We start from the raw sequence: 72,089 nt of genomic DNA on the forward strand, positions 1-72,089 counted from the left end.
TGAAAAAAAGGCATGAATAGACTTTGACGATTATGAAGAAGATGAGAGATTCATTCAAGATTCTTGACCCAAGATGGCCTAAGATTTGAATTTATTTATGATGGCTTCAGGATTATCCCTTATCCTGAAGGAGAATAGAATAGAATTTGACAAAATCAACAAAATTGATAAAGCATAAACAGAATTGATAAAATCAATAAAGAATTTAATAAAGAATCAATAAAATTGAAAGAGATTGGTGAAAAATTGGTAGAAATTTGAGGAAAAAATGATGGTGAAAGATTTCAGGATTATCCCTTATCCTGAAAGAAGAAGGATGTCGTGGGATGAGGTTTAGGTTTATCCCTTAACCAGAAAGGGAATACCTTGGGGGGCGTGGTTCAGGTTTGTCCCTTAACCTGAAAGGGGAAAGAATATCTTGAAGGTCGAGGTTCAGGTTTATCCCTTATCCTGAAAGGGTAAAAGAATACCTCAAATGATGAGGTTCAGGTTTATCCCTTAATCTGAGTGGGAAAAAGAATACCTCGAAGGACGAGATTCAGGTTTATCCCTTAACCTAAAAGGGGAAAAGAATACCTCAAATGACAAGGTTCATGTTTATCCCTTATCCTAAAAGGGTAAAAGAATACCTCAAATGACGAGGTTTAGGTTTATCCCTTAACCTGAAAGGAAAAAAGAATACCTCGAAGGACGAGGTTCAGGTTTATCCCTTAACCTGAAAGAGGAAAAGAATACCTCGAATGACGAGGTTCAGGTTTATCCCTTAACCTGAAAGGGAAAAAAATAGAATTTGAGGAAAATTAATGAAAATAAACTGATAAAAATTTACAAAATCAAGAAAGATTGATGAAAATTGTTTTGCAAAAGAATTCTCATAGGTAGCAATATCACTCCTATGAAGGGTCTCAGGATTATCCCTTGTCCTAAATGGGAACACCTCGAGGAAACGAGGGTCAGGTTTATCCCTTAACCTGAGCGGAAAAAAGAGGAAAAAAATACCTCATTGGAAAGAGGCATCAGGTTTATCCCTTAACCTGAAAGGGTATGAGAATAAAGATTGATAAAATTAAAAATTGATGAAAAATTGATAAAATTTGACAAAATTAGTAAAATTGATAGTAAATTAATAAAAATTTAATCAAATTAAAAAATGAATAAAAATGGATGGAACTAATAAAGATAACAAGATTAACTGAAAATTGATAAGATTTGAGGCAAAAGAGTTTGTCTGATCCTGCCTGCATATGTTGAAGGGAAGATAAATGTATATAAAATAAAATGCCCCAGTATTATGAAGAAGAATGTGAGAATTGATAGAAGATCATTGTTTTATTGAAAAGACTCTTTGAAGAATACAAAGGCTAGAATGAGCACTTTAAGTATAAAATTTCTTCAAGTGCAGAGCATTGATTGGATCTGGCAGTTCCACCCCATCTGCGTTGATCAGACGATACGAATTGCGAGGCAACACTTCCTTAACCACATAAAGGCCTTCCCAATTGGGTGACCACTTGCTCCGTGGTTGATACTTGAGATTAGCTGTCGATCTAAGCACAAGATCATTAACTCAAAATCTTCTCTCAATGACGGACTTGGCATAGTGTTGAGCTATCCTTTGACGATAAGCTTGAGCATGCTCTGCTGCCTTGAGTCTTTTCTCGTCCAACATGTCAAGCTGTACCAACCTTTGCTGTTGATACTGATCAAGCGAAAGTTCTATGAGTGACGCAAATTTGAATACAGGCTTCTGAACGTGGAGAGGTAATATTACCTCGGTTCTATAAACAGCTTCTGAAGGAGTAACATTGGTTGGAGTCCGAATGGTGGTTTGGTTCGCCCAAAGCGCATCATGCCAATCTCGGCATGTTTCCACAGTTCTTTTCAGAATGCGGATCAAAATCTTGATGGTGGCCTTTGCTTGACCATTCCCTTGAGGATATTACAGAGCCGAGAAATGATGATGAATCCTAAACTTTGAACAAAAGGTCTTCATCCGCTCATTCTTAAAGTGACTGCCGTTATCTGACACAATATCATGTGGTATGCCGAAATGACAAAGAAGACTCTTATGAATAAAAGAAACCACATGCCGGCCTTCTACCATTCGCAGAGTCACAACCTCAACCCCTTTGGTGAAGTATTCTGTAGCTGCGAGAAAATATCTGTGGCCATTAGAAGCAGAAAGAGTGATCAGGCCCACCACGTCGAAGGCCCACATTAAAAAAGGTCAGGGAGAAACCACAGACTGCAAATATGCAGCTGGTGCATGAGTGAAAGGTACGTGCATTTGACATTTGACGCACTTCCTCATGAAATGATGGCAGTTCTGCTGCATGGTTTTCCAGTAATATCCTGCCCGAATGATTTGCTTGACGAGTGTTTGGTAGCCGACCTGACCACCACAAATTCCCTCGTGTGCCTCCTGGACAACTTTCCTGGTTTCGTCTCTGTCTAAGCATCTAGTGTACTAAGAACTGAACCCACGACAATAGAGAGTATTGGCAAGGATGAAATAGTGGGCTGACATGCGTTGGATCGCACATTGCTCTTTTCTTGGCATCTCTGGTAAAAATTCACGGGTCTCGATAAAACCTTTGATGTCTTGGTACCAAGGCTTCTCTTTCTGAGTGGCTTGGTTTACTTGCTCAGCTGAAATGAAGACAGGTTGACCAAGTCTGCCAATCTCGAAGGAACGACAGGATTCACTATCTTTAAACGACAAAATGGAACCCAAACATGCTAGACCATATGCTATATGATTGTATTCACTCCTGACGTGATTGAGCTGAAATTCTTCGAAGTTGCCTATGAGAGCTAAGTCAATCTTCTGATAAGGGATCATTTTTGAGTCTTTGACTTGCCATTCACCATTAACTTGGCTGACTGTAAACACCCCAAATTTTCCTCCATTTTCAGACACATTCCCCTTTGTGTAGTGCCAACCCTGGTAGGTCAGTGTAGGAGTCAAACCCTAAGTTTGTGTCAGAAAACTACCATTTTACCCAGTTTCATTAGAAAAATTATCATTTTACCCCTAGGTCATCCCAGACCCCAGTTAGTTGGAGTCAACCAAGCTCATTGGTCAATTCAGAACAATTAAAAATCTCAGTCATTTCTAGCTCACCTGAGCTCATGATGAACATACCATTTTCATTTCTGACCATTCCTGCCAAAATATGATAATTTCTTTAAAAATGAGCTCATTTCTCACTAAAATCCAAGCCAATTGTCTCTGAGTCAGTCATTCTCAGTCAATCATATTCCCTAGAGTCTAGCTTGAGCTCACCAGGAGTTCAAGTGCTCCAGTTGCAGTTCAAAACTATTTCCAAGTGTCTAGAAGCCCATTTTGGCTCTCTCAGCTGAAATTCAATTGAGTCCAGTCAATTGAGCTAGTGTTCGAGCTTCGATTTTAGTTCATCTTAGTATTACTGACCTTTTCTCTAGCTCAAACCCAACTCAGGTTCGTAATTCAGTTCGCTCCAGTGACCATTCCGTACCATTTCTCTAAAAATGTCAGCTTTTCTTGAAAATTTAGCCAGAAAAGTCAGTTGAGTCAGTGTCTTGTCAGTCCAGTTGAGTTCTGAAATCTTAGAACCCAGCTCAATCCAGTTCATTTCAGTTCAATCCAGCTCAAACCCCAATTGTCAGTGTCACTCTGGTTCGGTAGAGCCCGAAAATCATTTCTTGAACCATTTTGCAAATTTGTCAATTTTAACACTTTTTGAACTGGTACGAGTGTCAATCAAGGTCCAATATCCAAAATTCTTCATTCAGGGTCTGCATTTTGCATAGCATTTCATGTCATTTCTCATCATTTCATGTCATTTTATAACATTTATCACATTCCATTTCATTTTCGAGATTCAGAACTCCAGTTTTGAAAATTCCAATCCAGATTGAGTTTTAAAAGTTTTCAGAAATCAATTTCAAACCCTGGGTTTCCAAAATTGACATTTTTACCCCGAGAATTCTAAATTTGGAAATATTTTCTCGAGAAAAACAATTTGGATTTCTTTTAAACTCAAATTTTCAAATTCTAAACTGGATTTGCTTCGCAACGGGGTGCAAAACTTCAAATTCGGAGCTCATTTCAAAAATTGCCAAAAATATCTCATTTCGTCAAAAATCTTTTCTGAAAAGACTATTCTACCCCTCTAATCTTCAAAATGAATTTCAAAATTAGAAAATAAGCACACTTTAAGATGGCTTCTCCATTTATATGTTCTTTTTAAATAAAAAAAAAGAAATCTTTTTATGTTGTTTGCTTTTCTTTTTATTTTTAAAATTTTTTTGGGACCCACCGAGGTGGTCGACCAAGCCTCCAACCCCCATTTCTTCTTCTTTCCTTTTCTTTCTTCCTTTTCATTTCCTTCTTATTCTTCCTTTCTTTCCTTTTTCTTTTTCTTCTTCTTCCTTTTCTTCTTCTTCTTTCTTTCCTTTCTTCTTCTTCCCTTCCCTTCCTTCCTTTCCCTCCTCCTTGGTCCAGCCCATTCACATACACTCATTCCCCTTCTCATTAATCCCTAAAAACCCTAAGTCCATGGCAATTTAAGTTGAAGTTTCTTGGTTAAAAAAAAAGAAGAAGAAGACCTCACGGTGGGCTCTTTCATCCTCTCTCTTCTCTCTCACACCTCTCTCTCAAGCTCCCCCTTTGACTTCAGCCAACACCAACCTCCTTTAGTCATTGTAGTTTCCCCCCTTCAATAGTTGCAGCCGTCTTCAACTCCTACAGCCACCTCTACCATTGTTTGCAGCCACCTCCAAAGCAGCCGCCCTTCCAGCAACCTCTAACCTCCTCCAAGCCACTGGTGCAACCTCACCCTCCTCAACATCCAGCTGCAGCCACACCAGTAGTACAACAACCTCATCTCCTTCCTTGACAGCCTCCATTGGCTCCAACCTACCAAGCCAAGGTAATAAGCTCTCTCTTCTTTTTTATGTTTTACATGGACTTAGGGCTATATGGATGAGGTGGTCCATCCATTCAATGGATGAAGCCCCTTATTCCAAATAGCTAAAATAAATTTCAAGTATGCCTCCCCGATTCTTTTTTGTTTTCTTATTATCTTTCATATAACTTTCATGTTTAGTTTGTTTTTCATTCATTTAGTTATCTTTTTAAAGTTTCATTGATAGATTGTAAATTTTAATCCATGCATGTAGTCCAATTATAATTTTGTGTTTAATTTTTAGTTTAAAAATCTTAAAAATTTTACAGCAGTTAGGGTAATCTGTCTGTGTTATCCTGCCAGAAACCCATATTGATTTGAGTTTTGGAACCTCCTCTAAAAAATCCAATCCCAAACCGAGTTTTCACCCTCCTAAAATTTTAAATTTTGTTTTAGCAGACAAGAACCTCCGAGATCTCCTAGATGAACGATCCAAATTTCCCTAAAAAAAATACAGTAAGTCCCTGTTAGAGTGTACTATTTTCTAGTACTTTCTCAGCTTTTTCTAAGTAGTTTTGGTCCTTGTTAAAAAATTGATTTTCCCAGACCCCTGGGAAAATCTCACTTTTTCCTTGTCAGGGTCTAGACCGACACTAACCCACTCTGTTTGTTAAACCCATAGGCTGTATGTCAAAACTTCCAATATATAAGTTGTTCCTAACCCTTCTCTTTGCCGTTTCTCAAAATTTGGGAAGTTTTAGAACAACCTAAGTATTTTTCCTAGAATTAATTTCCCTGTTTGTCAGATTCCAATGTCAGAAGATTTCAGAGATCAAGGTCTCTGATAAGCCTCTGCTTTCTCCCAAACCATAACCCAAATCCCAAATCTGTAAAAAGAAGAAACATTCCTCTATTTGTCAGTAACATTTTCCTAGAATTTCAGCCATTTTTGCATCTGTCTGCTATTTTTCCCATAATGTTTTCCGAAACCCATCTGTCTACCCTAAATCCTAGAGTCGCCAGATTCTGATCCGACTTGCCAGAGCTGTCCAGCTCCTACCATAGGTCAAAACCAGAATCTGTAAAAGTAAAAAATCTTTTCCTAACTGTCCTTTGTCACCCCATAAAATTTGAGAAATTTTTATGGAAGTTCAGTACCCGAAACCCAATTTAGAATTAGCATTTTAGGCAAAATCTTGATTTTTTATGATTTTTAGTTATTTTCTACATTACAAAAATAACAAAAAAATAGATTTTCAAGCTTTATTATGTTTTTAGGGTTAGTCTAGGTGTCCATGTTAAATTTGGCTCAATTCCAAGTTCATTTGCTTTGTGTGTTAGGTTATTTTTAAATTCAAAGGCAAAAATCAGGCAAAAATCGAGTCAAATTTGATATTTTGTGATATTTTTGCCATTTTAGGGTTTTTATCATGTAAATAAGCATGTCATGTCATATTAGGGTTAATTTTAATATCATTTGCATTTCAGTTTCTCATTTTTGCAAAATTTATTTCAGAAAACCCTGGTTTCAAGGCCATAGTCTTGTTATCAGGAGCATTTTGGTCATTTTGACCTAAATTTTGAAATTCCAAACTTCAATTTTCCAATTTTTCATGCATGTCATCATATTATGTTTGATTTTATTCCATTTGATTTTCAAATTTCTAAATTTTACAATTTTGTTTTTAGAAAACCTTGATTTCAAGGTCATTAGGGGCATTTTGGTTATTTTGACCCCAATTTCGAATTTTCAAAGTTTATTTTCAAATTTTATTTCATATTTCTCATGTTTATATCAAAGGGGGTATGAATTTGGGTTTATATCTAAATAATATCCGACAATTTTCAATATTTCTAGATAAATTCAGATAAACCTACATTTCTGTGCTAACATGTTTTCTAGTTTTGCAGGAATATCCAGGAAGAAGACTTTTATTTTCTTTTATTTCAGTTCAATGTAATATCAGATGTATTAATTTAAAATAAGTTACTTTTCAGATTAGAATAGGACTGCATTGCATATAGTTTAATTTCTGAAAAATTCAATATCTAATGTATGATGCATATGCATATTTTCCAAAATCACTATGGTTGACACAAATGACACATGCACAAGCTCTTAGAGAGTTCACGAATTTGGTGGGATTCTTATTTATGACCATAGTCAGAATACGAAGAAAACCAAGATTTGTGATCTTCGTATTAGCGACATTCTGCCTACACTCTTAGGCTAACTTAAAAAATGCACTGCATTTCTTAAAACTCAAAAGGATTTTCCCAATTCCTCAAAAAAATCCCTTTTAAATTCATATTCATTCATTAAATTTGCATCATTTTCAAACTCATTTCTCAATTTCATTTCAGAGAAATCGATTTTCCCAAAAAATTTTAAGTCTTTCTCAAGATTTGATTTTCTCATAATTCTAAATTTTTAAATGAGATTCCAAGTATTTTCCAAGTTCAAATCATGATTTCTCAAGATTTTCACATTCTCCATTTCATTTTAAAATCCCAAAATCGATTTTCTAAAAAAAACTTGAATTACTTCTGAAATTGATTTTTTCAGAAGTCTCAAATCCTATTCAGAAATCGATTTTCTTAGAAAAAGCTATTTCGATTTCAAAAATCGATTTTCTCATAGTTCCCATTTTCCTGAGAATCCATTTTCCATTTCAAAAATAATTTTCTAATGAATTTCCTGATTTTCTCATAATTCTCAAATCCATTTCCTCAGAAAAGTAATCCAAATCTCAAAATTGATTTTCCTAAAGTTCAAGTTTTCCTGAGAATTCATTTTCCAATGCAAATTTCTGATCTCCAAGGAAATTCAATGATTTTCCCAAGAATTCCATTTTCAATCCCTTTTCTAATCATTTTCCAAGTACATCTCAATTTTTCAAGGCAAACATCATATTTCTCAAACTTGCATCTTTTCAAAATTCCATAGTGCATGCCTGATTCTTTGTGCATTCTAGGAAAACATTGCATGATTTAGATAATTTAACTTAGTCAAAGCACACAATTGATCCTTGGTTCAATTACCCCTAGTAAAAGTGCCAGGAACGGTTGAACCTCGTACCGACAGGCGGATCCCATTCCACGGAATTTTCCCATAAATTTTCAAAACGGAGGCGAGTAATTTTCAAAATCAATCTTCAAAACTTTGGTCGAGTTTGACTCGCAGAATCATTTCTTCTCACTCTCGCAGAGGGAGGTGGAAAATTTTTTGTGATGATAACATTGACCACAAGCAATGAATCACTGAAGGCATGTACTCTCTTGACGTTGAAGTCTTGCAAAATCTTGAGGCCTTGTATTAGAGCTTCATACTCGGCCATGTTGTGAGTACATTGAAAGCTGAGCTTAAGGGAATAAGGGATCATCTCCTTTTCGGGAGTGATCAACAAGATCACAATCCCTATACCAAACATATTCCTGGCTCCATCAAAGAAATGGGTCCAAACTGGAGATTCCTGAACATTGTAGATTCGATCATCAAAAAAATCGTCTTCCGCCTTGATCTCTTCTGTCAACAAAAAATCTGCCAACTGATCTGTTATAGACTAGCCTTTGACTGACTTCTGAGATACATACTCTAAGTCTTATTGCATTAGAAGGACTTGCCATTTCGCAATCCATCCAGTAAGAAAAGGCTGCTCAAGGATATACTTGAGAGGATTGAGCCTTGACAAAATTTTGATTTCTGATGCCAACAGATAATGTCTCATCTTCTGACACATCCATACTAAAGCTAGACATGTCTTTTCCATATGAGAATATCTCTTCTTATAGTCCATGAAAGTTTTGCTTATGTAGTAGATGACATGCTCTATCTAGCTGCCTTCCTCATACTGCGCAAGAAATCCGCCACAAGCATTCTGGTTGACGAAAATGTACAAGAGAAGTAATTTTCCCAATTTTGGTGGCTTCAGAACGGGTGGATTGAGGAGATACTGCTTGATGCATTCAAATGAAAGTTGACATTCTGATCCCCATTTAAATTTCACTTCTTTTCTCAACAAGTGATTGAAATGCTCGCATCTCATGGCCAAATTAGTGATGAAGCACCGAATCGATTGAATACGCCCATGAAGGCTCCTCAGCTCTCTGAGATTGGTAGAAGGCGGCATATCAATGATTGCTTTTGCCTTTGCAGGATCCACCTCTATTCCTTTCTTGTTGATAAAAAAGCCAAGTTGTTTGTCTGACTCTACTCCAAAGACACACTTCTGCGGATTGAGTCTCAGCTTATAGAGAATAAGTCTTTCGAAGACTTGGCCGAGAGCATCAAGTTGATCCTCTCTTTCTTTGAACTTGACCAGGATATCATCCACATAAGTGTCCATATTCTTATGCATCTGGTCATGAAAAATAACTGTCATTGCTCTCTGATAGGTTGCCTCAACATTCTTGAGCCCAAACAGCATGACTGTGTAGCAAAATGTACCCCAAGGCGTGGTAAAAGAAGTTTTTGATTGGTCACGAGCGGCCAGTTTGATTTGGTTATAGCCCGAATATCCATCCATAAAGGAAAACATGGCATGGCCCCCCGTGCTGTTGATCAAAAGATCGATATTGGGGAGTGGATAATCATCTTTTGGGGTAGCCTTGTTGAGATCCCTAAAGTCAATGCAGATTCAGACTTTTGCCATTCTTCTTGGGAATTGCTATGATGTTCGCCAACTAATTTGGATAATCCATAGTCTGGATGAATCCTGCCTTTAACAACTCCTTAAGTCCTTCTTTAACTTACGGTGCCACTCGGGGATCCATTTTTCTGAGCTTCTGCTTAATTGGCTTGAAGTCTGGCTTCAGAACAAGACGATGCTCAACTAACTTGGGATCCAAGCCTGACATATCCTCATAAGTCCAGGAAAACACCTCTTGATGTTGCTTGAGAAAATGGATGAGCCTTTCTTTCTCATCTGAACTTAAACTGGAGCCAATCTTGAGGATCTTTGGATCATCTTCTGAACCAATATTGACATCCTCTATCAGATCCTGCACCAAAGGCGACAATTCATCCTGTTTCTGAATACTGACAAATTCTGGCAATTTTTGAATTGCTGAGTCAAACTCTGCTAACTCTTCAATCTGCTCTGTCATCTCGCTGACCCCTGCCCCTGCTTTGTCTTGCTAATCCTGTCCGGTTTGGAGTTATTTTAAGAATAATTGGGATTGATAACGAGTCTTTTGAGCAGTTTAGGAGCCATGATTTTGGCAATCCTGAAAAGCGCAAAGAAGGTTTTTGAGAAAAAGTAAAAGATTCAAAAAATGGTCTTTTGTACAGAAACAAAGAATGATGACATAAACAAAAATGTAAACAGAGAATGATATACGCCAAGATGTGAAGAGAAGATCAAAATTTCATTGATTGATTAAAGCTGAAAACAACAACTTGATATTTATAGATGATCTTGATGAAGAAAGGAAAACTGGGACGGAGTTGTCCCTACAAGATGACAAAAGAAAAAGAAAACAGAAAACACTGGCATTATCTTCCTCATTCTGCTCCCTTGATGAAGGTGGTGCGCTTGCCCGAGGCCTACCCAGAAAAATCTAATCCTCTACCAGTGATATGTCGGGAGGGGATGATTAGCTCTAGGATGCCATCCTCATTCTTACCAAGGCCCCTAAAGAGCTGGTGGCCATGTTTCATCAATAGATCAAACCCCTTCTTGGTTTTTGCAAACTGAGAGAACAAAGAATGATCTTTGAGAGAAGTGCAATTGAGGCACCCTCCTAGCTTAAAGAAACGAGGTCTCTGCCACTGAACCACTGCTGCAACATTTTCTATAGGCTAGACTTCTTTCAGCTTCAGCATATTCAGACTATCACTCAAATTAATTTCATCAACTTTCTGGATGCTTAGGATGTCAGCAGTGAAAGTAGGATGGGGAATCATCGGCTGCGGGAGTCTTTCCTCTAGATCTTCTCCAAGAACTGTGGTGATCATGCCTCCCTTCGACCATTTGATGCACTGGTGAAGGGTAGAGGGAACGCCGTTGGCATTATGGATCCAAGTACGCCCTAGCAGAAGATTGTATATAGGCAGCACATTGACCACGTGGAACAACATGGTATGCACTGAATAATTGATGAAAATTTAAAGGAATATCTTCCCTTTGGCTGTCTGCCCATGGTTGTCAAAACCGTAGATTGTAATGGGATCCGGCACATACTCCTCTTCCTTTAGGTCCAAGGCCTTGGCTGTCATCTCTTGACAGATATTGAGGTTGCTGCCTCCATCCACAAGCACATGTGGGACAATCATCCCTCGGGTCCGCACCACTATGTAGAGAGCATTATTATGGAATGTGTGAGGTTTTGGCAAATCCTCATCTGAAAAAGTTATTGGTGCATTTGTCATGGCTTGATTGACTATCTGTGCCATGTCCTGCGGAGTCGTGCTCGGTTTGACTTTTATCTTCCTTAGCAGATCATCTAGAACCTGCTGATGTTCAGAGGAAGCATGGGTTAAGTCCAGGATAAAGATGTTTGATAGAGCTGTAATCGGCTTCTGAACTGACTATGATGTTTCACCCTTCTTTGAAACGACTTTAATGAAACACTTTGGGAACCTGGGAATCTGCTTGGCAACCTCTGTTGTCGCTTTTGCTGGCTCACTGATTGGTTTCATTTTTCTAAGGACTGAAATGATATCCACCCTCTTGGTGGAAGACTGTGCCTAGTGGAGCACTAGGACCTGGTGTTGATCCTGAATGTCTTGATGGGAGCATGGCTGAATACTGCTCTGAAGGAAAGTTGCTTGTTCTGAAATGACTGAAGCTGAATGTTTCGGGAAAGGCTTGTACAAGATTTCTGGTTGTTCTTCATCCTCATCCTCAATCAACAAATTTTTGTCGATACAATCCTGGATGATATTTTTGAGGACAAAACAATGTTCTATGTAATGTCCTACAGTTCAATGAAATTTGCAGAAGTTTTCCTTCCACTTACCCATAACAACTGGAGGATCAGTCACCTTAGGGAGTTTGACCATCCCTTTTGACAACATATATTCCAAAACATCTTCCCGGGATTGTTCTAGAGTTGTGAACTCTTTTTCATAACTCCAGCCATCGTGCTTAGGTTTCATTTGCTGTTTTACTTCAGGCTGTGGCACTCGCTGAACAGGATATGGCTTGACAAATTTTCCCTTTTGGGCCACAGAGTTTGCTCTTTCAGCCTTAGAGCTTCCCGAGCCCTTACTGCGATTTTTCTTATTTTTCTTCCCGCTTGCACTGCTAGTACTGCCTGAGATGTCTACAGAGCAGGTAAAATATGCCTTCTTCTTCTGCTATGGTTACCTCAAACAAGAGGATAACCTTCGTAAAGGCCATTTTCTAATCCTGTTTTGAGCCATTCCGCTCGTTCAATCAACTTGATCAAAGATTTTGCAGGAGAAGTGGAGATGAGACTCCTCAGAGGCGGAGAGAAATTGTTGAGGATTATCTGCAAGTCATGCTCCTCTGGGATGTGAATCTTCATTTTGTTACAGGTGCTTCTCCGCATGTGGATGATGAAAGTGCAGTAGGATCGAGGCAACAAGCACTAGAGGGGGGGGGGGGTGAATAGTGCTTTTAAAAATTTTCTGCGGAATTTTGACCGATTTTGCAATTCACAAAGCAAACACACAAAGAACACAATAATTTATCCTGGTTCGCTCTTTCCCGACCTACATCCAGTCCCCAAGCAAAACCCGCTTGAGATTTCCACTATCAACCTTGTGTAACTACAAGATCATACAGACCAAATCCGGTCCCACATTCAGTAACACACCTACTGAAAGCAAACAACTCCTTTAAACCAAGGAGTTCTTCCTTTTACAGAAAATTGAAACAAGTAACAACTTACAATACAACCTATGAGCCCTTCTTATGAATGCAAATGAGATGCAATTAGCTTTTGAGGTTGTTGAAATACTCTACTCACGAATTCACGGTCTCTCAAAGGAATTTGAGTGAAAAACTTGAAGTGAAAAGCAAAGAGTAATTGATTCAAATTGATTGAATTGCCGTGCTTTTGAGTGTAAAATGCACTCATATTTATAATTGAAAGTTTCCATACGTTGAGGGTATGAAAGGGTGTCAAAACAGTCCATTTTGAACGATCAAAATGTTTGAAAAATGAAAAGACACGCCTTTTAAAAGTTTCAGGAAAAACGACAAAATTAGTCGACTGGAACAGTAGTTAGTCGACTAATAATTAACTATTAGTAGACTGACAGTTATCGTCGGTCGACTAATTTATTAATCGAGCCGTTTGAAAATCTGAAGTTTTGAAACTTAGTCGACTAGAGAAAAGTTAGTCGACTGCTAATATCATCAGTAGACTGAAAAACCTTTTAGTCGACTGCTGCTAAATTTTTCTAAAAATACATGTTCTGTCCGGTCGACTGATAAAATCATTAGTCGACTGCTGCTAAATTTCCAGAAAACAGGCATTCTGTTCGGTCGACTGATAAAACCTTCAGTCGACTAATTTGACAAAAATGACATTTTGTTTAGAAAATTTGGCGCTAAAGAATTAGTCGACTAGTGAGTCTATTGGTCGACTAGTAAACACGAAAAATTAAATAAAGAGTTTTCTAAAAAGATTTTCATGAAAAGTTCTTTTAGAAAAGTTTTTCTAAAGACTTTTTTAGGTGAAATGCAACCGAAATATGCACTCTAAGTAAGGCTCTTACAAGAATCTAAGACTTTTAATGAATTTAACATATGCACACTAGTCTTCAAAGATTCTTCATCGATTTCTTCAATGCTTGTCATCTTTTTTCATCGCCTTAGCTGAAATGCAGTTGATTCACTTGCTCATCATCAAAACCTTGTACTTGAAGTATCATGTACTGCTTTATTGTCGTAACAATCTTCCCCTTTTTGATGATGACAAACTTAATCAAAGATAAAGCATTTAGATGCATAGATGGAGATTTTACTCCCCCTATCAATATGCTGCACAACATTAAAAGTTAGTACATTCAAAGCACATATATCACATATTGATTGGTTTGCATTTCCATCCTTCATGCATTTTTTAAAAACTTTTTCATAAATGTAATTTTTAATGCTTTCATGTAATTTCCATGTCATAATGCAATATGCAATTTCTATCTTTTTCTTTTAATTTCTCATTTCTCATGCAAGGTCTATCTTTTTCTCCTGCAATTTCCATGCATGTGTCTACCAAATTCTATCCTTTTCTCCCCTTTTGTCATAATAAAAAAGAGTAAGGGCAGAAATAGCATAAGCAAAATGTAAATTCAAGTTCAAAATATTACAACCCATAAAGTATCAAAGTTCAGTAAAGACAGAAAACAAAGATCAGAAAAGTGAGTTGAGCAAGTCCTTGATTGCAGTAATATCTTTGTGAATCGAAGAAAGTTGTTGAGTCACATCTTCATGAAAAGTGTGTTGATGCAGCTCCAAAGCTTCCAGTCGCTGCAAACTTCATCATTGTCTTGACTAGTAGAAAATTTCTTTCATTTTGCTTGAGATGAAGGTGTCACAGAAGATGGTGAGGGTTCGGAAATTGATGGTTCAGATGGTTCAATTTGATCAAAGTTTAAAGGAGGCAGATATTTGATTTTCATTCGTTTAAAAATAGTTTGATCAAAGAACTCCTTTTGCTCAATATATTTTTCATTGGTTAAGGGAACTTTGAAATGTCTGAAAATACGAGTAAGAAGACATCCATAAGGAAGAAATGATTTTTGTTTCCACAAATTAGTAAAATATACGTTGGCCCAATTTACAGAAATATTTCCAAATAAGACATAAAGAGCTGTAGAAAGATTTGTGGAATAATAATCAAAAGAACCAGTTTTAGGTAGAACATTGTGGGCAAGGATTCGTCCAGCAATGCGTGCACGAGTTTGAAGATTAGTATTTTTGAAAGGAGGACAATGAGGTGCACCGGGAAGAAGAATTTGTTCAAAAATTCTTTCATCATTAAGTTCAATAGTATTGAAAAGAGTGTCTGAAGGTGGAATTTCTAGGATTTGTCCAAGTAGTTTAGAATCAAACTCAATTTCAACATCACGAACAAGAGAAGAAAGAACTCCAATTTCATGATCAATTTGTAAATTTGTATAAAACAAGTGAATCAGAAAAGGATAATGAAGGGTGTCTGCACATGCATCAAAAAGATGTGAAATACCTGGAAATAATTCTCTGATTTTGTAACGAGAAAACATGTGAAAGAGGACATTTCGGCCTGGTAAAATAGGAAGTACAAAAACCGATCCAAAAGTATCATATAAAAGAGGATTTCAGAGTAATCTGAGAGAAAATCCATATTTTGCTAGAGGTGTAGGAGGAGGAGAACCTTTTGCGGATGCAGTCTTCTGACGAGGCATGGGTGAAACAGATTCACAAAAAAAAATTTCAGTTGCAGAGAATGATTGATCAACACAGTTGTTGAGAAGAACAATTGAAGATGGTGTTGATGTCGGCTTCCAAATGACGTCCGGTGGGAGGAAAATATCCGTCGTCGTGCAACAGAAACACTTTATGCAGAGTGAACGATGTGCCTTCAAATACGTTGGTAGTGGCCAAAATAAGCAACAATAACAACCTACTGAAAAAGGATGTCGATTCTCCACAAATTTTAGGCAAGAGGGAAGAGACGAGGAGGAGTCCGCGGTGGATGACGGCAGGTGAGAGGAGGCTGCCACAAGGGGATTCTGGCGAGGAGTCAAGAGACTCCCTTTCATGGCCAAAAGATTCCGGCAAGGAGAGGTTCGAACGACACTTCGAGGGTTTTTCGGAAGAGAGAGAGGGTTTTGTTTTTTAAAGGGTTTCGTTTAAGAAAAATGAAAAGGTGTGTAAAAATGAAACGATGCCCTTTTAAAAAAAATCGGGTGTTAAAAAAAATCCAAGGGGTATCGGGTCCCTTTAGTTGAAATTTAAAAAAAAAAAATTTAGTCGACTAAAATTTTATCGGTCGACTAATAAGGTGCGACTCATTCTATTTTTTTTTTAAAGCATCAGTCGACTAAAATTTTATCGGTCGACTAATATGGTGTGATTTTGTTAAAAAATCAGCATTTTATAAATCCAAAAATGAGCAAATGTCTAGTTCTCTCCTAATTCTTATAAAATCTTTATTTTTAAGTGGTTTAGTGAAGATATCGACATGTTGTTCATTAGTGGAAATAAAATTTAAAGAAATGTCTTCTTTTAACACATGATCTCTTAAAAAATGATGTCTAACTTCAATATGCTTAGTTCTTGAGTGCTGAACAGGATTTTTCGAAAGATTTATAGCACTAGTGTTATCACAATAAATAGTTGTTGTGGAGTAATTCAAACCAAAATCTTTTAAGGTTTGTTTTATCCATAGTACTTGTGAACATGCTAAACTAGCCGCTATATATTCTGCTTCAGTTGTTGAGAGTGACACTGAATTTTGCTTTTTACTAAACTAAGAGACTAAGGAATTTCCTAAGAAATGACAAGTTTCGCTAGTACTCTTGCGATCAGATTTACTTCCTGCAAAATCCGCATCACTATATGAAACTAAATCAAAGGAAGATGATTTTGGGTAAAACAAACCGAAATCTGAAGTATCTTTCAAGTAACGAAGAATTTGTTTTACTGCAGTTAAATGAGATTTCTTTGGATTAGCTTGAAATCTTGCACACATACAAACACTAAACATTATATCAGGTCGACTAGCAGTTAAGTATAATAGAGATCCGATCATACCTCTGTAGAGCTTAGTATCTACATTTTTATCATTTTCATCTTTATCAAGAGAAGTAGTTGTGCTCATAGGATTTCTTCTTGATTTTGATGAGTCCATCACAAATCTCTTAAGAAGTTCTTTTGTATACTTAGCCTGGTTGATGAAGATTCTTTCTTCAGTTTGCTTTATTTGAAGTCCAAGGAAGTAGTTCAATTCGCCCATCAAGCTCATTTCAAACTCTTCCTGCATAGCTTTAGCAAATTCTTTACAAAGAGAATCATTAGTAGAACCAAATATTATGTCATCAACATAAATTTGCACAATAAGAATATCTGAATTAAGATTTTTAATAAATAAAGTGGAGTCTACTCGACCAATAGAAAAAACAGATTGTTCTAGAAAATTTTGTAGTCTTTCATACCACGCTCTTGGTGCTTGTTTAAGTCCGTACAAAGCTCTTTTTAACTTATAGACTTTTTTTGGATATTTCTCATTTTCAAAGCCTGGAGGTTGCTCTACATAAACTTCTTCATTGATGTGTCCATTTAAGAATGCACTCTTAACATCAATTTGATATAACTTATAGTTCATGTAACTAGCAAAAGCAAGCATCATTCAAATTGACTCTAGTCGAGCCACCGGTGCATAGGTATCATCAAAATCTATGCCTTCTTCTTGATTATAGCCTTGTGCTACTAGCCTTGCTTTGTTTCGAATGACTTTGCCATTTTCGTCCAGCTTATTTCAGAAGACCCATCTTGTTCCAATTACTGGATGATCCTTTAGTCTATCAACTAGATCTCATACATCATCCCTAGTAAATTAGTTAAGTTCTTCAGACATGGCCAAAAGCCAAAATTCATCATCGCAAGCCTCATTGATATTCTTTGGTTCTATTTTAGATATGAAAGCAATATTTGCAATATATTTTTCTAATTGCCTTCTTGTTTGGACACCACTCTTTATTTCTCCAATAACTTGTTCATGTGGATGATTGGGAACTTCTTTCCAAACAGGTTGAAGAGGAACATTATCTTGAGAAGTACTCTCTATCAAAGGTTCTTCTTGAAGTATTACTTCTTCTCCTTCGCTTAGAGGAATAACCTGCTCACAATTCTTATCAAATGCAACATGTAAAGATTCTTCAATGCAAGATGTTCTTTTATTAAAAACACGATAAGCTTTACTTCTAGAAGAATAACCAAGAAATATTAATTCATCTGATTTTGAATCAAACTTATAAAGATTATCTTTGGTATTTAACAAGAAAGATTTACTACAAAAAATTTTGAAATATAAGATCTTTGGTATACGATTATAATACAATTCAAAACATGTTTTATATAAAATTGGTCAAATAAGAACACGGTTTAAAACATAACATGTTGTATTTATTGCTTCAGCCCAAAAGTATTTTGGTAAATTTTTATCTTGAAGCATGGTTCTAGCACACTCTTGCAAAGTTCTATTCTTTCTTTCAACAACTCCATTTTGTGGAGCCGCTCTAGGAAAAGCAAAGTTGTGAGATATACCATGTAAATCACAAAACTTTAGAAAAGATTCGTTTTCAAATTCACCACCATGATCACTACGAATTTTAATTATAGATGTAGATTTTTCATTTGTATTTTTTCTACAAAGTTTGGAAAATTCAGAAAAAAACATCATTTTTGCTTTTTAGAAAAATCACCCACGTAAATCGAGAATAATCATCTACTATAACAAAAGCATACTTGCTACCATTCAAACTTTGAATTCTAGATGGTCCAAATAGATCTAAATGTAAAAGTTCAAGAGGACGTTTTGTTGAAACTATATCTTTTGCTTTAAAAGAACTCTTGATTTGTTTATCCCTTTGGCAAGAATCATATAAGTGATCTTTCTTATATGGTATTCTAGGTAGGCCTCTTACAAGATCATTCTTGGATAACTTAGAAATAATTTTAAAGTTAACATGTCCAAGTCTCTTGTGCCATAACCATTGAATTTCATTTGAAACAATAAGACATTTTTCATTAAAAGTGAGTAACTCATCTAGATAAAGTTCATACACATTGTTCCTTCTTTTACCTTTAAAAAAGATCTTTTTAGATTGAAAATAAAAAATTAAGCATAAATCATGTTCAAAAGAAACATGAAAACCTTTATCACATACTTGACTAATAGATAATAAATTATGCATTAAACCATCTACTAAAAGAACATTTTCTATCAAGGGAAATTTTGGATTACCAATATTACCAATACCTATTACTTTTCCCTTGTTATTGTCACCAAAGGTGACAGTTCCTCAATCCTTATTTTGGGGGGTGGAAAATAACTCCGGCCTTCTAGTCATATGTTTGAAACAACCGCTGTCCAATATCCATTTGCTCCTTATTTTGTGTACCTACAACAAAATTAGAAGATAAAGCATTTGACCCCTTTCTATTTTTGGGTCCATGAGAGTTAGTCTTAGGAACCCATATCCATTTGGATTTTGGTTTCCTTTGATAATAAATATTCATGTCTAGGCTTATAAGCATTATAAGTGCCATGATTAAATGCATTTCTATTATAACTAGAAAATTTAGTTCTTTGAACAAATGGTTGAGAATATTGTCTTTGATTCTTCACCACATAGTTTGGTCTATTTTGAGTATCAAAGAAGCTATATCCTAATCCGATTTTATTAACCGAGCATCTTTGAGAACTAAGAAGTCTTTCTAGATTTTCTTGACCATTTGTGAATTTGGTCACTATAGAAAGAAGATCATTTGATTTTTCTTTTAGACTAGTTATTTCTTTTTGCAAGATATTGGTTCTAATTCCAATTTCTTTTATCTCAAATGCTTGACAAGAGTTTTCCTTCTTGAGATCTTCTATCTCTTGAAGTAACACTTTGTTTTGAGAGTCAAAAGTTAAATTTTCAGTTTTTAACTCTTTGTTTTTAGAACTTAGACTCTTAAATTTAGAATATAAATCATTGAATGCTTATAATAAATCATCATAGTCAAATTGACTTACCGAATCTTCTTGTGCTATAAAGCACATGTTGGCGACTTCTTCATTTGATTCTTCATCGGAAGAGGAGTCACTATCATCCCAACATGCTTGAAATGCCTTTTTCTTCTTGAATTGGTCCTTGGGCTTGATTTTGAGACGAGAACAATCTTTCTTGATATATCCTGCCTTTTTGCAGTTAAAGTACTTGACTTTATTTGGATTGGAAGAATCCGCTTTCTTTACCTTTCTTTGAAATTTTCCCTTTTTGATGAATCTTCTAAATTGCCTTGTAATAAGGGCAATATCTTCATCTTCTTCTAAATTTTCAGAATCAGAAGTAGCCTTAAAAGCAAGAGATTTCTTCTTAGGTTCTTCTTCTTGTCTGTCTTGAAGTTGGACTTCATATGGCATTAAGTTACCAACCAAATCTTCAAGAGTGAGAGTGTTTAAATCATTTGCTTCTTCAATAGCTGTAGTTTTTCGCTCCCATTCAGGAGTTAAACACCTTAAGATTTTTCTGACTAAATCCATATGTGAATATTCTTTTCCAAGGGATTTCAGAGTGTTAGTGATATCGGTCATTCTTGTTACCATGTCCGATATAGATTCATTTTGCTTCATTTTAAACAATTCAAATTTATGAACTAAAGAAGCAATTTTAGATTCCTTTACCTTTGACGTACCTTCGTGAGTCACGAGAAGAGTATGCCAGATTTCATTTGTTGTAGAGCATTGAGAGATACGATTGAACTCTACCTTGTCAACGACACAATACAATGCATTCATCGCCTTGGCATTAAGTGAAGCAGTCTTCTTTTCTTCATCGGTCCATTGACTGAAATCAGTTGATGGCATTTTGTACTTTTCTTAAACAACTCTCCAAATTTCGAGATCCATGGATTGCAAGAATATTGTCATTCTCACTTTCCAGTATCCATAGTTTGTTCCGTCGAAGAGAGGAGGACGAACATAGGAGCATCCTTCTTTGTGCTAAGATGATGTAGTTGCCATGCTAGATGATGGTCAAATCAAAATAATAGCAAACCCGCTTTGATACTAAATGAAAGTGCAGTAGGATCGAGGCAACGAGCACTAGAGGGGGGGTGAATAGTGCTTTTAAAAATTGTCTGTGAAATTTTGACTGATTTTGCAATTCACAAAGCAAACACACAAAGAACACAATAATTTATCTTGGTTCGGTCTTTCCCGACCTACATCCAGTCCCCAAGCAAAACCCGCTTGAGATTTCCACTATCAACCTTGTGTAACTATAAGATCATACAGACCAAATCCGGTCCCACTTTCAGTAACACACCTACTGAAAGCAAACAACTCCTTTAAACCAAGGAGTCCTTCCTTTTACAGAAAATTGAAACAAGTAACAACTTATAATACAACCTATGAGCCCTTCTTATGAATGCAAATGAGATGCAATTGACTTTTGAGGTTGTTGAAATACTCTACTCACGAATTCACTGTCTCTCAAAGAAATTTGAGTGAAAAACTTGAAGTGAAAAATATCACGTGAGTGAGAAAATGAATGAGTGAAAATCAAAGAGTAATTGATTCAAATTGATTGAATTCTCGTGCTTTTGAGTGTAAAATGCACTCATATTTATAGTTGAAAGTTTCCATACGTTGAGGGTATGAAAGGGTGTCAAAACAGTCCATTTTGAACGATCAAAATGTTTGAAAAATGAAAAGACACGCCTTTCAAATGTTTCAGGAAAAATGACAAAATTAGTCGACTAGAATAGTAGTTAGTCGACTAATAATTAACTATTAGTAGACTGACAGTTATCGTCGGTCGACTAATTTATTAATCGAGCCGTTTGAAAATCTGAAGTTTTGAAACTTAGTCGACTAGAGAAAAGTTAGTCGACTGATAATATCATCAGTAGACTGAAAAACCTTTCAGTCGACTGCTGCTAAATTTTTCTAAAAATACATGTTCTGTCCGGTCGACTGATAAAATCATTAGTCGACTGCTGCTAAATTTCCAGAAAACAGACATTCTGTTCGGTCGACTGATAAAACCTTCGGTCGACTAATTTGACAAAAATGACATTTTGTTTAGAAAATTTGGCGTGAAAGGATTAGTCGACTAGTGAGTCTATTGGTCAACTAATAAACACGAAAAATTAAATAAAGAGTTTTCTAAAAAGATTTTCATGAAGAGTTCTTTTAGAAAAGTTTTTCTAAAGACTTTTTAAGGTGAAATGCAACCGAAATATGCACTCTAAGTAAGGCTCTTACAAGAATCTAAGACTTTTAATGAATTTAACATATGCACACTAGTCTTCAAAGATTCTTCATCGATTTCTTCAATGCTTGTCATCTTTCTTCATCGCCTTAGCTGAAATGCAGTTGATTCACTTGCTCATCATCAAAACCTTGTACTTGAAGTATCATGTACTGCTTTATTGTCATAACAGATGAATTCTCCTGCTTTTTCATTTTCATTTTTCCTCAAATTGTATAAATGATTGAGGGTGGGCGAGGCCTCAACATTGAATATGAAGTGCTTGATGAATAAGTTTACTACCTTATCAAACTCTCGTAGTTCGATAAGATTGATGTGGTCTGTGTACCACCTGGTTGTTGTTTCCTCCAAGCTGCATGAGAAGCAGATGAATAAAGCTCTGTTGTCTTTCTTGAAGCGGCTACATTCCACATAGAACGTGGCCAAATGAGCTTTTGGATTGCCCGTTCTGTCAAATTTGAGGAATTTGCGAGGAAGATTCTCCAGATTATCATTCCCGTCGAGGCTATCGTAGAAATCTTTGCCAGTATAGGTCTGTTGTCCCTTACCCTTGGCCTGAATGTCTTTGACTGCTCGAGTCACTTTCCTCAACTACTCGCACATTGGATCCTCTGCTAGGATCCCGAATTTGGGCTTGTTTACCGATTCAGGTTCTTCAGTTATCTTCACAAACTGTCGCAGAGGATTCTGATTAAAGACAAACAGTTCTTCCTCTTCTGATTCTTCTTTTACTGATTCAATATCTTCAAAAGTATTGTTTGGCTGAACCTTCTTTCTGATGATTTTGATCAACTTTTTTATAGCCTTCTTCTTCATTTTGATTTTGAGAACTTCTTTTTCAAATTGGCCTCGACTTGCTCTAACATCATCTTGGCCATCATCTTCTAAAACAGACCATACATAACGGGATCAACATCATCCCCCTTGTTCTGACTCTGTCCTTTGGATACTCGGGAGAGTCTATTGCTTCTATTTCGCTGTCGCTATGCTGAGGTGACATAGTTTGCTTTCCACTTCTTGTCTGAACCATTTCTATAATGCCAATGCTTTCTGCAGAATAAGAAAATGATTAGAGTGCGGAAGAGGCTTTTAAAACAAAATTTTGAGAGAAGAAAAGAATGGAGGATTTGGTAGACAATTTAAAAGGTTATCCCATTACTAGAGATCGGGTCATCACAAGACTTGTGATAATTATGTTACCATTTTTGTGATAATTAAAAAATGTGCCTTGTTACCTAGGCGAGGTCGTCAACCATGATAAAAGATATTGAAGAAGAATAGGAGAGATATTTAAAAAAAATGTCCCATTACCAGGGATGAGGTCGTCACAAGAATCACAACCATTTATGCTATAAAATAAATAAAAGAATAAAATTTGGCTCAAAAGCTTTTCAGTGAAACAAAAAGCAAACTTTATTGATAATAAATTCAAAGACAAAGAGAGGGTGAACATACAATTTGCCACCACTCTTGATATTCAATACATATATTGGATCCAGGAAATACAGAAAGAAAAATGAAAGAGTCCCAAGTGTATTTGGCCGCATGGTATGCCCCAGACCACTGATCCGACTGCAGATGAAATTCTGGCATGTTGCCTGCTGGAAAACGAGTGTTGACACGAATCTACCGCTGTGAAAATTGTCTGAGACACCTCTCTGACTGATAATCAACACAGAAGAAGGGCCCCAACAATCTGTAACGTTTGTCATGGGCATAAGTGTAGCGAGGACCTGATTCCTATCGGTTGAAATAATCCCAAATGATCTCCACTTGATGCAGACTCTCGATCAAGGCTTGATACTAAATAGTGGACTTCAGCTTCTTGCTGTTGAACATGAAGGAATTGGCCTTTGATGGTACGTGTCGCAAAAACCACGTCTGTAGGGCATAAGTGCATCCTTCCACCAAGATGGTTTCTCCAAGAGCAAAGCGAGCCAAGCCTCGGTAGAGGAAGGCTAAGGCTGCCATGGAAACTGAAAGATGGAGGGTCTGCTTGTTTCCCCATCTTCGAAAGAGTTGAACAGTTCTGATATCAACAAAATTCTGACCATCCTGAAAAAATGCTAATCTCACTGTGCATAGGACCATGGCATGCTGAATTCTGTCTTTCGCTGCTCGGGACAAGGTGTCAACCTCCTCGTAAGCTCCATATTTGTGATAGAGTCCAAACAGATTAATAAACTGATTTCCACTAATCTCGGTGAGAGGCCAAGATCTGCTCTCTGTTGCTCTGGCCAAAGCTTCTCAAACATCTACCCCTTTGATGTTGATCAGGAACTGCTGCTCGATAGGATCATCTGGCTGACCAGCTGGTTTGGGCAATCCCATAATGTCATTGAACTCACCCATCAGTGGAGCCATCTCTCCCCATGGAAACCAAAATGTGTAGGTACGTGGATTCTACCGCTCTGCCATAGCCTGAATCAGTCTTCCGTTGATGGTTCGTTTGCCTACTGCTGATGTCATTTCCAATTCACAGTCATCCAAATGGTCTGAGAACATACGCGAGAAGGTGCAAACCATGAATAATACCACCGAGGGAAGAAGGAATGAGTCTGGATAACCTGATAATCTGAGGATTCATCACTTATCTGATAAGAGACATGATCTTTGGGAAAGACAACATCGAGGAAATTGGACGTCATTGGAATAATACTGAGGCAAAAGAAGAATGAGGAGAATCAGATAGAATGCAGGACTTATAGATAGACTCTTTGAAGAAAAGAGGATAGATACATACCTGGATTTTTTTTAAAGATCGAGGGAATTTAGAAAAAGGATTTCCAGGGTTTTAAAGAAAAATTGATCTAAAATTGAAAAAGAATGTAGGTAGAGAAAATATACACCTGGGTGGTGAAAATAATGGTTAATTTTGAATAATGTATCCAAGGGTTTTGAAAAAGTTAATATATAGGGAAATATAAGAAAACATCACATAATCACAACTGCACAAACAAGGATGCGCACACATCACTCCCTAAAGCAGACTCTAAATGCAATATTTAAAATGACTTGTAGGACCCTAATCCTAACTATGGTTCAGATCATCTGATTCCAATCAAGATATGCCGATATACTCAAGCCAAAACTCAAAGTACGTGGCATAAAAATATTCTCTCTTGTTCTAAGGTAATGACTTCCCAACATCCTTGAGCACCTACCGATATACTTCAGACTATGGCCCTTAAGTACGTGGTAGGGGGGCGCTAACCCAAATAAGTGGTCCAATTGTGAGGCTCTCTCCCAAACTATGGTTTAGTGAGACAACCCAACAACGTGAAGAGTCAGACAATATAGGTAGGAATGTTTTAAAAAACATGTTCAACATGAAATAAATCAAATGACTCTAATGCAAGTCCTAAAGAGATATAATTTAAATGAAGAGAAGCATACACTTGCATACATTGTTTGGATTCAATCCCTAAAAATTGAGGAGAGTTGTATTTCAGACCGAAGTCTAAGTGAGCATGAAATAATCTCCTCATTATGGTCCTACCAAACCATTCTTAAATCCTATATGCAGTATGTCAGCTAGGACATAGTTTAGGCTCCTAAGGTTTGCATGGAAATGAAGCTGACATTTTGAAGAATAAAGACTTCGATAATATCAAAGCTAAGCAAAATGCAAAAATTCGACCGGACGAAGACGTGTCCCATCTCGATCGCCAAATCCTGTGATCATTGCAAATTTTTTTCTCTTGTTTTTCTCTTTTTCTTCTCTTAGCCTTTCTAGCCTCTATTCCCTTTTTGAAGGAAATAAAAGATAAAAAAGAAGAGAGAAAAGAAAAAAAAAAGAAGAGGGAGAAACTCTTTTGCAAAGGTCTCACTTGACCTTAATTTTGAAAATATTTGAAAATTACTTGCCTCCATTTTAAAAATTTGCAAGAAAATGGAGAGACGGGATTCGCTCGTCGGTACGAGGTTTGACCGTTCCTGGCGCCTTTACTAGGGGTAATCAAACTAAGGATCAAATTTATGCCTTTTTGCTTTGCCTAAATATTGTCTAAGAATTTATTCTAAGTCTAAAAATGCACAAAGAATCATGCTTGTATAATGCAAATGCAGAAATGTATGCTTTGGAGAAAATAGTTTAGAAATTCTGGGATTTCCCAAGTGATTCTGAAATAAATTTGTTAATGGAGTAAAGAAATGATTCAAAGGGTTGAAATTGATTTGAAAAAGTTAGATTTTGAATTTAACTTAGAATTTAAAATATATCTAGAAAGAGAGACTTGAAATTCCAAGTCTTGGAATAATCAAAGTTCGGAAACTGGACTTTGAATTTGAAGAAATAAAAGAAAAGGAGATTTTGGAACTTGAGATAAAATCTTGAAGAAAACAAAGTTTTAAAGTCAAAATGGACTTTGAATTTGAATGGATCGATTCTGAAAAAGGAATTTCTTAATTTCAGAACCTGAAAGAGGAATTAAATTTAGACTTAGGAAATAGATTTGAAAATGGTTTTGAAAATAGGAATTGAAAATGGAATTGGATTTGAAATCTAGAATTCTAGAGGAAATTTGATCCGAAATCTGGAATCCTAGCCGAAATTGGATCCGAAGTCTGGAATCTAAGATGGATTTGAATCCAAAATCTGGAAGCCTAAATAGAATTGGATCTGAAGTCTGGAATCCAAGATGGAATTGAATCTGAAATCTGAAATCCTAAATGGAATTGGATCCGAAGTCTGAAATCCAAGATGGAATTGGATCCGAAGTCTGGAATCCAAGGTGAAATTGAATTCAGAATCTGGAATCCTAAATGGAATTAGATCCAAAGTCTGGAATCCAAGATGGAATTGAATCCAAAATCTGGAATCCTAAATGGGATTGGATTTGAAAATCTGAATCCAAGGTGGAATGGGGTTTCAAATCCGGAATCTAATATGGAATTGGATTCAAAATCTGGAATGGGGAATGGATTTCAAAAATGGGATTTGGATTTTTGGAAATTCAGATGAAATTTGGAATTCGATCTGATAAATCGATTTTGAAAGGGAGATGGAATTTAGAAAAAATCAAAATTTTTCAGAGTGAATACAAAGTTTTGATATTTTAAAGTCTGATTTAAGACTAAGAATTTTGGGATTTTAAGAAATAAAGAATAAATCTTGAATTCAGTCTTGAATTCTGAATTTAGAAGATGATCTAGAAGATTTGAGGGCCTGAAGAATAAAGAATAAGACTTGATTTTAAAACTAGAATTTTTGAAATCAGATGATGAATATGGGAATTTGAAAGTTTAAATTGAACTTTGAAATTTGATCTGAAATGTTAAATTGAATTTGAAATTGAATCTTGAAAATGAATTTGGAATTTCAAAGTTGAATTGAACTTTGAAATTTGATTTGAATTGGAAATTGAATTTTGAATATAAAAATGAACTTGAAATTTCAAAGTCAAATTGGACTTTGAAATTGAAGTTTGAATTTTTGAAATAAGATAGAATTTGAGAATAGAAAGAAGAATTTGAATTTATAAGAATTGAATATTGATTTGAGAAGTGGAAAAAATATTTGAAAAATTATCTCAAAATCACTTGGATTTTAAAAATAATATGAAAAGAATTTTGAAAAATATGATGTAATTCTATCCTAGATGATGAGTGAATTAAAGAATTTAAAAATTGGATATTGAAAAGATATTTCATTCTTTAAGTGAATTGAAATAAGATTTAAGATATAATACATTTCTGACTATGGTCATAAAATGTATATATAATAATCATATTTAAATTCAAGTGAAGAATAAAACACATTTTTGGTGCCTTTATAGAGTTTAAAATGAAATTAACTCTCAATATATCCTGACTATGGCCATTGATATATATCTTGAGTTAATTTTAAGTTAAACTCTGATAAAGGAAGAAAATATTTAGAAAACATGATAATTTTTGAAAAAGATCTAGTGTGGATCCAATGTTATTCCATAAAAGATGAAAATCCTAAGTTTTGTTCACATCTTGACTATGGCCATTGATGCAAATCTTCAACTTAGGGTTTAATCACCTTTTATTAGAATGGTGCACATGTCATTCGTGTTCCCATTTGTGAAATTTTGTAGTAAAAGAGGAAAATGATATTAAAACAAGCAATTTTCAAGATATATGCATGCTCATACATTCTAATCTAGGACTGTAAATGTAAAATTCTCATTATAGTCTAGCTATTACATTATTTAAATGGGATTACAATTCCTAAACTAAGAAATGAAACAACATTTCCATGCATTTCCTGCAAAACAAGGTTAGTATAAAGCAAAATCTGGAAAATATATATGAGGAAATGAAAGATGTTCCATTAAAAACCCAAGCAATGATGTAAGGAGGCCTATATCCGAATGTATGCAAGATAACCAAAAATGACTGTTGAGATATACAACTTTCTAAGCTAGGGATGAGAATGGTTGTTAAACTCATACATAAAATCCTAGAAAGGTGAATTCTAAAGTGTCACATAATATCTTAATGAAGGGATATATATTACAATGCACATGGTAAGATATACCTAACTTTAGGATTGGCAACAGTGGGTATGTTGTAAATTGAAATAGAAATGGTATGTAGGTTCTAAGTGGTTGCAGGGAATGAGTGTAGTTATGCAAAAGGGGTGGCCGGAATGTGGAGATCACAACATAGATGGAGGGATTCGTGAGAAGTATACAAATGCTAAGATGTGGTGTTAGGGGTCTAGGTACTAGGTGCCTAGTGCAAAAAAAAAAAAACGCAGCAAGGGAGAGGTGGTAGAATACATGGGTGGCAGAGGTAAGATGCTACGAATGATAGCAAAGATGCAAAATTGTGGCAGTTATAGCCACTGGAAAGGTGAGTTTTTTTGGTGGCTGTGTGATACAACAATACCTTAACATGGAGTGTGTGTGCATCTTACTGCAAGTGGCACTGTAGCAGTTTGGTAGTGAAGTATGGTGGAGATTTCATAAGTGTAGGGAGACAAATGACAGCAGGTGGATGCGATGAGACGGGTTAAAAGGGGAGTCACACAGGTGCTGTAAATGGTGGATGCTACAGAGATAATGTCGGTAATCAATGTGATTGGAGTAGGGAAGGTATTGGATGGAGATGATATAAGGCAGTGGTGTTGGGCAATCAACAGGGGTTATAAAATGCACAGTGGATGCTGTGGTTGGCGAAAGGTGGTAGCAAGGTATGCACATGCAGGGAGTATACAAAACATTGATGTGTACGTGTGTCTAGGTGCAGTGTAGTGACTATCAGATGCTTACACTGTGTAAAGAAGGAGCAGGGTGTATTGGTGTGGTGAAGTGATAGTGAGGAAATAATGCAGAAATGGTAAAGATCATAAAGGGTAAATAATGAAAAGAGTGATAAGTGACTAGTGGTTTATGTGTATGTAGGCTATAGGGAGGTGGCTACGAAGAGAGTAGAAAATAATAATAAAAAAAATGTGGGTGTTGTGAGATGTGATTCAGCAGTAAGGCTAAATGCATAAGTGATAAAAGGGGTGTGATGTGAGGTTCAATTGCAGGTGTATGCTGCATTTTGCAGCAGTGAAATCCTATTTGACAGGGGTTGGGAAAGTGATATATTGTAGGTAATGAAATGGGGTGATGTTATAGACAGGGGATGTGATGAGGTAGTGTTATAGTAAATGTCAAACAACAAATGGACATAGAGGGTTGTTGGCGTGAGCTGTAGCAGGAAGTAAAAATGGATAATGTGATGAAGAAGGATGAAAGGGGGTAGGTCATTACTGTAGATGGTGTGGACAGGTGACTTTGAAACCAATGCAGAATGTCTGGTCCTCCTAGCAATGAAGCTGGTGCAACCAAGATCATGGTTGCAAATGGTGCCATATAGAACATGGTGTTTATGCCATTAAATTTATATCCATGAAGTAAGGATCCTGCTAAAATTGTTTTTGTAGATGTAGCAAGGCATCCGAAAATGCAACACAAAATCCTAATATATTGAAACTGAATTTTGTAACAGAAATAAGAAGAAACCCCCCTACAATGGGCACCAAGAAATACCAAATATGCGAGTCAAAGCATATTTTCCCTACCAGCCATTGCAATACCACTGTAATAGTAGGGGTAAAGGAATCAACCTGTCTGCATAAAGGAAACTGGAATACATCTCAAACTCACATCTCCCAGCACTATATTGACACAAAACCCAAATGACATAGGAAATATTCTTCTCCAACGGTCTTTAGAGTCAACCTCGACCAATGGTTTTATTTTGAACACTTTGATTGCCAGATATGCATCGATTGCAGAGCATATAAAATGAACACAAGACACTGACAGATGAAACTTGAAATCCAATTTCTAAAAGATTCATTTGTTCATGATGATGACACTGACATTGAACGTCCATCACTAAAGGATCACCAGAATTACTCTGAGAAGGCCAATCAAATTCCATTTGAAACGAAAAATCAAATATAAATCAGGAATTGAAATGTAATAAGCAATTTCAAAAGGAAAATATAAAGGATAGAGATGATGCATTCAAATGGTTATAACAAAACACCTGTACAAATAGAAATCTAAGAAGAGACTTGAAGACCTATGCAAAACCACATCTCCACCATAGAATACCACCCATCTTAACCTGTCACAAGCCAAGTTGAAAACCTGGAAATGGTTGTGACCACATTGAAGGCCCTAAAGGCTTAAGCTCTTGTCGTTCATCAGACACAATACAAGAATAACTAAGAAAATAGCCCCCCTTCAATACCCTATTCACTTGCTTCAAGTATTGCTAACTGAGAAAATCAAAAGAGACGATATAAACCTTCGTTGCTTACATAATTGAAATTCGCCCAGAATAATACCGTGGAAGAAATTAAGGCAAACAGGAATTTAAATGAAACCGAGAATCATGGAAGCGAAATCCAAATAAAATTGAATATAACAGGAAACCAAAAAAAAAATTGAAGAATCATAATCAGATTCTATTATGGGTAACATTATTGCATAAATAATAAATTAAAGTGTAATGCTAAGAATAAACTCATCAGAATTAACATATACAGAAAAGAACACAATAGAGGGAAATTGAAAGTCTAACTAATACAATTGGAAATTAAAACCAAATATAACGAATTTAAAAGGGAAGAGAAATATATATATATATATATATATATATATATATATATAAATAAATAAATAAAGGTGTTGGAATATGAAATTCCATTAATGTTGCACGGGTATGGGTTGAGATTGCTATAGGCAATCCAACGCCATCCATGGTGCATTACTGGGAGCCCAAAACAGAAGAACAAGAGGAAAAAAAATCAGAAACATTAAAGAAAAAAAGAGGAAAAAGGAAGGAAACTCAAAAGGGGAATACAGTAAAGCGATAAAAGAAATGAAAGATACGGAAAAACAAAGGTGGAGGAGATGAGGCACCTACCTCTGGCTGCCGTGAGGTTGATCTTCTTCAGGCGACTGTAGGGAGGCACCTTAGAGAGAGATCGATCCTCAGTTGCTTGTTTGCAGGAATTCTGGAGATGGAGAGAGACTTCCATTTTCCTTTCTTCTGAAACTCTTTTTCAACGAAGAGCAAAGGAGAGGAGACTTGATTGTGAAGGAAAAAACGGGTATGAGGGTGAGAGCCGATCCCCAACCCCTTCCCTTGTGCCTCTTTTTATAGAGGGGGAAGAAGCGTTGGGAAGGTGACGATTGGGGATCGGATGGCTAAGGTGAGAGCAGCCGATCGAAGGGTCCTCCGCCCTTTGATCCCCTGCGATGGCCTCTCAAGAAGAAACCGTTGCATATTTTGCAACAGGGGTCCTCCTATTCCTCTAGAAATTTTCAAAACAGTGGTTGTTTTCAAAAAGTTTTTCTAAAAAGGGGTTTTAGTAAAACATGTTTCAAAAGAGGGGATTTCTGAACTATTTTTCATATTTTTTTTTCTGTTTTGATTTTTTTGTTCTTTTCTTGGCATTTTCTACATTTTTTTGTATTTTTTGAAATAAAATTCTAAACTGTGGGATTTCTAAACTATTTTTAAAAAAATATTTACAAAAAAAGTGTTTTTCTGAGAATTCAGATTTATCATTTGGAATGTTCTTCAGAAAATAGGTTTTGGGTCTGGGTTTTGAGGAAATATTTGAGTTTTAAACCTTGAATTGAGAAATACAAGCCATCAGATCCAAATAGACACTGGATGGACTGTCTAAGCCTTTCAAAAATTATTTTTAGAATTTTCATAATTTTAATTTAAAATTTGGTCAACGGGGCCCAGATTCGGGTTTTGACAACGGATCTGGATAAAAAATCGAGTCAGATATATAAAATGGATTTGATTCTAGTAAAATTCAAGAAATAAACTGGTATTTAGATTGGAAATGACTCAATTTACTCAGAAAATGGGGGCCAGGGTCAAAAAGGAAATATTTACAAAATTTTGAAAAAATTGGGGTGTTCACAGATGCCCCTCTTTGCTACTAAGCCAGTTGAAAGCTGTTCTTAGTGGCAAATAAAATACTCCAAAATTTGAAAAATGCCCCAGTCAGCTGATTTAAACTAGGCGTGAAAGAATTTATTTCGAAAAACATGGCTTCTGAGGCTTAAAACCTTATCCTGAATGGTTTTGGGAAGACGAAATCCTCGAGAATGATATGACTGGATAACAAACATGATGAAATCGTGATGGGACTTTAGGTGAAGATTCCGAAATGGTGAAAAATGAGAATTTTGATCAAGTCTCGTGGGTGAAACAAGATAAGCTTTTTGGAATGACTCAGGTTTAGCCCTTAACCTGGATGGAACAAAGATATATTAAGATGCATTTTAGGTTCTACCCTTACTTGAATGAGAAAGGAATATATGAAGACCTTGATGAGATATTTTTAAGAAAAATGCCTCCTGAGATGAAGCTCAAGTACAATCCTTTCTTGGATGGATATGAAGAGCATGGATTCCAAGACGGGAAAAACCATGATGGGACTAAGAGGACTACCTCGTCGAAACGAGGCTCAGGTTTAACCCAAACCTGAATGGAAGATACCTCATGGAGCGAGGTTTAGGCTTAACCCTTAACCTGAAAGGGACAATATCTCGAGGGGCGAGGTTCAGGATTAACCCTTAACTTGAAAGGGACGACCATACAGAATCATCGAATGAAGAAACCATGATGGGACTTTCGAAGTTTGGACGAACAAATTTGAGAGGGGTTTTCACAAAAGGATGAAAATGGGGGTCCCTAAAGCTGGAAAAGAGATTAATCTTGGTGCCTCATTGTTGAGATTGAAATAGCTTTTAAAATAGGTAACCTTTTGCGATTCAGGTTTTAGCCCTTATCCTGAGCGGGGCGATACCTCGAGGAGCGAGGTTCAGGTTTAATCCTTGACCTGAATGGATGATACCTCAAGGAGCAAGGCAACAGGTTTATCCCTTAGCCTGAAAGGGATGACCATACGAAATCCTCAAACGAAGAAACCATGAGGAGACCTTCGGAGTTTGGACAAACAAATCCGAGAGGGGTTTGCGAAAGGAGGAAAATGGGGTTCCTTAAAGCTTGGAAAATGGATGATCTTCGGCGCCTCATTGCTGAGACTAAATCAACTTTTAAAATTGATGACCTCTCACAAAAAATTCATGTTTGACCCTTAACCTGAGCGGGTGATACCTCGAGGAGCAAGGTAACATGTTTAATCCTTAGCCTGAATGGATATAGAATCCTTGAGGAGCGAGGAAACTGTGATGGGACCTCTAGACTTTGCACAACAAGTCCAAGAGGGGTTTGCAAAAGGAGAAAAATGGGTGTCCCTAAAGCTTGAAAAGGAGTTGATATTGGGCGTCTCATTGTTGAGACTGAAATAGCTTTTTTAAAAATTGATGACCTCTTGTAGAAAGTTCATGTTTGACCCTTAACCTGAGCGAAAACTGTCTATGGTGGGACAGTGGGGAACACAGGGAAGTATGCAGATCTGAGAGCCTAAACACTCAGATCGAAACAAAAGGGAAGGACTTTTCAGTCCTAAAAAGGGACGACGTTAGAATATGTCAAAATGAACATCAAGTTCTCGCTTCATGTTGGGATAACTAGAAAATATTGCCAATAAGATACCAAAAATTGTACTTGATTCAGAATGATTGAACTGTGCCCATATGTGTAAAAGCATTACCTCTTTCTACCTAGAGTATTAACTCCAATTGGGCTAACTCCGTAGACTCAAGAATCAAATTCAAGTTTGTTGCTGATGAGTTTCTTCAAGGAAAATATCAATTTCCTTGATTTGAAAAGAGAGAAAATATTCTAAGCTTCATAAAATCAATTGAATAAAAAGATATTGATAGAAGAATTTCACATAGATAAAGATGATTCCTTGCAATTTTGACAGTTTGATATCCTGGGCTTTTCCCATGATGATCTTTCTGGCACTCTTTTTGAGACATTGAGCTTTCTTGGGTTTTTGAGAAGAAATTTATTACATCATCCTTCATTTTGGAGATGCTCTGACTTTTTTTTTCGATAAAGGGTACATCACAAACTCCTTCATCTTGGAGATGCTCTGATCCTTCTTTTCTCAGGAATTATACTGGTGATATTGGCTCATTGGTAAAAAATCTCTAGATGATAGCAGAAATCAAATATCTTTTAGGGTTTGTCGAGAGGTTCATCGCAGTCGCCTCCATCTTGACGGTAATCCAAACTTTCCCATGAAGGATCCATCACAAACTCCTTCATCTCGGAGATGATCCAAATCTTCTTTGGCCCCGAGGGTCTAGCTCGCATATTTGTCTTCATCTTGACGACAATTGAGAGATCCCTTTTGCAGATATTTGATAATAGCTTAAATGACTGAAGAAATATGGATTGGGTAGATTCTTTTATTGCCCAAGATATTTCTACTGTCTTACTGCCAAAAGAATGATTTTTAAGAATGTGCCATAGCCATGATCAATGTCAATTCACTTATGGCTTTTCAACATCATTGAATTTTCCTTTGCCAGTCATATCAAAGATTTTTCTTCATCCTCTTGGTTGACCAACAAAAAAAGCTTGAATTATGTTCTTTCTTCGCAAAAGTCTTATCCTTTTGAAAATAATACTGAAGGTAGTTTGAGGTAATTCTTTGTGCAATAAAATCTTTGAGATCAACAATGGTTTTTGATAGCAGATTGAATAATATTCTTGAAGTCCTTGATGAAAGTAATTGCTTGACATCGAATCAACACATGCATGATAAAATTCTCCTCTCTTTTTTCCTAAAAAGAGAGACTCAGGATTAGCCCTTACCTGAATGGGAAATAGGAAATACTCCTCTCTTCCCTAAAGAAGAGGTGTTTGCAAAACAGAACCTTCGAAAAGAAATTAAGTTTTCGTCAAAATTCCTTATCTTTAGGATTCTCTTATGGAAAGGCGGTCGAAAATGAAGTTGAAAAAGTATCATAGAGGAACAAGTCCATCACACTCTCCCTAGAAGAGGGTCCTCTGTGAAGGGGTTAGCCAAAATGAGAAATTCGGGGTCACAAAAGGAAAATGAGTCTTCGTCGAAGCTCTCCCTAGAAAAGGGTTCCTTTGTGTAAAAATTGGGTTGTTGTTTTGCAAATAGTTCATGAAGAAACGAGTCCCTTCAAACTCTCCCTGAAAAAGGGTTCTTGCGAACGATAAAAATGGTTGCATGCCAAAAAAATGAGCTCCCTCGAACTCTCCCTAGAAAAGGGTCTTTCACAAGAGAAGATGATTGGTTTTTGATAAAAATAGTAACCTGAAGGTTGAAATTGAGAATTAGAGCTTCAATTGTGATGAATAGTTAGTGCAAAGACTGAATCTTGCGGGGCTAACTGATCAGTCAGCCAGACACTAGCATGAGCGCTAGATGTACCAGTACGAGCACTGAATTTTGAAAAATGCACCAGTATAAGCACTGAGTTTTGAAAATGCACCAATATGAGCATTGAATTTTGAAAATGCACTAGTACGAGCACTGGATTTTCCAACGGAGAGTTGAAAAGGAGACTAGCATTCTAAGATACTTGGAAATCGAAGCAGGAATGATTGCTGGTGTTTCAGAATTATCTCTTATCCTGAAGGGAAAATTCAGGTTTGTCCCTTATCTTGAAAGGGAAATGAAAACCCGAGTCCAGAACTCGATTTTTCAGAGGAAAACTTTGGTCCAATACGAGCGTCAGATCAAAGGGAAAATTCGAGTCAGAACCCGGAAATTCAAAATAAGAGAAGGAAAACTCGAGTTTAGAACTCGACTTTTCGAAGAAACGATGGGTCCAATACGAGCATCAGATCCAAAAGGAAGCCCGAGTCAGAACTTGAAACTCTGAAAGTTGAATGTATAAAGGGGAAAACCCAAGTCGGAACCCGGATCTTAAAATAAATAAAAAAAAAAACCGAGTTTGAAAACTCAAATTTTTGTCGTATAAATTGGTCTGTGCGAGCATTGGATCCAAAAGGAAGCCCGAGTCGAAACTTGAAACTCCGAAAATGGAATATATAAAGAGAAAAACCCGAGTCAGAACTCGGATCTTCAAAATAAAAGATAAAAGAGAAAAATTGAGTTTGAAAACTCGAATTTTTGATGTAACAATTGGTCCAATGCGAGCATCGGATCTAAAAGAAAGCCCGAGTCGGAACTCGAAACTCTTGAAATAGAATAAAAAAAGCGGGGAAACCTGAGTCGAAACTCGGATCTTCAAAATAAAATACAAAAGGGAAAATCAAGTTTAAAAACTCAAATTTTTGAGGTAACAATCGGTCCAACGCAAGCATTGTATTCAAAAAGAAGACAGAGTCGAAACTCCAAAAATGGAATATAAAAATGAGACCTGAGTCGAAACCCGAATTTTAAAATAAAAAAAGGGAAAATCGAGTTTGAAAACTTGAATTTTTGAGGTAACAATTGGTCCAATGCGAGCATCGAATCCAAAAGGAAGCCCGAGTCGAAACTCAAAACTTCAAAAATGGAATATAAAAATGAGATCCGAGTCGGAACCCAGATCTTAAAATAAAATAAGGGAAAATCAAGTTTGAAAACCTGAATTTTCGAGGTAACAATTGGTCCAATGCGAGCATCAGATCCAAAAGAAAGCCTGAGTCGGAACTCAAAACTCTGAAAATGGAATATAAAAATGTGACCCCAGTCAGAACCCCGATCCTAAAATAAAATAAGGGAAAATTGAGTTTAAAAACTCGAATTTTCGAGGTAACAATTGGTCCAATGCAAGCATCGGATCTAAAAAGAAGCTCGAGTCAGAACTCGAAAGTGTGAAAATGGAATATAAAAATGGGACCCGAGTCGGAACCCGAATCTTAAAATAAAATAAGGGAAAATCGAGTTTGAAAACTTGAATTTTTTGACGTAACAATTGGTCCAATGTGAGCATCGGATCCAAGAAGAAGCCTCAGTCGGAACTCGAAACTTCAAAAATGGAATATAAAAATGAGACACGAGTAAGAACCCGAATCTTAAAATAAAATAAGGAAAATTGAGTTTGAAAACTCGAATTTTTGAGGTAACAATTGGTCCAATGTGAGCATCGGATCCAAAAAAAGCCCGAGTCGGAACTCGAAACTCCGAAAATGGAATAGAAAAACGGAAAAACCCGAGTCGGAACCCGGATCTTCAAAATAAAAGATAAAAGATAAAATCGAGTTTGAAAACTCAAATTTTTGACGTAACAATTGGTCCAATAAGAGCATCGGATCCAAAAAGAAGCCCGAGTCAGAACTCGAAACTCTGAAAATGGAATATAAAAAGGGAAAAACCCGAGTCGGAACCCGGATCTTTAAAATAAAAGATAAAAGAAAAAATTGAGTTTGAAAACTTGAATTTTCGACGTAACAATTGGTCCAATGCGAGCATCAAATCCAATAGGAAGCCCGAGTCAGAACTCGAAACTCGAAAAATGGAACAAGGGAAAAACTCGAGTCAGAACCCAGATCTTCAAAATAAAAGATAAAAGGGAAAATCAAGTTTGAAAACTCAAATTTTTGACATAACAATTGGTCCAATACAAGCATCAGATCCAAAAGGAAGCCCGAGTCGGAACTCGAAACTCTGAAAATGAAATATAAAAATGGGAAAACCTGAGTCGAAACCTGAATCTTTGAACTAAAAGATAAAAGTGAAAATCGAGTTTGAAAACTCAAAATTTTGACGTAACAATTGGTCCAATGCGAGCATCGGATCCAAAAGGAAGCCCGAGTCGGAACTCAAACTCTGAAAATAAAATATAAAATGGGGAATACCCGAGTCAGAACTGAGATCTTCGAAATAAAAGATAAAAGAGAAAATCGAGTTTAAAAACTTAAATTTTTGACATAACAATTGGTCCAATGCGAGCATCGGATTCAAAAGGAAGCCAGAGTCGGAACTCGAAACTCCAAAAATGGAAAAAAGGGAAAAACCTGAGTCGGAACCCGGATCTTCAAAATAAAAGATAAAAGAGAAAATTGAGTTCAAAAACTCAAATTTTTGATGTAACAATTGGTCCAATGCGAGCATCGAATTTAAAAAGAAGCCCGAGTCGGAACTCGAAACTGCGAAAATGTATTAGAAAAATGAGACCCAAGTCGAAACCCAGATCTTTTAAAGTAAAAAGGAAAATTTGAGTTTAGAAACTCGAATTTTTGAGGTAACAATTGGTCCAATGCAAGCATTGGATCCAAAAGGAAGCCCGAGTCGGAACTCAAAACTCTGAAAATGGAATATAAAAATGAGACCCGAGTCAGAACCCATATATTTTAAAGTAAAAAGGGAAAATCGAGTTTAGAAACTCGAATTTTCGAGGTAACAATTGGTCTAATGCGAGCATTGGATCCAAAAGGAAGCCCGAGTCAGAACTTGAAACTCTGAAAATGGAATATAAAAATGAGACCCGAGTCAAAACCCAAATCTTTTAAAATAAAAATAAAAGTGAAAAACAAAAACCTGAGTCAGAACTCAGATGAGAAGGAAATAATTCCAACCCGAGAGTCGGATTCTTGAGGGATTGAAAAAATGACATGAATACACTTTGACGATTATGAAGAAGATGAGAGATTCATTCAAGATTCTTGACCCAAGATGGCCTAAGATTTGAATTTATTTATGATGGCTTCAGGATTATCCCTTATCCTGAAGGAGAATAGAATAAAATTTGACAAAATCAACAAAATCGATAAAGGATAAACAAAATTGATAAAATCGATAAAGAATTTAATAAAGAATCAATAAAATATATAAAATTGACAATAAAATTGAAAAAGATTGGTGAAAAATTGGTAGAAATTTGAGGAAAAATTGATGGTGAAAGATTTCAGGATTATCCCTTATCCTGAAAGAAGAAGGTTGTCGTGGGATGAGGTTTAGGTTTATCCCTTAACCTGAAAGGGAATACCTTGGGGGGCGAGGTTCAGGTTTGTCCCTTAACCTGAAAGGGAAAAGAATACCTTGAAGGTTGAGGTTCAGGTTTATCCCTTATCCTGAAAGGGTAAAAGAATACCTCAAATGATGAGGTTCAGGTTTATCCCTTAATCTGAGTGGGAAAAAGAATACCTCGTAGGACGAGATTCAGGTTTATCCCTTAACCTAAAAGCGGAAAAGAATACCTCGAATAACAAGGTTCATGTTTATCCCTTATCCTAAGAGGGTAAAAGAATACCTCAAATGACGAGGTTTAGGTTTATCCCTTAACCTGAAAGGAAAAAAGAATACCTCGAAGGACGAGGTTCAGGTTTATCCCTTAACCTGAAAAAGGAAAAGAATACCTCGAATGACGAGGTTCAGGTTTATCCCTTAACCTGAAAGGGAAAAAATAGAATTTGAGGAAAATTAATGAAAATAAACTGATAAAAATTTACAAAATCAAGAAAGATTGATGAAAATTGTTTTGCAAAAGAATTCTCATAGGTAGCAATATCACTCTTATGAAGGGTCTCAGGATTATCCCTTGTCCTGAATGGGAACACCTCGAGGAAACGAGGGTCAGGTTTATCCCTTAACCTCAGCGAAAAAAAGAGGAAAGAAATACCTCATTGGAAAGAGGCATCAGGTTTATCCCTTAACCTGAAAGGGTATGAGAATAAAGATTGATAAAATTAAAAATTGATGAAAATTGATAAAATTTGACAAAATTAGTAAAATTGATAGTAAATTAATGAAAATTTAATCAAATTAAAAAATGAATAAAAATGGATGAAACTAATAAAGATAAAAAGATTAACTGAAAATTGATAAGATTTGAGGCAAAAGAGTTTGTTTGATCCTGCCTGCATATGATGAAGGGAAGACAGATGTATATAAAATAAAATGCCTCAGTATTATAAAGAAGAATCTGAGAATTGATAGAAGATCATTGTTTTATTGAGAAGGCTCTTTAAAGAATACAAAGGCTAGAATGAGCACTTTAAGTATAAAATTTCTTCAAGTGGAGAGCATTGATTGGATCTGGCAGTTCCACCCCATCTGCGTTGATCAGACGATATGAATTGTGAGGCAACACTTCCTTAACCACATAAGGGCCTTCCTAATTTGGGTGACCACTTGCCCCGTGGTTGATGCTTGAGATGAGCTGTCGATCTGAGCACTAGATCATTAACTCAAAATCTTCTCTCAATGACGGACTTGGCATAGTGTTGAGCTATCCTTTGATGATAAGCTTGACCATGCTCTACTGCCTTGAGTCTTTTCTCGTCCAACAGGTCAAGTTGCACCAACCTTTGTTGCTGATACTGATCAAGCGGAAGTTCTTTGAGTGACGTAAATTTGAATGCAGGCTTCTAAACGTGGAGAGGTAATACTACCTTGGTTCCATAAACAACTTCTGAAGGAGTAACATTAGTTGGAGTCTGAATGGTGGTTCAGTACGCCCAAAGTGCATCATGCATTTTTTCGTGCCAATCGCGGCCTGTTTCTACAGTTCTTTCCAGAATGCGGATCAAAATCTTGTTGGTGGCCTTTGCCTGACCATTGCCTTGAGGATAATATAGAGCTGAAAAATGATGATGAATCCTAAACTTTGAACAAAAGGTCTTCATCCGCTCATTCTTAAAGTGGTTGCCATTATCTGACATAATATCATGTGGTACGTCGAAACAACAAAGAAGGTTCTTATGAATAAAAGAAACCACATGCCAGCCTTCTACTGTTCACAGAGTGACAACCTCGACCCATTTGGTGAAGTTTTCTATAGCTGCGAGAAAATATCTGTGGCCATTAGAAGCAGAAGGAGTGATCGGGCCGACCACGTCGAAGGCCCACATTGAAAAAGGTCAAGGAGAAACCACATGCTGCAAATATGCAGCTGGCGCATGAAGGGAAGGTGTGTGCATTTGACATTTGATGCACTTCCTCATGAAACGATGGCAGTCTTGCTGCATGGTTTTCCAGTAATATCCTACCCGGATGATCTGCTTGACGAGTGTTTGGTAGCCGATGTGACCAGTACAAATTTTCTCGTGTGCCTCTTGGACAACTTACTTGGTTTCATCTCCGTCTAAGCATCTGGCGTACTCAGAACTGAACCCACGACGGTAGAGAGTATTGGCAATGATGAAATAGCATGCTGACATGCGCTGGATCACACGTTGCTCTTTTCTTGGCATCTCCGGTGAAAATTCACCGGTCTCGATAAAACCTTTGATGTCTTGGTACCTAGGCTTCTCTTTCTGAGTGACTTGGTTTACTTGCTCAGCTGAAATGAAGACAGGTTGACCAAGTCTGCCAATCTCGAAGGAACAACATGATTCACTGTCTTTAAATGATAAAATGGAACCCAAACATGCTAGACCATCTGCTATATGATTGTATTCCCTCCTGACGCGATTGAACTGAAATTCTTTGAAGTTGCCTATGAGAGCTAAGGCAATCTTCTGATAAGGGATCAATTTTGAGTCTTTGACTTGCCATTCAGCATTAACTTGGCAGACTACAAGCAATGAATCACCGAAAGTATGTACTCTCTTGACATTGAAGTCTTGCAAAATCTTGAGGCCTTGTATTAGAGCTTCATACTCAGCCATGTTGTGAGTACATTGAAAGCTGAGCTTAAGGGAATAAGTGATCATCTCCTTTTCGGGAGTGATCAACAAGATCCCAATCCCTATACCAGACATATTCCTGGCTCTATCAAAGAAAAGGGTCCAAACTGCAGATTCCCGAACATTGCAGATTCGATCATCGGGGAAATCGTCTTCCACCTTGATCTCTTCTATCAACGGGAAATCTGCCAGCTGATCTGCGATAGACTGACCTTTGACTGACTGCTGAGATACATACTCTAAGTCGTATTGCATCAGGAGGACTTGTCATTTCGCAATCCATCCAGTAAGAAAAGGCTGCTCAAGGATGTACTTGAGAGGATTGAAGAAAGTCAAAAACAAAATTCTGAACCCATCATACCTACAGGGTGGGGAGAAGAATTTGAAGTTGAAATGGTACCTCACAATGTAAAGATTGAAGAAATTTAAACAGAAGATGAAGGATTAAAATCCATCGCATTATGCATTCATATCGATGTGGTTGAAGTATGAGCTATGGAACTGAGGTCATGTAGGCAATTGCTAGAAAGAGAAACACCTACTCATCAACCAGTTCAAGAAGAAAGGCAAAATCGAAAGGGGCATCTGCCTATAGTTCATGAAAATATTGAAGCATCTGTCAAGTATAATGTAACCGCTCATCTCAAAAAGATACCGACATTATTAAGTGTATATGATGCCCTCATGTTATCTCTTGAGATACGTCAATTGTTAATACAAGCACTTAGTCAACTAGAGTGCTATATGACAGAAATTAAGGAAAATGGTGACGAACCTGTTGGAGAGATATTTGGTTGTTTTGTTTGCTTATCATTTTCTGAAAAAGATTTTCAAAATGTTAAGAAACCCCACAATCGACCTCTATTTGTCATAGGAACAGTTGAATCACATGTTGTGCAGTGAAGTCGATTTTTTTGGAGTAGCAAACCTCTCTATCTCGTTTTGCATGATGTTGTAGCGGTCTCCATCAACGTGGGAGTGCTCCAGCTGAACACATTCTACGATACTTGGGTTTCTTGGTGTTTGCATGCGCACACAAGTGTTCGATCAATCGCTTGAGTGTAGCAGTTTTTGCGGATTTGAAAACCTTATGAATTTTTGGTTTCGTAGCATTATTTAGACCGGATGTACGAAAATATGGATCCTTGATTGAATTTTTAGAATGCTTATCTTGCTTGTTTTGTCACAATCTTGCATGTTTTAGCGTTAAGTTTGTTTACACATATAGCGTAGTATCATGTTAGCTTAGTTAGGTTTTTGATGTGCCTAATTGAATAATTAGCATAATTAATTTTATAATTACATGTCATATAATTTTGAAAACTTTAGTTTATGCCTTGAGAATTGTGGCACACTCAAGTGTTCGGTAAAATGCCTAAGAGTGATAATTCCATATTTGGATGTGGTTTTAAATAAGTTTCAAAACCAATTTTTTTTAAGATGAATTATATGCATTTTAAACTCAGTTTTGAAGTGGTTTAATGCAAGTTTAGTATATGCACTTCATTATGTCATTAATTGCATATTGAATGCCTATGCACGCGTGTGTTTGTGTGATGTCTTCTTTTAAATCGTTGTAATTTTGAAAAGATTTTTAAATGTAAAACATGTGAAAACCAGACATCAAATAATAAAAACGAGTTCTCACTAGTGGATGAGACCGGGTCGAACTCAGGGAACAGGAATATTTTGTATTCAAGCACACAATTCTAAACTATTCTTTATTGCTGAATTATTTGAAATGTAAAATGTACGAGAAATTTAAAAACAACTAACTATTACAACAAATGAATACCCTTCGCAGAGGGCGTAAAGTGCAATATTTACAAACCCAATTAAATTCCTAATTCTAAACTAAAAAGTAAAAAGAAGCTTTATTCTTCGTACTTCGTGTCACGCAATCACTTCCGTTCCATTCCCTTGCAATCCTGCACAATTCAAACGAAACACGAGCAAGCAGTACACAAGAATAAAACTATACTAAACAAAATAGACTAACTAAATACTAAGAATACGAAAGAAATCATTAACGAAATCTAATTGACTAATTACAATTGACAACTAATTCTAATTAAATCTAATAACAACTAACTAATTCCAAAACACTTAACTAACAATTTACTAATAACTACTACTTACTTAGCAAAAGTAACTAAGCTAACAATTACACATTACTTGACTACTTCAAACAAAAATTTTATACTAATCACTAATGATTTAGTAAACTAACAGCTAACTACTCAATTAACTAATATCTAACTAATTTTTTCAATTAACTAACATTACAAGTTTTAGTGAAAACCAGCAGTTAAAAACAGTAGAAATTTTAGTAAAAATCAGTTTTAAAATCAACACAACCGTGAGAATCAATTTTTTTTCTTTAATCAATAGATTGTGAAAATAAAAAAAAACATATTATCGTGAAACTGATTTTTCGCATTTGAATCACAATGCTCAATCTCACACAGGTAAGATTGGTTCTCACAGTGGCTCAGTGAGAGGAATTGTCGGAGAACTGGAAAATGATCGGAAGTTGTGAAGGTGCCGGCAAACAAAGAAATCTGGCAGATCTAGAGATGAGGATTTCATCTAGTAGAAGAATCCGGCAGAGCAAGAAATGAAATCCAGTGGATAGAAAACTTGCGGCCAATGTAAAGGCATTCAAAAAAAATGATTCCAGTAGCTAACAGGGAAGATCTGTAATTTCACAGGGAATTCCGGCAGGATGACAGCGGAAGAAGGATCCACCGGAAGAGGCAATGGCGATTCTAGCAGATCTGGAACTTCTCGGCAGATCTAGAGATGAGTTCTGGCGGCTGAAGACAAGCTCCGGCGGCTGAAGGCTAAAGACAAGTTCTGTCTTTCTGATCTGTAGCAAAGATGCCGAGACTTGTGTTCACGAGTGCTGGATTTCATTCAGCCTCAGTCGCCGGAATGATATCGCCGGAAAACATTGAACATCCGTGAAGTTCAACACTTTCTTTTGTAAATCACGATTAATCTAGAGGAATCACGATTCCTCTGTAAATCATGGCTGAACTCATGATTTCACAGTTTATGCAGGAGATTACTGGAGATTCAATGCTCAAACCAACGCCAAATCGTCGGATAGATTAGGCGATCTATTGCTGGCAAAACATAGATGCCAAAAATCGGGATTCCGGTAGATGGAGTTCCGTTGATCATCAATCAAATGCTCAAATGAAGTTCAAGCTTATCAAAACCAGAATCAATTGGATGTAATCGATCAGATGATCGATTTTTGTTTTTGTTTTTTTTTTTAAATTGCTATCGATCATAAGAAAAAGAAGAAAAACAGTAAATCGAAATCAAGAAAAACAGTAAATCACAATCAAGAAAAATTGGAATCAAATGCAATAGATCAAATGCAATAAAACCTGCAGAAAAAAATATTAAACAATGCAATCTGGAAATTTCTGAATCTACATATAGTAAATCAAAACATGAAATATGAATTCCAAAACATGAGTTCAAATGAAAATTTAGAGAGGAGAAAAGAAGAAGAAGAAGAAGAAGAAGAAGAAGAAGAAGAAGAAGATAAGAAAAACTCACCGGAGGGGTTAGAAGAGAGGTGAAATCCTCTCTCTTGCTTCAGCCTTTGCTGGAATTCTCCACCGGAAAGAAGATGAGAAAAAGAGGAGAAAATAGGGAGAAGGAGAAGAAGAGGTAAGAAGAGGTGGAGAGGAAGGGGAAGAAGAGAGGGCTTGGGCAAAAGAGAGAAGACAAGCCTCTCTTCCCCCTACGTATGATATTTATAATTTTGAACTTTTCTCCATAAGTCCCTCTTCTTTGTAAAATTGCATTTCAAAAACCTCTCTTCAAAAAGTTATTTACAAAACAACTCAAAATGACTATGTTTTAGAAAATACAAAACTAAGTCTATTTTAACTCTAATTTTTTATAATTTTCAAAAACTAAACTACTACAATTATGTCAAATACTAAAATAGGCATTAAAATGTAGAATAAAACTATTTTTCATGCATTTTCTATTTTTAAATCATTTTAGCACATTTACTCGAAACTAACATAAAATTGGGTTTTTAAATCATTTTCTCATGAAATCATGCATATTTTTATATGAAAAATCCCTAAAATATATGCATGATCAAATACCCCCATGCTTATGTTTTGCTAGTCCTCGAGCAAACTAGAAAAATGCACGAAATCAAACTATCACCTAACTCACTTTCGTAGGAATCACGGTTGCATTTAGCTCATGCAAAAAGCCCTTTCAACCCCTGGGTTACCCCAGTGGACGAGTAAGGTCTCGTGAGGGTTTGCAGTGATGCTACCTACAAAATCTCTGTCATGTATGCATAATATTACACATCCTCACAATCAGTAGATAATCAAAGACTTTGTTTTCACAAATATTTCCTATTATTTCAAAATCGAAATATAATTAGTCTTTTATGCACCACCACAGAAAAAGAATTTCTTTCACTTTTCTAAATATCACAATTATTTATGTTTTATTCTTAGAAAATCCAATAAAAACATATTATTATTTACTTATCCTCACTCATATGTTTTCTGCACAGGTTTTCTCAATCGCACTTCTAAGCACTGAACTTTTCTTTCTTTTTAAGCTCTTTTCTTTCTTTTTTTTCTTTTCACGCTTTTTCTTTTTGCGCATTCATTCTTCTCTTATAGCTTGCGTGTGGTCTGCTTTTATGCCTTGTGCAATCTTAATATCTTTTATACTTTTTCAATACATACCAAAAGATATCAACTAAGACATAAAAGTGACTTCCTTCATTCACCTTTATAACATGAGAGTCAAATATTTCAACTTGTATCTGTTCTCAGTTACTTAGGATCATGAAGTTTTCCACTCTCCTTTTCGAAATGGAATTAAAAGTTTCAACTTACATCTAAGTTCCATCTACTAAAGATTGTGGAATTATCCAAACAACCTAACGCATGCTATATTTTTTTTCTTTTGAGCTCATTTTTACGCTTTTTGTTCATTTGCTTAGTTTTTCAAAAATAGAACTGTGCATATTCATATTTATGATTCAAAATAAATTCTAACATGTATCTATCATCATTTCTTTGAAATCCACATAAACAACCATAATTTTTAGATCTATGTCAGAAATTTTTTTTCATGGGGCTTAAAAATCCTCTAAAAACATCAGATTTGAAATAGCATTCATATAAGTTCAAACTCTTTCTTTAAAAACCTATTTTTCATGAGAGATATGTAAACATGTGCAAGAACGTAAACAAAAATATCAAGGTGTGCAAACTACACCCTCCCCCATGCTTATATGACACTGTCCCAGTGGCACTCCCCCATGCTTATATGAAACTAAGTGAATGCACATGGGAGAAATAAATGAGGGAAAAGAGTAGAATGACCTGACATGAATTAAAAATACACGTTCTATGAATGTAATAAATGCAATGTATACATGACAAAACATGAAACTCATACAAAAAGATAGAAAACGAAAAATAAAACCAAATGAAATCTACAAATCCTAACAACAAAATGTAATACTGTACAAAATATGGGTTGCCTCCCATAAAGCGCTAAGTTTCACGTCCCCAGCCAGACGGATCCCTGGAAAACCCTTCATCGTCCATGAGATCAATGGACATGAAGTGAGACTCAACCGGGATCTATGTAGAAAATAGTGTCATCTGTGACACTACGCACTGTGTTTCCATCTCGTCTACCTCTAACTGTAAGATCATAACTCTCTCGACGTGAAGAACAAAGATTAGTCTCATCTGAGAGACTGGTCAAGAAATGAAAGTCCAGGACCGACCGACTATCAATGAATGCAACTTCAAACAAGTGGTGAATATGATCAGGCTTGACTTGGTCAAGCACCTTCTGCATCTGTACCTCTTGCTTACTAAAAACAATCGGTGATCCTAAAGGCTGAGAAAATGGGGCTCTATATGATGATAATGCATGCTGTGAGTCTGGCCCCTTCTGCTGAGGTATCATGGAGATCGACTCGTCAGTAGAAATGATATGGGGTTCATGAGTCGATTCCTGAGTGGGGTGACACGCCTTCCCATACTGAAGGGATGTAACAGATTCAACTTGCTTATGATGTGAATCAGTGGGTTGCAAGTCAAATGACATGGAATCCTCTCCCTTTGAGACAACAGACTGACTATGAAGGTTCCCCTGACTTTGCCTAGTGAAAGTCTCAACCAACTGTCCCATTTGAGTCTCTAGCTTGGCTATTGACTGCGTATGGGAGCTCAAAAGTTGTAATATCCTATCTTGGAAGGATTGACTAAATGAAGGCTTATGAGGATGGGGTTGAGTATAAGCATGTTGGGCTGAGGGATGAACCTGTGAAAAAATGGAATGCGAGTAACCTTGTGAAGGGTTACTGGTTCTATACTGTGTCTGGGAGGGCTGATGGGATGAGGAAATAAATTGGTTTCGCCAACCTGGGTTATATGAGGATGTAAATGAATCGGGCATGGGTTTAGCGAAACCTTGGGCAGCATTCACCTGCTCCTGAACGAATTCAGGATATAATGGCGCTGCCGGACAATCTGAAACACAGTGTGCAGGGCTAGCACATAGCTCGCACACTCTTTCTACTGGACTTCTCGAAGAATTGGCTAGGAATTGATCTAACTTCCTAGTCAACTGGTCAATCTTGGTACGCAATTCTAACTCGGACCCAACTTCGGAAATCCCAACTTTCCTAGGACCACTAGACAGATATGTAGTCCTATCGAGCCGTGAAGATAAGGTATGATGCATCGTGTTTTCACTGAGGGTCTCGAATAGAGACCACGCCTCGTCCTCACTCTTGAGCATAAAAGTGCCCCCACAAGACGAATCAACCATTTGACGATGCTTCTCAGTAAGCCCGTCATAAAAATACTGCACCAACTGCCAATGAGGCACCTGGTGATGGGGACACTTGCGGAGAAGATCTTTCAATTTCTCCCAAGACTCGTGAAATTGTTCTCCCTCAATTTGAGAAAAACTGGTTATAGCTTTACGAAACTTATTCGTTTTACCAATTGGAAAGTATTTTTTTAAAAATTCTCTTTGCATTCCTTCCCAAGTAGTAATACGAACCGTCTCAAGAGATTTTAGCCAGTGCTTGGCTTTATCTTTGAGAGAGAACGGAAACAAAGTTAACCTCATAGCGTCGTCTCCAAAATTATTGATTTGCACGGTTGAGCAAATCTCAAGGAATTCGTCGAGATGACGATATGGGTCCTCATTGCTAAGGCCATAAAACGAAGGTAACATTTGAATCACACTGGCCTTAATCTCAAAATGGCTCGCTCCTACATCAGGTCTCGTGATGCAGGAGGCGGGAGTATACGTATTTGGCATGAAGTACTCCCTCAAAGGATGGATCAATTGATGATCGTTAGCCATTGCGTACACCTTGGAGTAGACCGGTGTAGCACACGTCCTAACTTTGGGTTTTCTGCCTAACTAACGCACTAAGCGGCCAAACCACGCAAACCACAAAGCGAGTGAACTAAAAACAACAAAAACTAAACAAACACCACGCAGTTACACATAACAGAGATTAAGCAAAGAAATATGAAATCTATGTGTACGGTACCAATCGTACACAGTCACCTCTAAGGGGGTCCTAGTAGGTGGGCTGTGCAGAAAAGTAAGCTCTTCTCTAAGATATGCACATACGTGGTTCTCAACCTAAATGCAACACAAACACTAGGCAATAAAGTGAATACTAAAATTACGCCGTTCCCCGGCAACGGCGCCAAAAATTTCATGTCTTCTTTTAAATCGTTGTAATTTTGAAAAGATTTTTAAATGTAAAACATGTGAAAACCAGACATCAAATAATAAAAACCGGTTCTCACTAGTGGATGAGACCGGGTCGAACTCAGGGAACATGAATATTTTGTATTCAAGCACACAATTCTAAACTATTCTTTATTGCCGAATTATTTGAAATGTAAAATGTACGAGAAAATTAAAAACAACTAACTATTACAACAAATGAATACCCTTCGCAGAGGGCGTAAAGTGCAATATTTACAAACCCAATTAAATTCCTAATTCTAAACTAAAAAGTAAAAAGAAGCTTTATTCTTCGTACTTCGTGTCACGCAATCACTTCCGTTCCATTCCCTTGCAATCCTGCACAATTCAAACGAAACACGAGCAGTACACAAGAATAAAACTATACTAAACAAAATAGACTAACTAAATACTAAGAATACGAAAGAAATCATTAATGAAATCTAATTGACTAATTACAATTGACAACTAATTCTAATTAAATCTAATAACAACTAACTAATTCCAAAACACTTAACTAACAATTTACTAATAACTACTACTTACTTAGCAAAAGTAACTAAGCTAACAATTACACATTACTTGACTACTTCAAACAAAAATTTTATACTAATCACTAATGATTTAGTAAACTAACAGCTAACTACTCAATTAACTAATATCTAACTAATTTTTTCAATTAACTAACATTACAAGTTTTAGTGAAAACCAACAGTTAAAAACAGTAGAAATTTTAGTAAAAATCAGTTTTAAAATCAACACAACCGTGAGAATCAGTTTTTTTTTTCTTTAATCAATAGATTGTGAAAATAAAAAAAAACATATTATCGTGAAACTGATTTTTCGCATTTGAATCACAATGCTCAATCTCACACAGGTAAGATTGGTTCTCACAGTGGCTCAGTGAGAGGAATTGCCGGAGAACTGGAAAATGATCGGAAGTTGTGAAGGTGCCGGCAAACAAAGAAATCTGGCAGATCTAGAGATGAGGATTTCATCTAGTAGAAGAATCCGGCAGAGCAAGAAATGAAATCCAGTGGATAGAAAACTTGCGGCCAATGTAAAGGCATTCAAAAAAAATGATTCCAGCAGCTAACAGGGAAGATCTGTAATTTCACAGGGAATTCCGGCAGGATGACAGCGGAAGAAGGATCCACCGGAAGAGGCAATGGCGATTCTAGCAGATCTGGAACTTCTCGGCAGATCTAGAGATGAGTTCTGGCGGCTGAAGACAAGCTCCGGCGGCTGAAGGTAAGCTCCGGCGGCTGAAGGCTAAAGACAAGTTCTGTCTTTCTGATCTGTAGCAAAGATGCCGAGACTTGTGTTCACGAGTGCTGGATTTCATTCAGCCTCAGTTGCCGGAATGATATCGCCGGAAAACATTGAACATCCGTGAAGTTCAACACTTTCTTTTGTAAATCACGATTAATCTAGAGGAATCACGATTCCTCTGTAAATCATGGTTGAACTCATGATTTCACAGTTTATGCAGGAGATTACTGGATATTCAATGCTCAAACCAACGCCAAATCGTCGGATAGATTAGGCGATCTATTGCTGGCAAAACATAGATGCCAAAAATCGGGATTCCGGTAGATGGAGTTCCGTTGATCATCAATCAAATGCTCAAATGAAGTTCAAGCTTATCAAAACCAGAATCAATTGGATGTAATCGATCAGATGATCGATTTTTGTTTTTGTTTTTGTTTTTTTAAATTGCTATCGATCATAAGAAAAAGAAGAAAAACAGTAAATCGAAATCAAGAAAAACAGTAAATCACAATCAAGAAAAATTGGAATCAAATGCAATAGATCAAATGCAATAAAATCTGCAGAAAAAAATATTAAACAATGCAATCTGGAAATTTCTGAATCTACATACAGTAAATCAAAACATGAAATATGAATTCAAAACATGAGTTCAAATGAAAATTTAGAGAGGAGAAAAGATGAAGAAGAAGAAGAAGAAGAAGAAGAAGAAGAAGAAGAAGATAAGAAAAACTCACTGGAGGGGTTAGAAGGGAGGTGGAATCCTCTCTCTTGCTTTAGCCTTTGTTGGAATTCTCCACCGAAAAGAAGATGAGAAAAATAGGGGAAAATAGGGAAAAGGAGAAGAAGAGGTAAGAAGAGGTGGAGAGGAAGGGGAAGAAGAGAGGGCTTGGGCAAAAGAGAGAAGACAAGCCTCTCTTCCCCCTACGTATGATATTTATAATTTTGAACTTTTCTCCATAAGTCCCTCTTCTTTGTAAAATTGCATTTCAAAAACCTCTCTTCAAAAAGTTATTTACAAAACAACTCAAAATGACTATGTTTTAGAAAATACAAAACTAAGTTTATTTTAACTCTAATTTTTTATGATTTTCAAAAACTAAACTACTACAATTATGTCAAATACTAAAATAGGCATTAAAATGTAGAATAAAACTATTTTTCATGCATTTTCTATTTTTAAATCATTTTAGCACATTTACTCGAAACTAACATAAAATTGGGTTTTTAAATAATTTTCTCATGAAATCATGCATATTTTTATATGAAAAATCCCTAAAATATATGCATGATCATTGTGCATAGTTACGAAGATTGACATGCATATCGTATTTGTAAAATGGAATAGTGTAAACACCCCAAATTTTCATTCACCTCCCACAACACTTCCAATCAGTCATCGCGACCTATTCTCTGAGATCTTCAGGGAGCAACTGAGTCAATTCCTGAGCCTAGACCATGCAGAAGTCCAAATTTTGTTTACAATTCTCAAAATTTCCACATTTTGGCTCAAAATCTTCACTTTCAGTCGCAGATTTCCAAAGTCTTACTCATATCAGAAGACTGGAATCTCCAATTCCTTGTTCAGAATTGAATTCCCCTAAACATGTCATTGCATGTCATCACACAGCATTTCATATCACTTCACTGCACAACATGTCATTTCGAGGTTCAGAACTCTCAATTTTAAGATTTTTAATCCAGATTCAAATTTTAAACTCTTGTGAAATCAATTTCCAATCCCTGGGTCTTCAAAATTGCCATCTTTTCATCATTTTAACCCCCAGGACTCTGAATTTCAAAATGTTTTCTCAAGAAAACAATCTGGATGCTTTTTGATTTTCAAATTTTGTAAACTGAATCGGTTCTGCCTAAAGAAGGGGATGAGACTCTGAACTTAGAATTTCCATTCCAAATTTACAAAAAGACTTTGAATTTTTACAAAATCTCTTCATTTTAACCTTTTATCAGCAATTTCAAAATCATTTTTTTATAAATATGCCCTGAGGAGCCACCCTCTTTCAAGATTTTTATAATGAGGTCAAGTGTTGTTTTATAATTGCTAGTTAGTTTAGAGTTTTAGAAAAAAAAATCCAAAAAGAAGCCTCAAATTCTACTTTTTGCCTTTCAATCTCGAATTTCAATAAAGGGCTGGATGTGGGCCCACCAAGAGGTGGTGCCACATCTAGAATTTACTTTTATTTTTTTTTTGTTCTGTTTTATTCAAAATAACATGGGGCCGACCCTGAGGTGGTGCCACATGGATTCTCCTTCACATCTAGGTTTTCTACTTTAGTTTTTCGAAAAAGCCTAAAAAGGAGAAGCTTCCTCACTCTGAGGTGGCGCCACCCTAAGGCACCTTCAAAATTTTTTAATTTTATGGGGCCCACCCAGAGGTGGCGCCACCTTAGATCTTCTTTAAAGTTAGGTTTTTGTTATCATCACAAAATTTTTCCTCCCTCCCTCTGCAAGAGTGAGAAGAAACGATTATGCGAGTCAAACTCGACCAAAGTTTTGAAAATGGTTTTAAAAAATACTCGCCTCCGTTTTGAAAATTTGCGAAAAAATTTCGTGGAATGGGATCCGCCTGTCGGTACGAGGTTCAACCGTTCTTGGCGCCTTTACCAGAGGTAATTGAACCAAGGATCAAATGTGCGCTTTGACTAAGTTAAATTATCTAAATTATGCTCTATTTTCCTAGAATGCATAGAGAATCAGACTTGTGCTATGAAATTTTGAAAAAATGCAAGTTTTGAAAGGATGATGTTTGCTTGAAAAGTTGAAATATGCTTGGAAAATGCTTGAGAAATACTTGAAAAAATCATTGAATTTTATTGGAAATCAGAAATTGGATTGGAAAATGAATTCTCAAGAAAACTTGAATCTTGGAAAAATCGATTTTTTTGAGATTTGGAATTGTTTTTTCTAAGAAAACCGATTTCTAAATAGGATTTGAGAATTCTAGGGAAATCAATTTCAGAAATAATTCAAAGTTTTTGAGAAAATCTATTTTGGGATTTGGAAATGAAATTGAGAATATGAAAACCTTGGGAAATCATGATTTTGAACTTGGGAAATACTTTGAAATCTCATTTGAAAATTCAGAGTTCTGAGAAAATCAAATCCTGAGAAAGACGTGGAAAATCTTGAGAAAATCGATTTCTCTGAAATAAAATTGGAAAATGAGTTTGAAAATGATGCAAATTGAATGATATGAATGAATGAATATGAATTTGAAAGGGAATTTCAATTAAAGAATTGAGAAAACCTTTTTGAGTTTTGAGAAATGCAGTGCATTTTTGAAGTTAGCCTAAGAGTGTAGGCTGAATGTGGCTAATACAAAGATCATAAATCTTGGTTTTCTTCGTATTCTGACTATGACCATAAATACAAATCCCACCAAGTTTAGAAACTCTATAAGAGCTTGTGCACGTGCCATTCGTGTTAACCATAGTAAATTTTGGAAAAATGTGCATGAATGATGCATTCAGATATTGAAATTTTGCTGAAATTAAACTATATGCAATGGAGTCCTATTCTAAGCAGAAAAGTAACTCTTATTCCAAATTATTACATTTGATGTTACATTGAATTGAAATAAAAAAATAAAAGCTAAGTCTTCTCCTTGAATATTCCTGCAAAACTAGAAAACATGTTAGCACAAAAATGTAGGTTTTTCTGAATTTATCCGAAAACATTGGAAATTATCGGATATTATTCAGATATAAACCCAAATTCATGAACCTTTTGATATAAACATGAGAAATAATGAATAAATTTTGAAAATAAGCTTGGAAATTTGAAATTTGGGTCAAAATAACCAAAATGCCCTGATGACCTTGAAATCAGGGTTTTCTGAAAGAATTTTTGTAAATTTTGGAATTTTGAAAATCAAATGAAATAAATCAAACATAATAAGATGAAATATGATGATATGCATGAAAATTTATGGAATTAGAAATTGGAATATTGTATTTTAGGTCAAAATGACCAAAATGCCCCTGATAACAAGACTATGGCCTTGAAACAAGGGTTTTCTGAAATAAATTTTGTAAAAATGGAAAATTAAAATGCAAATGAGATTAAAATTAACCCTAATATGATATGACATGCTTATTTACATGAATGAAACCTTAAAATGGCGAAAATATCATAAAATATCAAATTTAACTTGATTTTTGCTTGATTTTCGCTTCTAAATTCAAAAATAAACTAACATACAAAGCAAATGAACTTAGAATTGAGTCAAATTTGGAATAGACACCAAAACTAACCATAAAAACAGAATGGAGCTCGAAAATATAATTTTTTTGTATTTTCTTAATATGAAAAATAGCTAAAATCCTAAGAAAATCAAAATTTTGCCTAAAATTCTGATTCTAAATGGAATTTCGAATATCAAACTTCCATAAAAATCTCCCAAATTTTATGGGGTGATATAGTACAGTTAGGCAAAGATTTTTTCCTTTTACACATTCTGGTTTTGATCTATGGTCGGAGCTGTACAGCTCCAGAAAGTCAGATCGGAATCCGGCGACTCTAGGATTTAGGTCAAACAGATAGGTTTCTGAAGAAAATGTGGGAAAAATAATAGACAAATGAAAAAAAAGATGAAATTATGGTATAATATCCTTGACAAACATATAAAATTTTTATCTTTTTACAGTATTGAAATTCGAGTTACGGTTTGGAAAAGGGAACACTATTAGACAAAAAAGATAAATCCGGGAAAAATACGGGAATAATCCAAAAATTCCCAAATTTTGGGAAATGACAGAAAAATGGGTTAGAAACAACTTTTGTGTTGAAAGTTTTCACATTTGAGCTACAAATTGAGTGGTCACAACACATTAGGGTTTGTCTATACCCTGACAAAGAAAAATCGAGATTTTCCCAAGGGTCTAGGAAAATCGATTTTTGATAGAGATCGAATCTGCTTGTAAAGGACTCAAAATTTCCAGATACTTATTATATTCCACCGTGAATCCACTGTGATTTTTAGGGAAAGATTCAGATCTCCCACAAGGGTGATTCTAGAGGTTCTTGTTTGCTAAAACAGGAACTGGAAGTTCTGAAAATGTAAAATCTCAGTTTGGGATTTGATTTATTAAAGAGGGTAGGAAAAACCAAATAGAATCAAAATTTTGGCAAAGAAACAAAGACATGTAGACCTAATTACTCTAAAATTTACAGAATTTATTGGTGCAAAAATTCACATAAAATAACACATGGACTTTGCACAAAACTGAAATTCTGTGGATTCTAAATTAACTACTAATAAAACTATATGAAATGAACAAAAATGCATAATGAAATTGAACTAAATGCAATTTTTAAATATGGAATTATATAGAACATGAAAATGAAATCAAAATCATCATGAGGGGCGCATGACCTATTTTGATATTGGCTCTCAAAACGAGAGATTCAATCCAATAAATAGATGAATCTTATCATTTACTTAGCCTAATTATGTAAGATGAAACTCTTATCATATTCTTCAATTTAAGAACTATGAGAAAAACATTCATACAACTGCCAATTTAATCTTTGATTTGATTCCATAGCATCCATTAAAAAAAATAAAACCTAAAGACCTCAAGTCAATGGGCGACAAAGATGAATTTTATAGGAGCTTTATTAAAAGTGAAAATGCATGAAATAAGGGGACGATGGGCTCACCTTGGATTCACCCTTGTGCCGGTGGTAATGATTGTAGTGAAGGTTGTTGGAAGCTTCAAAGGTGGTTGCTGCTATGCTGCCAAGAGGTTGGTGTTGTGAGGTGGCTTGTTTGAGTTGCTGGCAAGAAGTTCCTTCAAGGTAGATAGATCGGCTGGAGGGATGCTGTGGCTGCAACTGAATGGAGGTCCAGCTAGAGGTGGCACCTTGCTGCAAAAAAGGTGCCGACTGGAGGTGTTGGAGATGGCTTTAACGTGAAGCAGTTGCAGCAAGGTTGGAGCTGGAGGAGGTGAAGCCGATTGTGGTTGCCGGAAGGCTGAAGGTAGGCACCGACAATGGAGATGCTCTTGCTGGTGGCTGCAATGAAGGGCGTCAGCTGCAAGGAGGAGCTTGCTGGAAATGATGGCTGAAGGAAGAGGTGTTTCAATGAATGGGAGTGCTATCAAGGCTGGATCAAGGAGCTGTTGTCGAAGATGGTGGTGTCACTCAAGATGGGTAAACCGGTGTTATCAAGAGAACAAGAGAGTGAGGACTTAGGGGCTGAATGGGAGAGAGATGAGAGAGAGAAGTTGCAAGGGCTGGCGTGAATTCCTTGTGGAATAGAAAGAAATCCAAGGCTTTAAGGTGGCTGGACCAAGGAAAGAGGAAAGAAAAAAAGAAGGGAAAAGAAGAAGGAAAGAAAGAGAAGGAAAGAAAGGAAAGAGGAAGGGAAAAGGAAAAGGAAAGAAAGAAGGAAGAAAGAAGAGGGAAAGAAGAAGGAGGGGATGTCGACCAAGGGGGAGAAGAAGGAAAGGAGGAAGGAGAGAAGAAAAAGAAAGAAAGAAAGAAAAGAAGAAAGGAAGAAAAGAAAGAAAGAAGAAAAAGAAGAAAGAAGGAAGGAAAGAAAAGAAAGAAGAAAAAGGAAAGGAGAAGAAGAAAGAAAGAAAATGGAGAGGAAGAGAGGGGCTAGGGGGGTCGCCCCTCTTGTGGGTCCCACCTTAGGTAAAAAAAAAATAAAGAAAATAAAGAAAAGGTAATTTTTTTTCTTTTTATATATATAAATTAAAACAAAAAATGCAAATGGATAGGTCATCTCAAAGCGGGTCCAAATTCCATTTTTGAAATTCATTTTGACGATTAAAGGGGTAAAATAGTCTTTTTAGAAAATTTCCAAATGAAACAAGTTATTTTTGGCAGTTTTTGAAACAAGCTCAGATTTTGAAGTTCAATACCCCATTGCGAAGCAAATCCAGTATAAAATTTGAAAATTTGAGTTTGAAATAAATCCAGATTGTTTTTCTCGAGAAAATACTTTCAAATTTAGAATCCCGAGGGTAAAAATGTCAATTTTGGAAACCCGGGGTTTGAAATTGATTTCTGAAAACTTTTAAAACTCGATCTGTATTGAAATTTATAAAACTGGAGTTTTGGACTTCGAAAATGAAATGAAATGTGATGAAATGTTATGAAATGCTGAGAAATGATATGAAATGATGAGAAATGACATGAAATGCTATGCGAAATGCAGACTCTGAATGAAGAATTTTGGATTTTAAACCCCGATTGGCAGTTGTATTAGTTCAAAAAGTGTTAAAATTGACAAAATTTGCAAAATGGTTCAAGAAATGGTTTTCAAGCCCTACCGAGCTAGAGTGACACTCAAAATCGGAGTTTGAGCTGAAATGAACTGGATTGAGCTGGGTTTTAGAGTTTTAGAACTCAACTGAACTGACCAGACACTGACTCAATTGACCTTTCCGACTAAATTTTTAAGAAAAGCTGCAATTTTTAGAGAAATGGTGCGGAATGGTCACTAGATTGAAGTGAATTACAGACCAGAGCTGGGTTTGAGCTAGAACAAAAGTCAATAATACTGACATGAACTAAAATCGAAGCTTGAACACTAGCTCAATTGACTGAACTCAGCTTAATTTCAGCTGAAAGAGCTGAAACAGACTAAAATGGGCTCCTGGACACTTGAAAATGGTTTTGAACTGAAACTGGAGCACTTGAACTCTTGGTGAGCTCAAGTTAGACTCTGGAAAATATGATTGACTGTGAATGACTGACTCAGAGACAATTGGCTTGGATTTGAGTGAGAAATGAGCTCATTTCTAAAGAAATGATCCCATTTTGGCAGGAATGGTTAGAAATGGAAATTGTTTGTTCATTGTCAGCTCAGATGAGCTTGAAATGACTGATATTCTAACTGTTCTGAACTGACCAATGAGATTGGTTGACTTCGACTGACTGAAGTTTGGGATGACCTAGGGGTAAAATGGTAATTTTTCTAATAAAAATGGGTAAAGTGGTGATTTTCTGAGACAGACTCGGGGTTTGACTCCTACACTGACCTAACAGGGTTGGCACTGCACGAAGAGGGTTGTTTGAAATGGGCGTGGAAAATTTGGGGTGTTTACAGATGCCCCTCTTTGCTACTAAGCTGGCTTGAGGATGAGCTTAGTAGCAAAGAAAAACACACCAAATTTGGGCTATAAAAAAATGCCCCAGTTAGAAGGATTTGACTGGATATGAAGAAATTAGCCCCGATGAAAATGGTAGATATGAAATGGAGAATGAAGAAGAGAAATTCGCTTCAAAACAAGAAGTTTTACTTGATCTAACAAAAAGGGACCCGATCGGGTACCAAAAAGAAGTTTTACTTGATCTTTTGCAGGTTCTAAAGAAGAAGAACAAATGTATATTAGATAGTGGATGTTCAAAGCATATGACAGGACATCCGGATCGTTTTGTTGTTCTTCATCATAAAGAAGGAAGAACCGTCACCTTTGGAGATAACAACAAAGGATTAATAATTGGGATTGTCAACATTGGTAACATTGATAAACCCTTTATTAACGACGTTCTCCTTGTTAAAGGTTTAAAACATAACCTCTTAAGTATCAGTCAAATGTGTGACACAGGTTATAATGTTAGCTTCAAACATGATGCATGCCTCATTGCAGACACCAACAAAAATATTATTTTAAAAGGTATAAGAAAAACTAATATATATGAATTATACCTAGAGAATATTACTAAACACTGTCTTATAGCTAATAATGACTCTCAGAATTTATGGCATATGAGAATGGGACATGTTAACTCTAAATATATGTCTAAATTAGCTAAGAACAACTTGGTACATGGGTTACTTAAAATTTCATTTAAAAAGGACTATTTTTGTGATGCTTGTCAATTAGGAAAATTGTCAAAATCATCTTTCAAATCAAAAAATATTGTGTCAAGTAAAAGACTTTTAGAGCTTCTCCACATGGATCTTTTTGGTCCTTCTAGGGTAGCTAGTCTTAATCATAACAAATATGCTTTTGTCATTGTAGATGATTACTCAAGATTTACTTGGGTAATATTTTTGAAAAATAAAAGTGATATGTTTTGTGAATTTGAAATTTTATGTAAAAAGTTACAAAATGAAAAATATTCTACAATTGTCAAAATTCGTAGTGACCATGGAGGAGAATTTGATAATGATCTATTTGTAAATTTTTGTAACTTGCATGATATCTCTCACAACTTTGCCTTTCCTAGAGCTGCACCTCAAAATGGTGTAGTAGAAAGAAAGAATAGAACCCTTCAAGAATCTGCTAGAACTATTCTCCAACATAATAATCTTGCTAAATATTTTTGGGCTGAAGCTGTTAACACTGCATGCTATATCTCAAATAGAGTTCTTATCAGACCCTTATTGAATAAAACTCCCTATGAACTATTCTATGACAGAACTTCAAGAATAGATTACTTCAAAGTCTTTGGGTGTAAATGCTTTATCCTTAACACAAAAGATAGCCTTGATAAATTTGATGCTAAATCTGTTGAAGGCATATTCTTAGGATATTCAAGTCATAGTAAAGCATATAGAGTTTTTAATAAGAGTACTAATACTATTGAAAAATCTATGCATGTCAGTTTTTGTGAATCTATTAATCAATCTGTTCATAAGCAGACTAACGATGATGATCTTGAAGTACAGATTTTTTCTTAGATAACACAGATAAACCTAATGAAGATAATCATCAAAGAACATTTGCTGAAATCAGAGATTATCCTCAAAAGCAGATTTTGGGAGACCTGACTAAGGGGGTTCAAACAAGAGCTCAGCTGAAACGTATTGCAAATATGGCTTTCATTTCTCAACTAGAACCAAAGAAGATTGATGAAGCCATCATTGACGAATTCTGGATGCTAGCCATGACTGAAGAACTGAATCAGTTCCAAAGAAATGATGTATGAGATCTTGTACCAAGACCAAAAGATTATCAAATCATTGGGACAAGATGGATCTTCAGAAACAAGCTGGATAAAACAGGTAATGTTATAAGAAACAAGGCAAGGCTAGTGGCTCAAGGATACAATCAGGAGGAAGGTATTGATTTTGATGAAACATTTGCTCCTGTTGCTTGACTTGAATCTATAAGAATGTTTTTGGCATATGCAAGCTATATGGATTTTAAACTGTACCAAATGGATGTTAAATGTGATTTTATTAATGGTTTTATAAATGAAGAAGTTTATGTAAAACAACCTCCAGGTTTTGAAAATGAAAAATTTCTGGATCATGTCTTTAAACTAAAATGTGCTTTATATGGTTTAAAACAAGCACCTCGTGCTTGGTATGATAGGCTTAAAACTTTTTTATTAAAAACCTGATTTTCTGTAGGCAAAGCAGATTCAACTTTATTTGTAAAATAGTGAATGATCATACCTTAATCATTCAAATATATGTGGACGATATCATCTTTGGATCTACTAATAATGGTCCTTGTGAAGACTTGTCTAAGTCCATTCAAAAAGAAATTGAGATGAGTATGATGGGAGAACTCACCTACTTTCTTGGGCTGCATATTAAGCAAACCAAGGATGGAGTCTTCATCAATCAGTCTAAATATGCTCATGAACTTCTGAAAAGGTTCAACATGAACTCAACTGCTTCAAAGAATACCCCTATGAGCACAACCACTGTATTGGACAAAGACAAAGATGGTAAGACTGTGGATATAAAGTTATTCAGAGGTATGATAGGATCACTACTTTATTTAACTATTAGCCGTCGAGATATCATGTTCAGTGTTTGCTTGTGTGCTAGATATCAATCAAATCCAAAGGAATCACATCTCAAAGCTATGAAAAGAATAATGAGATATCTAAAAGGAATAACTGATTTTGGGTTATTTTATTCAAAATTATCTACATTTGATTTAATCTCATACAGTGATGCTGACTTTGCTGGAAGTAAATATGACAGAAAAAGTACAAGTGAAACATGTCATATGCTAGGGCACTCACTACTTTCATGATTCAGTAAGAAACAAAATTGCGTATCATTATCAACTACTGAAGCTGAATATATAGCTGCAAGCCTAGCATGTACACAAGTCATCTGGATGAAACAGACATTAAAAGACTTTGGTTTAAAATTTGAAAATACAACTATTTTGTGTGATAATACAAGTGCTATCAATTTATCTAAAAATCCTATTCTTCACTCATGTACAAAGCACATTCAAATTCGACACCACTTTCTAAGAGAACAAGTCTTAAACAATATAATCAAACTAGAATTTATACCCACTAATAAACAATTAGAAGATATTTTCACTAAACCTTTAAAAAATGAAGACTTTATACAAATTAGAAGAGAATTAGGAATCTATAAACTAAGTGACTTATAATTAATCACATTTATTTATAGTTTTTACTTTGCAATATCTTAGGATTTTTTTTGTTTATCTTTTAAGTTCTTTTCAAATCCGATTCCTCCTTGTCAATTCTTATTTTTTATCTATTCTTATCATTGTTTTTATCTCTCGAATATATTGTTTTTCTTTTCTTGTCTCATCACCTCTTTTTACCACTTTTTCAAAGTAAAAAAGAGTCACTCTCATATTCACGTACATTCATAAAAACCACAAGTTTTTTAATACAAAACAAATGCTTTATGTCACTCTTTTCTTTCAAAATGTCATATCTTTCAAAGTACACATCACATAATGACCTATCTCCTTTCACGCCTATCCATAAAAACCACTTTTTCATAAGCAATCATAACTCTTCTCTCATAATTCTCTCTTGTCTCGTTCTCAAAGCATCCCTTACGAAGATTGAATCTATCTTCTTTAAGTAAAATCGTTTTTTATATACCAACTTGTTGTTTGTCTTATTAGGCCATTATTCAACCTTCTATTTCACATGGTATCACTTTATAGTATTGTCTTCTCACGATATCTTATATTTTTCTCATTACAAGACACTTCATATCTCATCACCTCTTTAATCGAATTCTTCAAATCAGTGGGTAATTATTTACATCGTGCAACACACTTTTTTGTTTCTATTCATCTTTCCTCTTTTGACCATCCGTTTTCAATCACACATAATAATTCCAAAGAACACTCCATACTCAAACCATGACTACTCTCTCAATACGATGGACTCTCCTATATCAAGGTTTCCTTATAATGAAAAATAATTTTCGAAACTATGTTCTTTTTATCATCTAACATAATATAATAAATTTTCATCCACACACTCTTTCAAAGAGTGATTTGATCTCTCATTCACAAGTGCCTTGAGATACAAATAGATATTCACGAGTAATCCACTCAACTAAAATCCAAACTTCATTCACTTCAATTGTCATTCACTTGCTATTATAATAAATTTCATCCTTCTATTTTATAAAATGATTCACTCTTCACGAATTCATCACCTATTCGAAAATTTCTATAAATCCTCTCCAAGTTCATTTCTTACTCTCTCAAGTTACTCACCATGACCACCTCTTCAAAATCTTTCTCGGATGATGTCAACATGATTGAATCTGCAGAACTAAGATATCCAGATCTCAGTCATAATTACAACTACGTACGCTCTCTTCCAATCCAAACAGGTAGGTTAGTCAACTTCCATGACTTCACCTCCTTTGATCTTGAAACCTCCCTACAAGACTTTGTTCCAATTTTAGGATCATCAAACACTGCATCTTATTATCCCCATCTCATCAAGATTTTTTATACCAACCTCTCGGTGAACCATGACCAAACAACTATCACCACCATGGTCCATGGTAAAATAATTTCCTTTGATATTCACTCGTTAGGGTGCATTCTAAACCTTCCATCCCATGGAATCGAACTTCCAAACATAGTACCTATCGATCGTACGATGTTCAAAAAAAGTACTTCACTCCACACGATCCACCCACTTTCCGTGGCATATGAGCAATCTCAAACCGCATGCTCAATGCTCAACTTGTGTCAAAAATCCTACCCCATAATGTCTATCCCAAACAACCATCCAAGGGATTTGTGCCAAACGAAATCTCTCTTTTAATCTATGCAGTCTTTTGTTCCTTCTCAATCAACTGGTCGAGCATCATATTCAACAACATGATTAATTTTTGTGCCTTTCGTTCACTTTCATTTGGATATTTTATCACTCATATTCTTAAGAACTTTAATGTACCACTTAACAATGACGTCGTCTCCTATTTTACACATGCATTTGATGATACCTACTTCTCCAAAGAAGGGTCACCCCCACAACATTCTGACGACGAAGGCCCTAGTGAGGCAGATCCGGCGCCGACATCTAAACTAGATATATTCTTAGCTCTGGTAGATGTCTAGAACACACATGATCTCCTGCTGAAGCATCACGCCTCTTTGCAGCATGCCTTTCACTCACTAAAGATTGGTCAAGATGCTCTCCTTCGCAAATTTCATCCCTCATTTGATTCCGAATGAACTAATTTTTTTTGGTCTGTAATAATAACTTTCCTACTCTGATCCCTCCTTTTTGTCTATGACAAAAGGGGAGAAACACCTATCTCTCCTATGTAGGAGAAATTCGATGTCTTGAACTTAACTTTTACTTATATTTTTTTTGATATCATATTCAAATTATCTTTATGCATATGGCTTATTGCCAGGGGGAGCATATATTGTCATCATAAAAAAGGGGGAGAATGTTGAGAAACTATGTTTTGATGATACATAATATGATATGCTGTCATACATGATAAATATATGATATGCTTTCATGCGATATGATATGCCTTCATGAATATGTTATATTATAACTGGATATGATATGTCATGCATTTAACGAGTATTTGATGCAAGGTTATTTTACCTAAGAAGAATGGAGACAACCTGATCAAGTACAACTATTTGATGCTATCATACTCCTATGAAGAAAAAGCTTGATGGGCCATACATTCATAAAGATTATCCAAGAAGATCGGATACTTCAAGATGAAGACTTTTTTTCTTCTTTAGAGTCATATGTAACAGAACTTTCAGAAGCATGCATATTTTATATTACATTATATGCTTTAAATATCATACAAGCCATCTATCTACGAAAAACTAAGCTTTCATAAAAGTATACAATATTTCAAAAACATATTTTTTGAAACAAATCATTGTACTTTCTTACAAGCATTTATGAAAAACACATTTTGACAAGATATAATAGCTCATGATTTCAAAAGCATTAATTGTACCTTCTAACAAACATTTATGAAAAAGACAACTTAAAAAGATATAAAAGCTAATGATTTCAAATATGAAAGAAAAAGACAAAATGTATTAACTCATAATATACAATCGTTTATCTTGAATTGACGATTTGAGAAAACAAATATTATTTTATACAAAACTACTTATTGTCTAACAAGACAATTAATTTTGGAAAAGACTTTTTATTTATTTAATACACACCCAAGAATGTCGACTTATATTCAAAGCCATTATTCTTTTTGTAAACATTAAATGCCACTTCAAAAAGCATTTGAGAAATGACCATTTATAAATAAAGTACTTAACAAAGCATTTATTGTACTTACATACATTTAACCAAAGAAGTGATGATTTGTAAGAAAACTATTAATATACTACAAATCATTAAATTGAGTAAAGACAAAATTACACTTCAACATTCAATATACTACAAATCATTTATTATGAGAAAAGACCCATTACAAATTAAAACTCATTTTTTACAAACAACGTATAGTGTACCTCAAATATTAAAATTATGAAATGACGACTTTTTGAAAAAGTAATGTAGTACACATATCATTTCACACACTCTTTTATAAAATTATGTTTTTGAGATGACCTGACACCTCACATCTCAAAAGGACAATTATTTCAAAAAGCAACGAGTATTTTCTTAAAGACTATATATATACAAACAAAATAGTATTCGACAAGATATGTGAGCTTTCAAAGAGAAAAACTCCTACTCGATATTTTAAAAAAGAGCTTAGAAAAAGAAAGAGAAAAGAAAGAGAAAAGAAAGAGAAAAGAAAGAGAAAAAGACAAGAAAAACTCTTTGACAAAAGAATCAACTGTGTGAAAAAGAAAAGAACATTTTGTTCCTTTGTGAGATTATTCTATCCATTTTTCAAAGAGAGAACATTCTGAGAATCTTCATACGAGCATTCATACTCTGCATATCATTCTGAAGGTTCTTTAGGAAAGTGTTGTAACTTTCTGTTATCTACTATATCCCTTCTCTGTTGAGAGAAGTAGACCTCTGAGAAAGAGGGTGTTTCCCTTCTCTATTGAGAGAAGTTGTTATCATCGCAAAATTTTTACTTTTGCAAGTCAAACTGACATTTGAAAAAGTTTTTGAAAATAACTCGCCTCCGTTTTTTAAATGCGGGATAATTTCGAAGAATGGGACTCGCCTGTCGGTACGAGGTTAAACCGTTCCTGGCGCCTTTACCAGGGGTAATTGAACCAATGATCAATTGTATGCTTAACTTTGTTCAACTTGTCTAAATCATATTCTATTTCCTAAATGCACAAAGAATCAAGCATGTGCTATGGCTTTTTGAAAATGCAGGTTTAAAAACATGATGTTTGCTTTAAGATTTGAAATACTTGGAAATTTTTGGAAAAGATAACACTTGGAAAATCGTGAACCATAGTGAGAGAATATTTCTGAGGAAAGTGAAAATCAATTTTTGAAGAAATCTTGAAGTTTTGTGAAAATCGATTATGAGGAATTTCAAATAACTTTGAAAAAAACTTGATTTCTTTGAATTAGAACTTGGAAATTGAAGCTATAACTTGGAAAATCAGGATTTTGAATTTGGAAAATGCTTGAAATATCATTGGAAAATCAATGTTTTGAGAAAATCAATTTCTGAGTAAGACTTAGAAATTTTGAGAAAATCGATTTCTTTAAATTGAATTTGGAATTTGCAAATGAATGAAATGAATGAATATGGATTTGAAAAACTTAATTTTGAGAAATTGAGGAATTCCTTTTTGTATTTTTGAGAAATGCAGTGCATTTTTGAAGTTAGCCTAAGAGTGTAGGCTGAATGTGGCTAATACGAAGATTACAAATCTGGGTATCATTCGTATTCTGACTATGGCCATAAATACAAATTCCACCGAGTTTGTCAACTCCATAAGAGCTAGTGCACGTGCAATTCGTGTAGACCATAGTGGATTTATAAAAAATGTGCATGAATTGGCATATATGGCAGTTATATATCAAAATTTAAAGCTATATGCAATGCATCCTATTCTATGCAGGAATTGAAATTCTTATTCCAAAATTAATTACAATTTACATCACTAATTGAATTTAAATGCCTGGAAATCAAAAGAAAGTAAAGTCTTCAATATCCCTGCAAAACTAGAAAACTTGTTAGTGAAGATATTTTGGCTTTTCTAGATTTATCCTGTAATATCTAGAAATTGCTAGATTTTGCTAGATATAAGCCTCTTTCCATGATTCCCTGATATAAACTTAATGAAATATGAAATAAAACTAAATAAATAATAAATATGAGATTTGAAAATTCGAAATTGGGGTCAAAAGGACCAAAATACCCCTGATAGCAAGATTATGGCCTTGAAATTAGGGTTTTCAGAAAGATATTTTGTAAAATGCAAGTTTTAAAATTCAAATAAGGATAAATTGAATTAAGTATGAGATGACATGATTAAAAATATGAAAATTAGGGTTTAGAATTTCAAAATTGAGGTCAAAATGACCAAATTACCTCTGATAGCAAGACTATGGCCTTGAAATCAGGGTTTTCTAAAATAGATTTTGGTAAAAACTTGGGATTTATGATTGAAATAAACATAAAATCAAACATAAAACATCCTAATATGATTCTAAACATGAACAAACCCTAAAAACATGAAATTATACACGAAAATCAAGAAATATCACAAATATCATGATTTTGGCAGTGTTTTTGGATAAGGTGATCCATAGAAACAAGGCGATTCTTTCGACAACGCGAAAGATGAATAAGGTGATCCATAGGAACAAGGCGATTCTTTCGTCAACGCGAAAGATGAATAAGGTGATGTTTAGGAACAAGGTGATTCTTTCGACAACGCGAAAGACGAATAAGGTGATCCATAGGAACAAGGCGATTCTTTCGACAACGCGAAAGATGAATAAGGTGATCCATAGGAACAAGGCAATTCTTTCGACAACGCAAAAGATGAATAAGGTGATCCATAGGAACAAGGTGATTCTTTCGACAACGCAAAAGATGAATAAGGTGATCTATAGGAACAAGGTGATTCTTTCGACAACGCAAAAGATGAATACGGCTATCCTTTCAAAGAAAAGGCTAATCCTTTAACAACGCGAAAGATGATAAAGGTTACTCTCTCAAGGAGGCAAAAGGTGATGCCAAAATGTGTCAAGATGGGCATTGAGCTCTTCACTTCATGTCAAGATAGTAAGAAAATATTGCCAAAATGTTAAAAATTGTTTGTTGATTCAAAATACTAAACAATGATGTATATCAGTACAAAAATATTTTCTCTTTTCTACCCAAAGTATTGCCTCCAATTGGGCTAACTATGTAGAATCAAGATTCAAATTCAAATTGCTTACAATTGGCTTTCTTTCAAGGAAGCTATCAATTTCCTTGATAGGGACGGAAAAGAAAGTATTTTTGATATTGCGAGAGCTATTGGTGAAAGAATATTGATAAAAGAATTTCACAAAATTAAAGAAGATTCTTGATAGATTCGACAATCTGATATCCTGGGATTCTTTTCTCATGATGATCTTTCTGCACTCTCTTTTTGATAGAATTGGAGCTTTCTTGGGTATTCGGGGATTACATCATCCTTCATTCTGAAGATGTCCTGACTTTTCTCTCTTTCTCTTTTTTTTGGAAGGGTACGTCACAAACTCCTTCATCTCAGAGATGTTCCCATCCTTCTTTTCTCTTAGGGATTATATTGACGATTATTGGCTCTTTGGTTGGAAATCATTTGATGATAGCAGAAATTAAATATCTTTTAGGGTTTATCGAGAGGTTCATCGTAGTCGCCTTCATCTTGACGGTGCTCTGAACTTTCCCTGGAAGGATCCGTCACAAACTTTGTCATCTTGGAGATGATTCAAATCTTCTTTGGCCTCGGGGGTCTAACTCGCATAATTCGTCTTCATCTTGACGACAATTGAGAGATCCCTTTTGCAGATATTTAATTGCAGCTTAGGTGATTGAGGAGATATGGAGATTGAGTGGATTTTTCTGTATCACCCAGGATATTTCAACTACTTTATTTTCCAAGAATGATCTTTAAAAGTGTGTCATTGACTGCGATCAATATCAATCACTTATGGCTTTGCAACAACATTGAATTTTCTTTGTTGGCCATATCGCGGATTTATTCTTCATCCTTTTGGTTGGCCAATAGAAAGATTTTGAATTTTGAATCCTTCTTCGCAAAAGCTTTGTCCTTTTGGAAGTAATACTGAAGGTAATTTTGAGGTAATTCTTTTATACAATAAAGGTTTTGAAATCAACAAATATTTAATGACAAATTGGCAAAATATTCTTGGAATCTTTGGTGAAAGAAATTGCTTGATATCCAAGTTGACACATCAGTGGGATTCTGAATGAGGGTCCAACACGAACCTAAACTCTAAAGGTAAATCCAATACGAAATTGGAATTCTAAAAGTAAGTCCTAGCACAATGCTTGAATTTTGAAGGTAAGTCCAATTCAGAAGTTGGTTTTGAAAGAACGACCGAGTCAGGACTCGGGTTCTACAAGGAAAACAGGAAAATTCGAGTCGAAACTCGAGTCTTTGAAGGAAAGTTAGGAAGTTTGGTTTTTAAGGAGAGAAAATTTGGGTCGAAACCCAAATCTTTAAAGGAAAACTCGAGTTTAAAACTCAAAATTTTCAAAGGAAAACTGGATGGTTCGAGTCGAGGCTCGAATCTCAAAGGAAAACTTGAAAGTTCAGATCTTGAAGGAAAGAAAACTCGAGTTTAAAACTTAAATCTTCAAAGGAAAGCTGGAAGGTTCGAGTTGGGGCTCGATTCTCAAAGGAAACTGGAAAGTTTAGATTTTTGAAGGAAAAGAAGACCCGAGTTAAAACTCAAATTTTCAATGGAAGGATGGAAAATCCGGGTCGGGGCTCGAATCTCAAAGGGAAACTTGAAAGTTCATTTATTTTTGAAGGAAGAGAAGACTCGAGTTAATACTCAAATCTTCAAAGGAAAGCTGGAAAGTTCGAGTCAGGGCTCAAATCTTAAAGGGAAATTGGAAAATTTGAGTCAAAAACTCGCATCTCAAAGAAAATTTAGAAGTTCGAGTACAAACTTGAATCTCAAAGGAGAATTGGAAGTTTGAGTCGAGTTCGAATCTTAAAGAAAAATCTTTAATTAGAAGATTGAATTTTAAAAATCGACAGTGCGAGGACTGGGATTGAAAGTTTTGAGGATGGCCAGTTTGAGGACTGGATTATTGGACTTGCAATGAAAAAGACCATCATATTTAGATGTATGTGGTCTGATCTTCAGGATTAACCCCTTATCGTGAACGGGGATATGAATAGAAATTGGAGAATTTTGGGGAAATCATAGAAAATTATTCAGGTTTATCCCTTAACCTGTAGGGGAAGAAAATAGATGCGGAATTAATGCAAAATGAAATGCAAATGCATATGAAATGTAAATGCATATGAAATGTAAATGAATGCAAAATTAATGCAAGTGGGTGCATATACATGCAAAAAGAGAGATTGGTTTATCCTGCCTGCATACAGGATGTTTTGAGGTAAAGATAGATTTTTCAAAAAAAAAAGAATGCCCCAGTGTAACTAGGGAGGAAGATTTTGAATACAAAGAAGGATAATCAAGGAATAAGGTGACAAGCTTCTTGATTGAGAGACATCCTCAAGGTCATTCCTCACAAGAGACATATTGTGAAAAGGAAAGAGACGCAAATAAAATGGTGTCAAATTATTGGCAAATTTAATAATTTTATTAATGCTTAAAAATCGAGGAAAGGAAACAGAATTATATTATCCCTTTGAAATGATAAAAGCAAAATGAGAAGTGAGAAAGTGCTTGCACATGGGATCTTTAAAGTAAAAGGAGAATGTTATTTTGAAAGTGAGAAATCATTTTGGGAAGAAAATCAACTGCAAGGTTGATTTTGAAGAATGATCAGCGTGAGAGCTGATCTTTGAAAGGGGAATCAACACGGGGGTTGAGAGATCATCATGAGGGTTGATTTTGAAAACAAATTGGTTTAACAATAATTTTGGAAAAGAAAATCAACACAAGGGTTGATTTTTAAAGATAATGTTCAAAATTAAATTTAAGAAAAGAAAATCACCGCGATGGTTGATTTTTGAAAAAGATTGGACCGAAGTATTAAACTTTTGGGTGATCATAATGAAGATGTTCGTAGAATTTTTTTTTAAATTTCACGATTTTTGAAAAACCCTCATAGGTAATTTCATTTCTTTCATGAATGATGTTGGGATTTCCCCTCAGTTCTTCTGAAGCTGTTGAGTGTGCCATACCTTCGACTGGTGCGGTTTTCTTTCCGGACATTGTCTGAACCATGTAAGGATGCGGGTGCTCTCTGCAGAGCAAACTAAGGATTAGCTACTGAAAATGGTTTTGAATAGGAAATATTTATTAAATATCTGGTAGACGATTTGAAGGATGTCCCATTACTAGGGACTGAGTCATCGCTGGAGTTACGACAATTGCGCTGCTATTCTTTGCAATATAAACAACTGAAAATATGCCTTGTTACCTAGGCGAGGTCGTCAAACCAAGATAGGATGAAAATTAAGGGAATTTTATTGAAGGAAAAAGACATGATTTTATTAATAATAAACTTGACAAAGAGGAGGGGGTCGAACAATTTTCCACCACTCCTGATAATCATTGGACATTCGAGGACTAGGAAAAATAGTGAGAGTAACAAAAGAATCCCAGCCATGTCTGGCAGAATGGTACGCTACAAACCACTGATCTGATGTGAGATCGAACTCTGGCAAGATCTTTGATAATAGACGAATTTCTATGCGCTTCTATCTCTGAGAGAACTACCTGACACAGCGCTTTGGATGATAGTATGCGCAAAAAAATGGGCCAAGTAGCCTGAACCGCTTGTCGTATGCATAAGTATATCTGGGAGGTGATTCCTGACGATCAAAGTAGTCCCACATGACCTCTTCCTCCTGAAGGTTATCGATCAAGAACCGGTATCGTGCAACTGGAAGAAGCTTTTCACCATT

At 35.6% G+C, this 72,089-nt stretch overlaps 1 pseudogene; it reads right to left on the minus strand.

Moving 5' to 3' along the window:
• Positions 1–10,434: 10,434 nt before the first annotated feature.
• On the minus strand, positions 10,435–30,320 carry LOC149828660 (UDP-galactose transporter 1 pseudogene; annotated as a pseudogene).
• Between the last annotated feature and the right edge of the window lie 41,769 nt (positions 30,321–72,089).

This window comes from Nuphar pumila, chromosome 9, assembly GCF_984573655.1.
Source record: "Nuphar pumila chromosome 9, dmNupPumi1.hap1.1, whole genome shotgun sequence".
Classification (NCBI taxonomy): Eukaryota; Viridiplantae; Streptophyta; class Magnoliopsida; order Nymphaeales; family Nymphaeaceae; genus Nuphar; species Nuphar pumila.